This window comes from Coregonus lavaretus (genome assembly GCF_964263955.1).
Source record: "Coregonus lavaretus genome assembly, chromosome: 3".
Classification (NCBI taxonomy): Eukaryota; Metazoa; Chordata; class Actinopteri; order Salmoniformes; family Salmonidae; genus Coregonus; species Coregonus lavaretus.
In genome coordinates, this window is record NC_139990.1 from 32,997,550 (window position 1) to 33,069,638 (window position 72,089).

General features: G+C 43.8%; 1 protein-coding gene across 1 annotated transcript; it reads right to left on the reverse strand.

Moving 5' to 3' along the window:
* Positions 1–3,453: 3,453 nt before the first annotated feature.
* On the reverse strand, positions 3,454–42,788 carry LOC311121502 (sorting nexin-27-like). The gene is made up of 13 exons (XM_084157969.1): positions 42,475–42,788; positions 29,102–29,333; positions 23,486–23,678; positions 21,856–21,920; positions 21,628–21,732; positions 16,871–16,949; positions 16,382–16,545; positions 14,742–14,831; positions 14,232–14,381; positions 13,929–14,057; positions 13,634–13,693; positions 4,281–4,329; positions 3,454–3,604 (listed from the first exon to the last, which is right to left on the reverse strand). The coding sequence occupies exons 1-13, from the start codon at positions 42,783–42,785 to the stop codon at positions 3,537–3,539; spliced, it is 1,695 nt and encodes a 564-aa protein (XP_084014095.1). The 5' UTR covers positions 42,786–42,788; the 3' UTR covers positions 3,454–3,536.
* Positions 42,789–72,089: the final 29,301 nt, after the last annotated feature.

Consider the following 72,089-nt stretch of genomic DNA (forward strand, 5'->3'; position numbering starts at 1 on the left):
AGAGTGGCGCTAGCACACTACACTATCATTTCCCACAACTTCAATAATTTTCTGAAATAAATTATACGTTTTCAATCGAGAGAAAGTGCATTTTTATCCAAATGACATTTTTTGCAATAATTTACAAGTTATGCTGAAGAAGACAAACACGTCTAGGTTTTAATGTTGCCTATACTTGCCATCGAACAAAAGCCCTGCTCATCTGAAACGTAAGGTACAGAAATAAATGTTTTAGCTACACAAAGGCCTACCATGTTAGTTAGTTGTTTAGAATGCCTAGCTCAAGTGGAGAGATGTGTGTGATGTCCTTTAACGCTGGGGTGCGTTCAGCAGGGCACAACATTTTGGAATAGAAATACAGCATCACACAGAACAAACACCCCTCTCTGACATGTAGAATAAGGAGTCATACCAGCTCAATTCATGACATTTCTATCTGCAACGTTCGACAACAATTGGCTACTGAAAGTAGCCCTGGAGTGGCGTTGTTCCGTTCAGAAGGGTGGTGTAACTGGAGTCTATACAAAAGCATATTTTTTACTCTATAGAAATGTAGTGGTGGCTGAATCTACAACAGTGTCAAGCTGCTATCAGAGGAGGACCCTGACGTTTTAATAATACAGCAACAAAAAGTTAGAGGGGTGACTGACCTTTGAAATGCTTTCGATAGGGGAGACATGATAATTATCTTACAACTGACGTACACTGACATTATAGAGATGCAGCAAAGTAAGTGCAGGTGACTAGCGTTATTATAGCTCGGAGTAAATTAGCCAAAGACATCTTCTTAGTATCCCTGGCATCTTGCCGGCTCCTACTCCCTGTTACCATGACGACGGACCACTGACGACAAGGACACCCCCACTCTACATACAAGTGTGTGCACCTGTGTATGCGTCTGTATTCCCAGGGTATAAAAGCTAAGAGACAGCACCTGCTACAGCCTAGGGACGTACACCGAAGTCTGTAAAATGCTTTATCACAAGAACCCATACCATCATGATGACATTAAACATTAACATGAATATGTTATAAGTGTGAGTCAGTTATGTGGTCTGGGGCGATGTTAGACTGGGCATGCTCAGACAGCTTAGTGCTGCCAAGGCAACCACATCTAGTCTGATGGCAGACCAACCTGGAGTAGAGGAACAGAACACTGGCACACCGAAAGGAGGCGCACGCATGCGCACACGCTTGTGGTCACTCCCCTCTCTCTCAAAAACACACACGTTCTGGTAGAGCATCTGCTATCTTTATATCACCCATCTCTAAATTGGCTATTACTCTGGCTGTCAAAACAAATAGGCAGCACCTCAATTGCACATCTTCAGCATTTCTTTCAGAATGCAGCAGTGGCGTTTATAACGGACATGCTAGTGTATCGTTTTGTCATTGGCAATTCTCTTTTTGGGAGGCAAGCAGTGCAGAACCATGCAATTAAGAATGGTACAATTTTACACCTGTCAAACTTCAGTAATATCCTTCATTTCAACATAGTTGAGGTATGGAAGGGATGTGGGCTAACCTTACACAGCCTGAAAAGGCTGCAAGGCAGCGCTCGCTAGGGGAGAGGAAATGCCTCCCATCCATCTCTATCTGCACAGCTGTCACCCTGCATAACCCTCTCTGGGTTGCATCCCAAATGGCACCCTATTGCTTATGTAGCCCTATGGGCCCTGGTCAAAAGAAGTGCACTACATCGGTGCCATTTGGGACGCCACCCTGGTCTTTATCTGCTGCCTCAAAACCTAACCTGCCTCAAAACCTAAGCCCCCATTGGCCACGTCCCAATCGGCCAACCGCCTTATCAACAATACTGAGGAAAGACTGGAGACGCATGCTCACACCACCCTAATACTATGACGATTTGGTTAGACAAGGTGCAATGAGGGGCAACAGAGAGACAACCTGCATCATAACTGTAACTGCTCGGTCTGCTGTGGCCATGGTCCCACTATTAATGCACTTGCTTATACACAGAAACACACGCAGCCACAGGTGCACACACACGCACCATCTGTCCTCCTGACACGGTTAATAGACAAACTGCAGAGCAGTACTTAGTGGGTGAGTTACAGAGCCCAGGGGAGAAATATCTATGGAAGGTCCTGGAAGACCTTTACCTCACTTGGTCCGCTCAACACTGACTCAGTAGTACTGAGTAGTACTTTAGTAGTACTCTACTGCTCTCTGCTGGTTGCGCTAAGCACTGCACCCGAACACACACAACACCACACTGTACTTCCATCCCTTTCTCCCAGTCTGTATACGTCGATCAATACTCAGCGGGGGAAATATTAACTGGTTTCTAGTTTCTCTTAACGTTTAGTTCCCAAAGTCAAGCCCTGATTTCATTCAGTAGATGGAAACACCACTGATGAAAAACTTAATTTTATCTCTGAACTTGGAGATTCTACTGAATTACCGCAAACATTTTAAGGGGATAAATGTTCACACTTTCAGTGGTGGTGAACTGCCAACAGACATTCTAGACAAGAGTGTATTAGATAGGTTAGAACATTTGAAAAACAGAGCAAGTATGAGAAGCCAAGGAGGAAGCTCCACTGTTAACTTACTACACGGTTAGAATAAGAAAGTAATTTGTTGAGCTCTTATATTAATCAATCACTTTAGCAAGTTTTTCTAAAACATAAGTGTACTGTTTTTATGAACACAATAACCCCCTTGCATCTCCAGTCAGTTACTTTTGTCTCCTATTCTTTTGAAAAGCATGAGCTGGCGCACACCCAAAAAAGTTAGTAGAGGTGCTGACAAATGGCGAGGAAACTGTAGGCTATAAAAATAGAGTTGCACGCACACACACAAGCTCCCAGTAATTGATTGGGTAAACCACCCAATTAATTACTGGGAGCTTATATACAGATTGTGCGACTATTTGTATAGCCTACAGCCTCCTAGGCTTTTGACAGGTAACCTTTTGTTTCTTACCCCCCTTACCGAGAAAACAATCTGATTATGTCCTGCATCAGTGAAAACAATGCTCTCTCCCGTTTAGCATTGCCAGTGACAATGGTGTCCCGCCCACCCTCTATCTTGTTTCCCAGCATGTCATCTTGTAGTTCAGTAGACCAGAGGCACATTGAAAGCATTGGCTCGGACCAAACGTGTTGCAGAACTGGCCGTCACAATCACATCGCAGATGTCGGCTGGCTTCCTCGCTGGCGTTTCACGTCTAGGTGTTCCCTTTGTCCAATGGCGTAGCAGGCTGCTGTTAACCTATACCAATAGCACTGTACTGTTCCATTTCCTCAACCAGTGGGGTGGAAGAATTCAGATAGTGTCCCGCCCCATGTCAGGGGTGATGCATGGAGGAAAAAGTATATGCTGCCCTTAATTGCTCGTCATCGATCTGCGAATTCCTGGGTTTGTGTGATAAAAAAAAAAAAAAATCGGTTTCCAGTGTCATTTGGGGAGTGAATCGCCTCAGTTCTCTTTTAGTTTTTTTTGTTTCTTTTGCAGATGGCGTTCTAGGTTGTGGCTGTGATGGCGTGAGTGGGCCGATTCTGGTGGAGTATTTAGGATGTGGCGATCTCGCCCCCTAGATGGCGCCATCCCTTCTGTGTCTCCAGAGCAGGGAGATATTCTAGAATAGAGAGAAGGTTCAAGAAACCAAACTCAACCTCTCACTTCCTGACAGTAAAGCTGCAGATAGATATGTAACAAACAGAGCAGACTGTGTCCAGTGTCCACTCTACACTTCTGCCTTTGCTGTTAATTTGCTGGTTACTTGCCTTTGCTGCTCTTTACATTTCCTGTTAATTTGCATTTGCTGTTCACTTTCCTTTTCCATTAATATTCCATTGCTGTTCACTTGTCTTCCCTGTTAATTGCCTTTACTGGTCACTTTGCATTTGCCATTCATTTCCTTTGTTGTTAATTTGCCTTTGCTATATCACAAACTCTCCCACAGGGTAAATACCTATCAGTCTGTGTCTATTCATCTTTGTGAAGTGACCTTGATGTGGATCACATGGCTGCTGTTCTTTTATGCTCATAAGCATACACTTGTATATGTACTCCTGTACACCTCGCCTCAGGAGATGATTAACTCTGTTCTGTTCTCACTCATTCTTACCTACTGGGAGTGTTGGACGGGGGTGCTTTAAGCTTTCATGTCAGTGGACTGTTAACTCATAAAATCTTTATATCTCTCACTTCCTCTCACATCCACTATGTACTGGAAACAGTAGCATTGTGAAGGGTTCATGTGGTTTATGTTGGGGAACAAGGCTGACAGGATCTTTCCAGAGCACACTTACCGTTGTTACTGCAGTTCTGGTTGTCTTTGTCAGAGGCCTCATTTTCAACCTAAAATGTGGATAGGGAAAGGAGAAATAGTGTGAGAAAATAATCATCGGCAGAGAGAGAGGGAAATGGACATTTAGAGTGCCTAACGTTGTAAAATCCATTGTCTAAAACTCTTGGGCCAGTAACTGAAAGGTCGCTGGTTCGAATACCTGAGCCGACAAGGTGAAAAATCTGTTTATGTGCCCTTAAGCAAGGCACTTAACCCCGATTTGCTCCAGGGGCGCAGTACTACTATGGCTGACCCTGTAACACATTTCATTGCACCTATCCAGCGTATGTGACAATAAAACATGTATTTTTATATAACATTGTAAGACAATGGCTGTGTCCCAAATGGCATCCTGTTCAGGGATTTTGCATTAATTTAGTGGAATTAAAATTGGTGCATGTGTATTCATTAGTTGTCATGTATCCTATTTATCATCACACATGCACAGCATACAGAGCCTAATTTGAGGAGCAGAATAGCCTATCAGCTGTCAGACAGCGTGAGAGCACCTAAAAAAAGCTAGTACTGGAGTGAAAGAAGCTGTTATAAGCCCAACAATTCTAAAAGCAATCACGTGTTAAAAACTTTGATGGCCACGATTAAAAAGGGCTACCATTTTATTTCTCAACCTCATCTCACAAATCATGCATGCTTTCCATTTGCCATTCGAGTGCATACGCTAAAGTCAATGAGACACCACTTTGAAACGTGAGCTTGAGCCAGTATAATAATTTTAAACCTGAATGCTTTACTTTACTTCAAATAATGAGGTATGTCTTACCTTGCTTCAAAGTAGCCTAGCAAAAATCCAACCAAAAAACGTGGAGGCAATTATTTTATAAAGACTTCCTCATGCCATTAACCATAATTTGTCTACTGTTCTATTGGTTTTCATATCAACTTTCTCTCTCATATCAACTGTTTTCCCACTAATTGCATTTTGGCAAATGCTTTAAAATTGCATTTTATTAGCTGCTTCATTACAGGAGTTGCATGTTCAACAATGTTCCCTCTAAGCTGCGCGCAGCTCCCCTCGGACTGCCACGCAGAAGAAATATCAGCCTGCGCAGAGAAGCACGAGATTGAACTTCACTCAACTTTCTACAGTTTTCCCCTTTAGTTAACACTATCAACGCAATATCAAATCAATTTTTTTTTGCCACATGCGCCGAATACAACAGGTGTAGACCTTACAGTGAAATGCTTACTTACAAGCCCTTAACCAACAATGCAGTTTTAAGAAAAATAAGTGTTATGTAAAAAATAGATCAGTAAAAATTAAAAATAATTAAAGAACAGCAGTAAAATAAAATAACAGTAGGGAGGCTATATACAGTGCCTTGCAAAAGTATTCATCCCGCTTCACACTTTTCCTATTTTGTTGCATTACAACCTGTAATTGAAATGGATTTTTATTTGGATTTCATGTAATGGACATTAACAAAATAGTCCAAATTGGTGAAGTGGAATGAAAAAAATAACTTGTTTCAAAAAATAAATAACGGAAAAGTGGTGTGTGCATATGTATTCACCCCCATTGCTATGAAGCCCCTAAATAAGATCTGGTGCAACCAATTACATTTTAGTCATTTAGCAGACACTCTTATCCAGAGCGACTTACAGTTAGTAAATACATTTTCATACTGGCCCCCCGTGGGAAATGAACCCACAACCCTGGCGTTGCAAGCGCCATGCTCTACCAACTGAGCTACAAGGGTCACATAATTAGTTAAATAAAGTCCACCTGTGTGAATATATATATATATATATATATATATATATATATATATATATATATATATATATATATATATATATATATATATATATATATATATATATATATATATATATATATATATATATATACACATACACATATACATATACACACACACACACATACACCTGTTCTGAAAGGCCCCAGCGTCTGCAACACCACGACGCAAGGGGCACCACCAAGCAAGCGACCCCATGAAGACCAAGGCGCTCTCCAAACAGGTCAGGGACAAAGTTGTGGAGAAGTCCAGATCAGGGTTGGGTTATAAAAAAATATCCGAAACTTTTAACATCCCACGGAGCACCATTAAATCCATTATTAAAAAATGGAAAGAATATGGCACCACAACAAACCTGCCAAGAGAGGGCCGCCCACCAAAACTCACGGACCAGGCATGGAGGACATTAATCAGAGAGGCAACAAAGACACCCCTGAAGGAGCTGCAAAGCTCCACAGCGGAGATTGGAGTATCTGTCCATAGGACCACTTTCAGCCGTACACTCCACAGAGCTGGGCTTTACGGAAGAGTGGCCAGAAAAAAGCAATTGCTTATAGAAAAAAAATAAGCAAACATGTTTGGTGTTCGCCAAAAGGCATGTGGGAGACTCCCCAAACATATGGAAGAAGGTCCTCTGGTCAGATGAGACTAAAATTGAGCTTTTTGGCCATCAAGGTAAACGCCATGTCTGGCGCAAACCCAACACCTCTCATCACACCGAGAACACCATCCCCACAGTGAAGCATGGTGGTGGCAGCATCATGCTGTGGGGATGTTTTTCCATCGGCAGGGACTGAGAAACTGGTCAGAATTGAAGGAATGATGGATGGCGCTAAATACAGGGAAATTCTTGAGGGAAACCTGTTTCAGTCTTCCAGAGATTTAAGACGGGAGGATGGAGGTTCACCTTCCAGCAGGACAATGACCCTAAGCAACACTCAAGTGGTTTAAGGGGAAACATTTAAATAATGTCTTGGAATGGCCTAGTCAAAGCCCATACCTCAATCCAATTGAGAATGTGGTATGACTTAAAGATTGCTGTACACCAGCGGTACACATCCAACTTGAAGGAGCTGGAGCAGTAGTTTTGCCTTGAAGAATGGGCAGAAAAATCCCAGTGGCTGGATGTGCCAAGCTTATAGAGACTTACCCCAAGAGACTTGCAGCTGTAATTGCTGCAAAAGGTGGCTCTACAAAGTATTGACTTTGGGGGGTTGAATAGTTATGCACGTTCAAGTTCTGTTTTTTTGTCTTATTTCTTGTTTGTTTCACAAGAAAACATATTTTGCATCTTCAAAGTGGTAGGCATGTTGTGTAAATCAAATGATACAACCCCCCCAAAAATCAATTTTAATTCCACGTTGTAAGGCAACAAGATAGGAAAAATGCCAAGGGGGGTGAATACTTTCGCAAGCCAGTGGGTACCAGTACATAGTCAATGTGCGGGGACACAGGTTAGTCGAGGTAATTGAGGTAATATGTGGGTAGAGTTAAAGTGACTATGCATAGATAATAAACAGAGAGTAGCAGCAGCGTAAAAGAGGGGGTGGGGTGGAGGGGACAATGCAAACAGTCCGGGTAGCCATGATTAGCTGTTCAGGAGTCTTATGGCTTGGGGGTAGAAGCTGTTAAGAAGCCTTTTGGACCTAGACTTGGTGCTCCGGTACCGCTTGCCGTGCGGTAGCAGAGAGAACAGTCTATGACTAGGGTGGCTGGAGTCTTTGACAATTTCTAGGGCCTTCCTCTGACACCGCCTGGTATAGAGGTCCTGGATGTCAGGAAGCTTGGCCCCAGTGATGTACTGGGCCATATGCACTACCCTCTGTAGTGCCTTGCGGTCGGAGGCTGAGCAGTTGCCATTCCAGGCGGTGATGCAACCAGTCAGGATGCTCTCGATGGTGCAGCTGTAGAACTTTCTGAGGATCTGAGGACCCCATGCCAAATCTTTTCAGTCTCCTGGGGGGGAATAGTCTTTGTCGTGCCCTCTTCACGACTGTCTTGCTGTGTTTGGATCATGATAGTTTGTTGGTGATGTAGACACCAAGGAACTTGAAGCTCTCAACCTGTTCCACTACAGCCCATTCGATGAGAATGGGGGCGTGCTCTGTCCTCTTTTTTTCCCCCTGTAGTCCACAATCATGTAATTTGTCTTGATCATGTTGAGGGAGAGGTTGTTATCCTGGCACCACACGGCCAGGTCTCTGACCTCCTCCCTATAGGCTGTTTCATCGTTGTCGGTGATCAGGCCTACCACTGTTGTGTCATCGGCAAACTTAATGATGTTGTTGGAGTCGTGCCTGGCCATGCAGTCTTGGGTGAACAGGGAGTACAGGAGGGGAATGAGCACGCACCCCTGAGGGGCGCCCGTGTTGAGGATCAGTGTGGCAGATGTGTTGTTACCTACCCTTACCATCTGGGGGCGGCCCGTCAGGAAGTCCAGGATCCAGTTGCAGAGGGAGGTGTTTAGTCCCAGGGTCCTTAGCTTAGTGATGAGCTTTGAGGGCATTATGGTGTTGAATGCTGAGCTGTAGTCAATGAATAGCATTCTCACGTAGGTGTTCCTCTTGTACAGGTGGGAAAGGGCAGTGTGGAGCGCAATAGAGATTGCATCATCTGTGGATCTGTTGGGGCGGTATGCAAATTGGAGTGGGTCTAGGGTTTCTGGGATAATGGTGTTGATGTGAGTCATGACCAGCCTTTCAAAGCACTTCATGGCTACAGACGTGAGTGCTACGGGTTGATAGTCATTTAGGCAGGTTATCTTAGCGTTCTTCGGCACAGGGACTATGGTGGTCTGCTTGAAACATGTTGGTATTACAGACTCAGTCAGGGACATGTTGAAAATGTCAGTGAAGACGCTTGCCAGTTGGTCAGCACATGCTCGGAGTACACGTCCTGGTAATCCGTCCGGCCCTGCGGCCTTGTGAATGTTGACCTGCTTAAAAATCTTACTCACATCGGCTACGGAGAGCGTGATCACAGCTGATGCTCTCAATATTAGCCACTTTCAATGTAATATACCGAAACAAAACGAACCATGCAAGATTTAGTATGCAAAACTAACTGTGCAAGAGATTTTCTTGTAGGCAGAGTACATTGGAGTAGGATTCTATTGCATGGACAGGCACGACTCAGGGCCCATACTCTCTACACAAACCAGTGCGCCATTACCAATCAGAGCTGCAGTAGGCCTTTATACGCAAATAGCCATATATGGATCTGGGCCATTCACTTTGAACTGGACTGTGTTTAGGCTACAGTATGAGCGATCGCGGGTAGATGCGCTTGTTTAGAGATCAAAGTGAGAGCTGCATGTAGCCACGTGTGCACATTAGTTCAGATTTTTTACTAGTTAGTGAGTTATTAGCCCAGTTATAGTTAATTTCTGGTCAACAATAGGGGAATGTTCGCTTCTAACAGGAGAACAAAGTGTGTGCATTTCTAGCCATCTTTGAAAAACGTGTCAGGTAAAGAGCTTTTTTTATGTCTTAAAGGGGAAGTGTTATATTTTTGAGACTGTCTTGAATAAGCTAAGTAGCCAATAGCCAGAGCGTAGCATAATTTGTCTGATTCTCTGAATAATAATGACTTATTTTGTAAAGTGGTTTCTTTTATCAAACAACATTTTCAGTCACCTTGTCTGAAGGACAAGTGGATAAACAGGTTAATGTCAAGCCCTGCATGTTTCTTTTTCAAAAGTCTCATGGAATGTAGGCATTGAACACCACACATTGGCTGCTACTGTAGGCTGAATGATAGAACAGCCATTTACATGTTAAAATGCTATGGGATGCATTTTTCTCCATTGTTTGATGTTAGGCCACTATGGTAGGCCTACATTATAATCAAATAGCCACATTAACTTACTTGGCCACTGTTAAAACTAACTTAAAGCAGTGTTCACAGTACACGCAAGCCGGACGTTGCACAGAAATTTGATAACGTTCAAGTTTTTCGCTCTGCAGACCTGAAATTTGCTCATTGATGTTCAATAATAGGCTATATGTAGTAACCAGAAAAGTGTTAAATAAAAACATTTTATATTTGAGATTCTTCAAATAGCCACCCTTAGCCTTTATGACAGCTTTGCACACTATTGGCATTCTCTCAACCAGCTTCATGAGGTAGTCACCTGGAATGCATTTCAATTAACAGGTGTGCCTTCTTAAAAGTTAATTTGTGGAATTTCTTTCCTTCTTAATGTGTTTGAGCCTATCAGTTGTGTTGTGACAAGGTAGGGGGGGTATACAGAAGATGGATATATTTGGTAAAAGACAAGTCCATATTATGGCAAGAACAGCTCAAATTAGCAAAGAGAAACGACAGTCCATCATTACATTAAGACATGAAGGTCAGTCAATACGGAACATTTCAAGAACTTTGAAAGTTTCTTCAAGTGCAGTCGCAAAAAACATCAAGCTCTATGATGAAACTGGCTCTCATGAGGACCGCCACATGAAAGGAAGACCCAGAGTTACAGTGGGGAAAAAAAGTATTTAGTCAGCCACCAATTGTGCAAGTTCTCCCACTTAAAAAGATGAGAGAGGCCTGTAATTTTCATCATAGGTACACGTCAACTATGACAGACAAATTGAGAAAAAAAAATCCAGAAAATCACATTGTAGGATTTTTTAATGCATTTATTTGCAAATTATGGTGGAAAATAAGTATTTGGTCACCTACAAACAAGCAAGATTTCTGGCTCTCACAGACCTGTAACTTCTTCGTTAAGAGATTCCTCTGTCCTCCACTCGTTACCTGTATTAATGGCACCTGTTTGAACTTGTTATCAGTATAAAAGACACCTGTCCACAACCTCAAACAGTCACACTCCAAACTCCACTATGGCCAAGACCAAAGAGCTGTCAAAGGACACCAGAAACACAATTGTAGACCTGCACCAGGCTGGGAAGACTGAATCTGCAATAGGTAAGCAGCTTGGTTTGAAGAAATCAACTGTGGGAGCAATTATTAGGAAATGGAAGACATACAAGACCACTGATAATCTCCCTCGATCTGGGGCTCCACGCAAGATCTCACCCCGTGGGGTCAAAATGATCACAAGAACGGTGAGCAAAAATCCCAGAACCACACGGGGGGACCTAGTGAATGACCTGCAGAGAGCTGGGACCAAAGTAACAAAGCCTACCATCAGTAACACACTACGCCGCCAGGGACTCAAATCCTGCAGTGCCAGACGTGTCCCCCTGCTTAAGCCAGTACATGTCCAGGCCCGTCTGAAGTTTGCTAGAGTGCATTTGGATGATCCAGAAGAGGATTGGGAGAATGTCATATGGTCAGATGAAACCAACATATAACTTTTAGGTAAAAACTCAATTCGTTGTGTTTGGAGGACAAAGAATGCTGAGTTGCATCCAAAGAACACCATACCTACTGTGAAGCATGGGGGTGGAAACATCATGCTTTGGGGCTGTTTTTCTGCAAAGGGACCAGGACGACTGATCCGTGTAAAGGAAAGAATGAATGGGGCCATGTATCGTGAGACTTTGAGTGAAAACCTCCTTCCATCAGCAAGGGCATTGAAGATGAAACGTGGCTGGGTCTTTCAGCATGACAATGATCCCAAACACACCGCCCGGGCAACGAAGGAGTGGCTTCGTAAGAAGCATTTCAAGGTCCTGGAGTGGCCTAGCCAGTCTCCAGATCTCAACCCCATAGAAAATCTTTGGAGGGAGTTGAAAGTCCATGTTGCCCAGCGACAGCCCCAAAACATCACTGCTCTAGAGGAGATCTGCATGGAGGAATGGGCCAAAATACCAGCAACAGTGTGTGAAAACCTTGTGAAGACTTACAGAAAACGTTTGACCTGTGTCATTGCCAACAAAGGGTATATAACAAAGTATTGAGAAACTTTTGTTATTGACCAAATACTTATTTTCCACCATAATTTGCTAATAAATTCATAAAAAATCCTACAATGTGATTTTCAGGATTTTTCTCCCTCATTTTGTCTGTCATAGTTGAGGTGTACCTATGATGAAAATTACAGGCCTCTCTCATCTTTTTAAGTGGGAGAACTTGCACAATTGGTGGCTGACTAAATACTTTTTTTCCCCACTGTACCTCTGCTGCAGAGGATAAGTTCATTAGTTACCAGCCTCAGAAATCGGCAATTAACTGCACCTCAGATTGCAAGTAACAGACACATCAACATCAACTGCTCAGAGGAGACTGCGTGAATCAGGCCTTCATGAACGAATTACTGCAAAGAAACCACTACTAAAGGACACCAATAAGAAGAAGAGCCTTGCTAGGGCCAAGAAACATGAGCAATGGGCATTAGACCAGTGGAAATCTGTCCTTTGGTCTGATGAGTCCAAATTTGAGATTTTTGGTTCCAACCGCCGTGTCTATGTGAGACGCAGAGTAGGTGAACGGATGACCTCTGCATGTGTGGTTCCGACAGTGAAGCATGGAGGAGGCTGGTGACACTGTCAGTGATTTATTTAGAATTCAAGGAACACTTAACCAGCATGGCTACCACAGCATTCTGCAGCGATACGCCATCCCATCTGGTTTGGGCTTAATGGGACTATAATTTGTTTTTCAACAGGACAATGACCCAAAACACACCTCCAGGCTGTGTAAGGGCTATTTGACCAATAAGGAGAGTGATGGAGTGCTGCATCAGATGACCTGGCCTCCACAATCACCCGACCTCAACCCAATTGAGATGGTTTGGGATGAATTGGACTGCAGAGTGAAGGAAAAGCAGCCAACAAGTGCTCAGCATGTGGGAACTCCTTCAAGACTGTTGGAAAAGCATTCCTCATGAAGCTGGTTGAGAGAATGCAAAGAGTGTGCAAAGCTGTCATCAAGGCAAAGGGTGGCTACTTTGAAGAATCTAAAAATATGTTGATTTGTTTACTACATGATTCCATATGTGTTATTTCATAGTTTTGATGTCTTCACTATTATTCTACAATATAGAAAATAGTAAAAATAAAGAAAAACCCTTGAATGAGTAGACGTGTCCAAACTTTTGACTGGTACTGTATATATTTCAAGTTTTGCAATATCATAGGCATCATGATTTATAATACTGGTATACATTCGAATTTAACAGCTGATCTTTTACATTGAAGTAGGCCTATGTATCAAGTTTATATTGTCATGTGCACAAGTAGCCTACAATGAAATGCCTTTCTTGCTTGCCCTTTCCCAACAATGCAGTAATGAATATCAGTGGTACTATAAAAACATTCATACAAATGTGAAGTAGAACAGAAACACACGAGAAATAGAACTGTAACTACTGTAAGTAATGTAAAAAAAAAAATGTGTAGCCTGCCCTACAATGTTTCAGAATTCACAAGCAGTCTATCATATTTAGGTTGGGGGGGGAAAAAGTCGATATAAAACATTATTGAATTCAAACTTTCTGCTGACAGGTCCACGGCAACTTGCCATTGTTCGGGTTCAGAAACTGACTGTCCTTTTCCAGATACAGCATAAATTACTGCTAAAGATTAGAACTTGTTGTGTATTGGAGGAGAAGGAAGGGTGCGACTCTTACCTGTTTCCTCCACTTGAGCTCACAGAAGACCCTCTCGAAGCACTCGTGCATGTAGTTGAACTGGGGAGAGACGACACGCACTTTGTTAGAAGGAACTGCTCCAAATAGATTTTTATCAACAATGTCTACACCCAAATTTGCACCCTATTCCCAGAGCCCTTATCAAAAGTAGTATGCCATTTGGGACAGACTCCACACCCTAAATTTCTATATCCTGTTGTATTCCATTATCTTAACCCAGTGTTTTATGTGAGCTGTCCGAGTGCGTTTTGTCTGTTGTGTATTTTAGACTCACGTATGGTGTGAAGATCTTGACCCAGCGAGGCTTCTTCTCCCCCCTGGCGTACTCAAAGCAGAATGCCATGCCCTCCTCGTCGTTGTCCCAGCGCTGCATCTCCGCCCACTCAAACGCTATCACCTGGTTCTGATGGGGCAGGAGAGAGAATGGTAAGTACATACACACAGAGTATGAGCCAGCGTGTACACACTCATGTTTTTAATTTTCTTCTGTGTGTGATATAGTGTGGTGTGTGCAGCGCTTCTTAGTCAGTGTACACACCACTATAAGTCAGTGTACACATACTCCAATCTCACTCACCTCAAGCGTGCCGTCCTCTGAGCAGGCATGCAGCTTGAAGTGGTGCATGCTGATGGCCGTGATGACGTGGCCCTTCCTCCGGGAGTCACAGGCGCAGTGGGGGAACATGACCTCGTTGTAGCCCTCACAGGAGCGCAGCAGACTCAGGTACTGACAGACACAAGACAAGAGACCACCATCAACCATACAAGTAGGCACCAAACAGGCACGTACACATTCAATATACACATTAATACACCTACACATTTTATGTCAGCAATGGACATATAACAGCAACATGAAAGGCACGTACTGTACACATTCTCATACTTTATGTTAGGCACATACGAGTTATAATATATGCAATTTTTAGCAGATGCTTTTATCAAAAGCATACATTTTACGTGCGCATAGTCCCAGGAATCGAACCCACTATCCTGTGTTGCAAGCGCCATGCTCTACCAACTGAGCTACAGAGGACCACTTGCAATGGGAAGAGAATAGAAACAAGAGACTAGAAAAGGGACTAACCATGCCCATCTTGCGCTGCTCTGCCAGTTTCGTCAGCTGGTAAGACTTGTCTTCTGTTTTGATGAATCCCTTCTTCACGTCATCCAATGCCTTAGCAGACAGAGAAAGGGGCTTTTGTTAGAGACCACGTTCCATCTAATCTAGCACAGAGCAGCGGCACGCAAATGTAATCTCATTCAAACTGACCACGGATCAGAATTGAGACAGTAGGCTACCACTGACTCAGGACCAGTAATAAGAGTCACCAGATAATTTTTTCATCTTATATAGCGCTTTTCATTACAGACCCAGAATCTCAGAGCTCTTGAAAAGCAAAACAAACATCAAATAAAACATATAGCTAGCTATATGACAGAGTAGGTCTGGAACAATGTTCCCGCTCATTTTATTCGGCCCTGAGCAAATTTAAAGTCTGCTGAATTCTGTGCATCTTCCGGCACGCGTTTACTGTGAACACTGAGGCTGTACCCGCTTTAAGTTACAGTTTTAACAGTGGCCAAGTTGGCTACTGTGGCTATTTGATCATAATGTAGGCCTACCAGAGTGGCCTACCGTCAAAAACAATGGAGGAAATGCATCCCATAACATTTAAACATATAAATAGCTGTTCTATCATTCAGCCTACAGTAGCAGACAATGTGTGGTGTTCAATGCCTACATTCCATTAGACTTTTGAAAATAATAACATGCAGGGCTTGACATTAACCTGTTTATCCACTTGTCCTTCAGACAAGGAGGTGACTGAAAATGTTGGTGTTTGATGCAAGAAAACATTTTACAAAATAAAATTCATTATTATTCCCAAACCATTATTACAGAGAATCAGACAAATTATGCTACCCTCTGCCTATTGGCTACTTAGCTTATTCAAGACAGTCTCAAAATACAACACTGCCCCTTTAAGACATAAAAAAAGCTATTTTTACCTGACTCGCTTTTCAAAGATGGCTAGAATTGCACACGTGTTATGCTTTTGTAGGAAGCAACCACTCCCCCATTGTTGACTAGAAATTAGATATAACTGGGCTAATAACTCACTAACTATCAAAGAACATGAACAAATGTGCACAAGTGGCTACATGCAGCTCTCACTTTAATCTCAAAACAAGCGCATCTACTCGGGCCGCTCATGCTGTAAACACAGTCCAGTGAATGGCACAGATCCATCTATGGGAATGGCTATTTGCATATAGGCCTACTGCAGCTCTAATTGGTTATGGCGCACCGGTCTGTGTATAATACGGGCCTGAGTCGTGCCTGTCAATGCAACCGAATCTTACTCCAATTCGCTCTGCCTACAAGAAAATCTCTTACACAGTTAGTTTTGCATACTAAGGCTTGCATACTTCGTTTTGTTTCGGTACGTTACATTGAAAGCGGCTAATTTTGTGTTGATTCGAGCACACTTCCCACAATAGAGCAAAACGTTGATAGTGTTAACGAAAGGTGAAAACTCTAGAAAGTTGAATGAAGTTCAATCTCGTGCTTCTCTGCATGGGCTGATATTTCTTCTGCACGCCAGTCCGAGGGGAGCTGTGTGAATGCACGCAGCTTAGAGGGAACATTGGTCTGGACTACAAAGTTTAGAGTATTTTAAGCCGCCAACAGATCGTTGGAGGGACAGTCGAGAGAGTCCTTACCTGGTGGAAGCAGTAGTGAACGGCTAGAGGTTTGTCCCTGAGCAGCTCCTCCTCCTGAGAGGTGAAGAGCCACTTGCGGAGGGCCAGACAGGTACCCGGCACGGCCGATGTGTAGTTCTGCACGTACAACTTGTGGGGGAACTCGTTGGGGGCCAGTTTTCTCACTAGGGAAAGGGGGAGAGGAGGTTAAGGGTGCGTCTCAATAGACTAGAGAGGTTTTGAGTTGTCTCCTTCTCGTCGTCAGCACAGATCTGGAAACACAGGCTGTGAGGAGACGACATGGCGGAAACATGTTTTGGTGCCTACTTTAATTTCAATTTCTATATAAATTTTTAGATCGGTGCAGTTGAAGGGAAGGAGACATGGAGAGGAAGCCACTTTAGACTACTGAGATGCAACTGTACTGATCAGAAGAGTAAAGGTGAAAGGGTAGGTCCATGGACTAGCTGTGGACTCCAGAGGAATGAATGAATAAACGGATGGTCTTACCAAAGGAGTGGTTGATGACTTCAAAGAGGGCAAAGTAGCTGGCCATAATGCTGTCCATACCAACCTTCATCACTAAAGCCTGGGGATGGAGAGAGGGAAAGTACAGTGGCGGCCCATCAGTTACTGATATTTAAGCCCCATAAGAGCCATGCATGCATTGATGTTGATCTAGTGTTATATACTCTGGTCCTGTGAGTGCAAGCCTTTGTCCCAGCCTAGCATTAACCCACCAGATGATTCAAATAACCAGGGTCTTTTATATACTTGTATCAGTGGTGTACTGAATGTTGCAGATAGAAATTAAATTAATAGAGCTGACGAGTCCCCATCATATTGATTGATTGATATTGATATGCCATTTAGCAGACGCTTTTATCCAAAGCGACTTACAGTCATGCGTGCATACATTTTTGTGTATGGGTGGTCCCGGGGATCGAACCCACTACCTTGGCGTTACAAGCGCCGTGCTCTACCAGTTGAGCTACAGAGTTCTGTAATGTTACGGTCTCCTGAACATGGCCCATATTTACAAAGTGTCTCAGAGTAGGAGTGCTGATCAGGATCAGTTTTGCCTTTCATCTCATAATAAGACCGGTGGGACCTGATCCTAGATCAGCACACCTACTTTGAGATGCTTTGTGAATACAGGCCACGCAGGCCCCAGGTATTGTAGGGCTGTAAGGAAAGCCAGCACACACTGTTGCTCTCTAGGCAGGGCTTTACATTTTAAAAAATGTCATTGGTAGCAATGGTGCTTCCAACCTAAAAAAAGCTAGGAGCACAACATAAAACGTATAAGCACCAGAGAAAATATATTTTTAATTGACTGATAGCCTATATGAATTCTAGATACTTTTGAAGCACGTTGTACCCTAGAAACTAATATATAACTTGTAAAGACATTTGAATATTATTAAAAGCTAAAATGTTGATACAAAAACATGTTATTTTTACTACAAAGTCACTGGTGGAATATTGGGTTTCTACATTGTGTTAAAGCACTATTTAACTATCGAGTTGCATCACATTGAAAATTATACACTCTTTAAAGGGTACTGCAGCATATTACTATAGCAAAGGCCATAGAAATAGCCAGGAAAAGGATGAATATTTTGTATGATATCGATAGCCCATTGCTTAATACCAGAAATAAGATGGACCTGCTTATTCATTAATATAGGTATCTGCTACTAGAAATAAAAATCTATTTCTTGATAGGCCTATATGATCAATGGCTTGTGCTTTACATTTCCATGCACAGCGGGGGCTAAAATGGTGGCTAAAACCTTACCTACTTTGTTGGATAATAGTCACAGTTGAAAAATGCAATCATAAACTAATTTACTGGAACATGACAGCCAGCCAAAGGTAAGCTACCTCGTTTTAAACGACATTGCTAGTTATTGAAATGTGACCGTAGCATTTCTGTTGTCAACACTGGCGACCACAATAGTAGCTACAGCAGTAGCCCAGCAGTTGAAAGTTGGCTGTGGCGCTGAAAATGCAGAGATGAGGGCGCGTAAGTCTATTACAAGCAGCGCCGGCCCATCAATCAAGAGAATGGCGAATAACATGTCCACCAGCATTGCACAGTTTCTGTAATCGTCATAACTGCATCTACAGTGCCTTCAGAAAGTATTCATACCCCTCGACTTATTCCACATTGTTGTTAGCCTGAATTCAAAATGGATAAACATTGTTTTTTTCCCCCCCTCAGCCATCTACACACAATACCCCATAATGACAAAGTGAAAAGATTTACATTTGTTTTGAAATGTATTAAAACTTAAAGAAATCGAATTTACATAAGTATTCACACCGCTTTGTTACGACACACCAAATTTTGCTCAGGTGCATCCAATTTCCTTTGATCATCCTTGAGATGTCACTACAACTTGATTAGAGTCCACCTGTGGCCAATTCAATTGTTTGGACATGATTTAGAAAGAAACACCCGTCTAGATAAGGTCCCACAGTTGACAGCGCATGTCAGAGCAGAAACTATACCATGAAGTCCAAAGAACTGTCCGTAGATCTCTGAGATAGAATTGTGATGAGGCATATATCTGCGGAAGGGTATAAAACAATTTCTAAAGTGTTGAAAGTTTCCAGGAGCACAGCGGTCTCCATCATTGAGAAATGGGAAAAATATGGAACGACAGACTGCCTAGAGCTGAAAGTCCGACCAAGCAAGAAGGACCTTGGTCAGGGAGGTGATCAAGAACCCAATGACCACTGACAGAACTACAGAGTTCCTTGCCTGAGATGGGAGAGCCTGCCAGAAGGACAAGTCTCTACAGCACTTCACCAATCTGGGCTTTATGGGAGAGCGACCAGACCGAAGCCACTCCTGAGAAAAATGCATTACAGCACGCCTGGAGTTTGCAAAAAGGCACCTGAAAGACTCAGATCATAAGCCAAAATATTTGGTGGTCTGATGAGACAAAAACGTAACTCTTTGGCCTGAATGCAAAGCGCTATGTCTGGAGAAAACCAGGCACAGCTCAACACCCGTCTAACACTATCCCTACCGTGAAGCATGGTGGTGGCAGCATCATGCTATGGGAATGCTATTCAGCGGCAGGGACTGGGAGACTGGTAAGGATAGAGGGAACAATGAATGTAGCCAAATACAGGAAAATCCTTGAGAACCACTTCAGAGTGCAAACGACCTTAGACTGGGGCAAAGATTTGTTCCAACAGGACAATCATACAGCCAAAGCAATGCTGGAATGGCTTGAGAACAAGAATGTGAAAGTCCTTGAGTGGCCCTGCCAAAGCCCAGACTTTAAATCAAATCAAATGTTATTTGTCACATGCGCCGAATACAACAGTGAAATGCTTACTTACAAGCCCTTAACCAACAATGCAATTTTAAGAAAGAATACCCCAAAAAATACATTAAATAAAATAAAATAAAGAAATTAAAGTAACAAATAATTAAAGAGCAGCAGTAAAATAACAATAGCGAGGCTATATACAGGGGGTACCGGTACTGAGTCAATGTGTGGAGGCACCGGTTAGTCGAGGTAATAGGTACATGTAGGTAGAGTTATTAAAGTGACTATGTATAGATAATAAACAGAGTAGCAGCAGCATAAAAGACGGAGGGGAGATCTGAGGACCCATGCAAAATCTTTTCAGTCTCCTTAGGGGGAATAGGTTTTGTTGTGCCCTCTTCACAACTGTCTTGGTGTGCTTGCACCATGTTAGTTTGTTGGTGATGTGGAACTTGAAGCTCTCAACCTGCTCCACTACAGCCCCGTCGATGAGAATGGGGGCGTGCTCAGTCCTCTTCTTTTTCCTGTAGTCCACAATCATCTCCTTTGTCTTGATCACGTTGAGGGAGAGGTTGTTGTCCTGGCACCACACGGCCAGGTCTCTGACCTCCTCCCTATAGGCTGTCTCGTCGTTGTTGGTGATCAGGCAACAACCTGATCATCGGCAAACTTAATGATGTCGTCGGCAAACTTAATGATGATGTTGGAGCGTGCCTGGCCATGAAGTCATGAGTGAACAGGGAGTACAGGAGGGGACTGAGTACTCACCCCTGAGGGGCCCCCATGTTGAGGATCAGCGTGGCGGATGTGTTGTTACCTACCCTTACCACCTGAGGGCGGCCCGTCAGGAAGTCCAGGATCCAGTTGCAGAGGGAGGTGTTTAGTCCCAGGGTCCTTAGCTTAGTGATGAGCTTTGAGGGCACTATGGTGTTGAACGCTGAGCTGTAGTCAATGAATAGCATTCTCACATAGGTGTTCCTTTTGTCCAGGTGTGAAAGGGCAGTGTGGAGCGCAATAGAGATTGCATCATCTGTGGATCTGTTGGGGCGGTATGCAAATTGGAGTGGGTCTAGGGTTTCTGGGATAATGGTGTTGATGTGAGCCATGACCAGCCTTTCAAAGCACTTCATGGCTACAGACGTGAGTGCTACGGGTCTTAGTGTTCTTGGGCACAGGGACTTTGGTGGTCTGCTTGAAACATGTTGGTATTACAGACAGGGAGAATCCCATTGAAAGTCTGTGGAAAGACTACGACTGCTGTTCACCGCCGTTCCCCATCTAACGTAACAGAGCTTGAGAAAATCTGTACAAAGCTGATAATACCCAAGACGACTCAAAGCTGGAATTGCCGCCAACGGTGCTTCTACAAAGTATTGACTCGGGTGTGAATTACGTAAATGAGATATTGCTGTATTTCATTTGCAATTCAAAAAAATTCAAAAAACATGTTTTCACATTGTCATTATGGGGGTGTGTAGATGGGTGAGAAATCAATTTAATCCATTTGAATTCAAGCTGTAACAAAATGTGGAATAAGTCAAGGGTTATGACCACTTTCTGAAGGCACTGTAGCTATTCATTACAGTAGCTAGCGAGTGCTTTGTTAACTTTATTAGCACCATGTTTTGAGAGGTGGAAAATGCACGCACCACAGCCCGGTCCTATCAGGGGCTGCCAAATCCTCTCCCTCTCTGCCTTATTCGTGCTTTGTGCTGTCCCTCCAATAATGGCTTGAATAATTGGCTAGTCTGAGGAGTTTAGGCAGAGACCATTTTCTCTAGGGCACTCGGGAACAACGGTACAGCGAAGCCTAATCATTACAATTGGGTGATTTTTTCAATAGGCACACTGGTGCTCCCAAAATAAAAACATCAGGTCGCACAGCAAATATATTTAGGAGCATACGCAAACAAAATGGTCACACCTTAGAGCCCTGCCTCTAGGACTAGAAGTGAGGAACACAGCACTGCTCTATACCTGGTAGACTTGGTCAGTCGTGCTGTTCTTGCGCACCCTGACCGAGATGGTGGTCTTGTCTGGCAGGGCTATCCGCAGCTCCACGTCTGACACGCCATTGTAATTCTGACAAACACAGAAAGGAAGAGTGAGCATCAGTGTGCGTGTGTGTGTGTATATATATATATATATTTTAAGACGCTCTCTTGCAAACACACACAGCTACGGAAACTGCCTGCACAAACGTACCTCATCTGATTCAGACAGGAATTCCTGCATGATGTCACTCTCCCCAATCACCCGCACTGAACAAACTACAGAAGAAGAAGAGAGCAAAAGGTCATCTTACCATATTGCATTCACGTGCACACTTTGAAGTATGACACAATGGTCACTGCAGTTATATAAGAGGTACATACACATTCAAGGGCATTCAACAAGTATTGCAATGATTCGCGATCCGTCTGCAGGAGACAGCTCTCTATCTCGAAGTTCAACACACTGCATTACAGCATACGTGGTTTCTCACTTCTCCAAACACTCAGCTATGTGTTACTTTTTCCTCCAATGAACTCACACAGGCATTCCAAAAATAAAACCCGTGCTAAATATTATCTCATCTCTCCTCAACTGACTATTAATCTCCAGCACTGACAGATGGAAGGGGTGTAATACCACGTAATAATAATAATAATAGTAACATACACCAGATATACAAAACATTAAGAACACCTGCTCTTTCCATGACAAAGACTGATTAGGTGAAAGCTATGATCCCTTATTGATGTCACTTGTTAAATCCACTTCAAATCAGTGTAGATGAAGGGGAGGATACAGGTTAAAGAAGGATTTTTTAGCCTTGAGACAATTGAGACATGGATTGTGTGTCATTGAAAGGGTGAATGGGCAAGACAAACTTAAGTGTCTTTTGTTGTTGTTGTATTTTACACCCTTTTTCGCCCCAATTTTCGATCTTGTCTCATTGCTGCAACTCCCCATCGGGCTCAGGAGGCGAAGGTCAAGTTATGCGTCCTCCGAAACATGACCCGCCAAACCACGCTTCTTAACAACCGCCCACCTAACCCGGAAGCCAGCCATACCAATGTGTCAGAGGAAACACTGTTCAACTGTCGACCGGGGTCAGCCTGCAGGCGCCCGGCCCGCCACAAGGAGTCACTAGAGCGCGATGAGCCAAGTAAAGCTCACCCCCCCGACCAAACCCTCCCCTAACCCGGACAACGCTGGGCCAATTGTACGCCGCCCTATGGGACTCCCGATCACGGCCGGTTGTGATACAGCCCGGGATCGAACCCGATGCAGTGCCTTAGACTGCTGCGCCACTCGGGAGGCCAAATTTAAGTGTCTTTGAACGGGGTATGGTAGTAGGTGCCACGCGCACCGGTTTGTGTCAAGAACTGCAACGCTGCTGGGGTTTTCAGGCTCACCAATTTCCCGTGTGTATCAAGAACTGTCCACCACCCAAAGGACATCCAGCCAACTTGACACAACTGTGGGAAGCATTGGAGTCAACATGGGCCAGCATCCCTGTGGAATGCTTTCGACACCTAGTCGAGTCCATGCCCCGATGAATTAAGGCTGTTCTGAGGGCAAAAGGGAGGTGCAACTCAATATTAGGAAGGCGTTCTTAATGTTTGGTATACTCAGTGTATACGTAAAATATACATCTGTGTAATATGATGCCTGTGGTGCTGGAGCTATAGGCACTATCCGCATGTCAGCGTTACACATTATTGAAGGGAATTAAGCTGCCATCCTGAACCTTCTGTGAGTATTTTCCTTATTTACCTCTCCTCACTTCTCTACAGGTACACTACCTCCTTCTCTACCTTTGCTCCCTTATTCTCCTCTCCCACCTCACCCCTCTCCAGATACTCCTCCAGACCCCTGCGGCGTGCGTCCAGCTGCTGCTCAGACAGGGAGAAGGGCCACTTCCCAGGGATCTTGGGGAAGGTGTAGCTGGCAAACTCCCTCTTCAGGTTCTGATTCAGGATAGCAAACTCCCGGTAGCGCTTGGAGCACAGCTGCCTGCCCGACATGTACACATTGTACACCTGTAGGGGACAGACCGAGGTGAATGGGAAGGCATCATATGACAGAACACTGGGGAAATTATGCACCGTATTCACTTGTCTCATCTTTTACATGTACACAGGGCTCTAAAGTGCGACCATTTTAGTTACATATGTTCCTAAATTTTTTGCTGTGCGACCTGGACTTTTAATTTGGGAGCACCAGTGCGCCTAGAAGAAAAAAAGAATCACCAAGATAATTGTTGTAATAAGGCTTCGCTGTAGCCTGCAGTTGTTTCCCCGAGCACAGATTCGTTAGTCATGGTTCAGGGGTTGACATTAACGGTTGCCCGATGGCCTGTGACACAAACTGAACAGTCGGGCAGGTGGAATCTGAAATTTAGTCCCAAAGACAACCGTTAATTTGCGTTGTATCTAGTGTTCCACTCATGTGCATTAGCGACTCACAACAAAAAAGAAACAAAGCCAAGTGATGACAGTTCTCTTTACATGATCTTTTCCCTCCGTAATGAGTCTCACTTAGATTTACTTTACCTAGCAAGACATAAAATAGGCGAGATACGCAGACGGATGTAGGGGCATACCGCCGAGTGTTTCAAGATAGATATTTTGGATCCAAACTGCTGCAGAAGACCTTCGATTTACCACCATCAGCTGTCCTGCCAGGTAACAACGCCAAGTCCACGTTTTCCAGGGAGATGCAGCTTTCCCACTACATGAGAACCTCATACGCCCTTATCCATAATGACAAAGCAAAAACAGGTTTTTAGAAAGTTTTTGCAAATGTATTAATATAAAAAAACAGAAATACCTTATTTACATAAGTATTCAGACTCTTTGCTATGAGACTCGAAATTGAGCTCATGTGCATCCTGTTTCCATTGATCATCCTTGATATGTTTCTACAACTTGATTGGAGTCCACCTGTGGTAAATTCAACTGATTGGAAATGATTTGGAAAGGCACACACCAACAACTTTCTGCAGCATTGAAGATCCCCAAGAACACAGTTGCCTCCATCATTCTTAAATGGAAGAAGTTTGGAACCACCAAAACTCTTCCTAGAGGTGGCCGCCCGGCCAAACTGAGCAATCGGGGGAGAAGGGCCTTGGTCAGGGAGGTGACCAAGAACCAGATGGTCACTCTGACAGAACTCTAGAGTTCCTCTGTGGAGATGGGAAAACCTTCCAGAAGGACAACCATCTCTGCAGCACTCCACCTATCAGACATTTCTGGTAGAGTGACCATCTCCTGAGTGGCACAGTGGTCTAAGGCCAGGGGAGGCGCTGTGCCACTAGAGATCCTGGTTCGAGTCCAGGCTCTGTCGCAGCCGGCCGCGACCGGGAGACCCATGGGCGGCGCACAATTGGTCCAGCGTCGTCCAAGGTAGGGGAGGGTTTGGCCGGCAGGGATGTGGGTTCGTTTCCCACGGGGGAATATTTTTTTTAAAATTAATATATATACAGTGGGGAGAACAAGTATTTGATACACTGCCGATTTTGCAGGTTTTCCTACTTACAAAGCACGTAGAGGTCTGTAATTTTTTATCATAGGTACACTTCAACTGTGAGAGACGGAATCTAAAACAAAAATCCAGAAAATCACATTGTATGATTTTTAAGTAATTAATTTGCATTTTATTGCATGACATAAGTATTTGATCACCTACCAACCAGTAAGAATTCTGGCTCTCACAGACCTGTTAGTTTTTATTTAAGAAGCCCTCCTGTTCTCCACTCATTACCTGTATTAACTGCACCTGTTTGAACTCGTTACCTGTATACAAGACACCTGTCCACACACTCAATCAAACAGACTCCAACCTCTCCACAATGGCCAAGACCAGAGAGCTGTGTAAGGACATCAGGGATACAATTGTAGACCTGCACAAGGCTGGGATGGGCTACAGGACAATAGGCAAGCAGCTTGGTGAGAAGGCAACAACTGTTGGTGCAATTATTAGAAAATGGAAGAAGTTCAAGATGACGGTCAATCACCCTCGGTCTGGGGCTCCATGCAAGATCTCACCTCGTGGGGCATCAATGATCATGAGGAAGGTGAGGGATCAGCCCAGAACTACACGGCAGGACCTGGTCAATGACCTGAAGAGAGCTGGGACCACAGTCTCAAAGAAAAACATTAGTAACACACTACGCCGTCATGGATTAAAATCCTGCAGCGTATGCAAGGTCCCCCTGCTCAAGCCAGCGCATGTCCAGGCCCGTCTGAAGTTTGCCAATGACCATCTGGATGATCCAGAGGAGGAATGGGAGAAGGTCATGTGGTCTAATGAGACAAAAATAGAGCTTTTTGGTCTAAACTCCACTCGCCGTGTTTGGAGGAAGAAGAAGGATGAGTACAACCCCAAGAACACCATCCCAACCGTGAAGCATGGAGGTGGAAACATAGTTCTTTGGGGATGCTTTTCTGCAAAGGGGACAGGACGACTGCACCTTATTGAGGGGAGGATGGATGGGGCCATGAATCGCGAGATCTTGGCCAACAACCTCCTTCCCTCAGTAAGAGCATTGAAGATGGGTCGTGGCTGGGTCTTCCAGCATGACAACGACCAGAAACACACAGCCAGGCAACTAAGGAGTGGCTCCGTAAGAAGCATCTCAAGGTCCTGGAGTGGCCTAGCCAGTCTCCAGACCTGAACCCAATAGAAAATCTTTGGAGGGAGCTGAAAGTCCGCGTTGCCCAGCGACAGCCCCGAAACCTGAAGGATCTGGAGAAGGTCTGTATGGAGGAGTGGGCCAAAATCCCTGCTGCAGTGTGTGCAAACCTGGTCAAGACCTACAGGAAACGTATGATCTCTGTAATTGCAAACAAAGGTTTCTGTACCAAATATTAAGTTCTGCTTTTCTGATGTATCAAATACTTATGTCATGCAATAAAATGCAAATTAATTACTTAAAAATCATACAATGTGATTTTCTGGATTTTTGTTTTAGATTCCGTCTCTCACAGTTGAAGTGTACCTATGATAAAAAATACAGACCTCTACATGCTTTGTAAGTAGGAAAACCTGCAAAATCGGCAGTGTATCAAATAATTGTTCTCCCCACTGTGTGTGTGTGTGTGTGTGTGTGTGTGTGTGTGTGTGTGTGTGTGTGTGTGTGTGTGTGTGTGTGTGTGTGTGTGTGTGTGTGTGTGTGTGTGTGTGTGTGTGCGTGTGTGTGTGTGTGTATATATATACACACACACATATGCATTCACTAACTAAGTGGCTCTGGATAAGAGCGTCTGCTAAATGACTAAAATTGTAAATGTAAATGAGTGGCCAGACAGAAGCCACTCCTCAGTAAAAGGCACATGACAGCCCGCTCAGAGTTTTCCAAAAGGCACCTAAAGACTCTCAGACCATGAGAAACAAGATTAAACTATTTGGCCTGAATGCCAAGAGTCACGTCTGAAGGAAACCTGGCACCATCCCTACGGTGAAGCATGGTGGTGGCAGCATCATGCTTTGGGGGTGTTTTCCAGCGGCAGGGACTGGGAGACTAGTCAGGATCGAGGCAAAGATGAACGGAGCAAAGTACAGAGAGATCCTTGATGAAAACCTGCTCCAGAGCACTCAGGACCTCAGACTGGGACGAAGGTTCACCTTCCAACAGGACAACTACCCTAAGCACACAGCCAAGACAATGTAAGAATGGCTTCGGGACAAGTCTCTGAATATCCTTGAGTGGCCCAGCCAGAGCCCGGACTTTAACCCAATCGAACATCTCTGGAGAGACCTGAAAATAGCTGTGCAGCGATGCTCCCCATTCAAACTGACAGAGCTTGAGAGGATCTGCAGAGAAGAATGGGAGAAACTCCCCAAATACAGGTGTCCCATGCTTGTAGCGTCATACCCAAGAAGACTTGAGGCTGTAATTGCTGCCAAAGGTGCTTCAACAAAGTACTGACTAACCTCAGGATGCTGAAGAAATTCAGCCTGTCCCAGAGGGCCCTCACAGTGTTCTACAGGAGCACTAATCGAGACCATACTGTCGGGCTGCATCACGGCAACTCCACCGCCGCGGGACGCAAGATGCTACAGAGGGTGGTGCGTTCAGCTGAGCCCACTATTGGGTGCACACTGCCTGTCCATCAGGACACCTACAACACCAGATGTCGCAGGAAGGCCAAGAAGATAAATCAGGGACCCCAGCCATGGCCTGTTCACCCAGCTTCCTTCACTCAGACGCGGGCAGTACGGGAGCATCCGGGCAGTACGGGAGCATCCGGGCAGTACGGGAGCATCCGGGCAGTACGGGAGCATCCGGGCAGTACGGGAGCATCCGGGCAGTACGGGAGCATCCGGGCAGTACGGGAGCATCCGGGCAGTACGGGAGCATCCGGGCAGTACGGGAGCATCCGGGCAGTACGGGAGCATCCGGGCAGTACGGGAGCATCCGGGCAGTACGGGAGCATCCGGGCAGTACGGGAGCATCCGGGCAGTACGGGAGCATCCGGGCAATAACTGTCCACCGGACTTTTGTAGGGCCCTATACATTTTTTATTCCCCCCCCCAAAATTCAGTTTCTCCATTTTGTTTTTCACATTTTCTGTGATAGAAAAACTAAATGTAATGTTTTAAGTCCACAACAATGCTTAAACCACATCAGGAGAATACTTTTGAGGTCTGGGAAAAATATAAAACATTGAGTGCCCACCAGCAAGAGTGTTGTTAGCGATGTTTCTGTAGCGCTCATGTGATTGCAAAGTTTGCAAAACAAATTGTCAATAGATTGATGCAAATAATAATGATATTCTGCCAGGTAGGCATAGGCTACTTTGTAGTTACCATTTAATTGAGACCGTTTTTGGGAAAGCCTTTCCATCTCTACCAGAAGAAGGTTATCATTAGCATCATCACTAACAGCTACACAAAGTGTAGATCAAAGCGCACCGCACACACAAATGGCATTCCTGTGCTGTTTCAGAAAGTTGCAGGAAAAAACGAATCACTGATGGATTTCGTTCATGTCTTATGATTAACATGGTTCAATACCTTTAGTTGACTCCCTACTAAATTCAATACGTTCAATTTTAATGTCTGGAGTCTGATTCTGTCCGCGTTCTCCGCAAAACAGATTACTTTGTTGGGCACAACATGTGCTTCAAAAGTAGCTAGAACTCATATAGCCTAGATCTCAATATATTTAAAAAAAATCATATTTTCTGGTGCTCCTAAATGTTATATTGTGCTCCTACATTTTTTTGTTGGGAGCACCAGTGCTAACAATTAATTTAGAGCCCTGCACGTACACATTCTTTAACTGGGAAGGGATAAATATAGGTTGCATTGTACATGTGTTAACTGGCACGGGCCTACACATTTTGGCTTGGCCGTACTCTGCACTGCAAAAGACACATTGACAAAACTTTTCTAAAAGCCCACATCTGTAGCAAACAAGGCTGGCCAGAAACCTCACTATAATCTATTTTTAACTCACCACAAACCTCTCGGCGTGCTGCTCCACGTGCTTGAAGGTGGGGATGGAGATGGGCACGGCCTGCTTGTCGCTGTAGTCGTAGCTGAGCTGGGCGGCGCTCTCGTCCCCGGCCTCCAGGCAGTCTGCCTCCTGGGGAGGCACAGACAGCACAGACAGCACCAGCTCCCTCTCCCCGGCCCGGATCAGATCCACCACTTGCTTGTGGGTGGCCCCCTCCACGCTCACCCCATTACTGTGGGACGCAGAGAGTGAGAGAGAGATGGCAGGAGGGGATCAGTGGTGCTCATGTTATGCCTATTCATGGTGGTAGTTTTTGGTTAGGCCTATCCTCCATACACGTGGTCTGCGGTTGTGAGGCTGGTTGGACGTACTGCCAAATTCTCTAAAACGACGTTTGAGGCGGCTTATGGTAGAGAAATTAACATTACATTCTCTGGCAACATCTCTGGTGGACATTCCTGCATTCAGCTTGTCAATTGCACATTCCCTCAAAACTTGAGACATCTGTGGCATTGTGTGTTGTGACAAAACTGCACATTTGAGTGGCCTTTCATTGTACCCAGCACAAGGTGCACCTGTGTAATGATCATGCTGTTTAATCAGCTTAATATGCTACACCTTTTTTTAATAGTTTTAATGGAAACACGATTTTAAAAAAAAGTGGCTGTTTAAACGTTAAGCGAAATTGTCAATGTCACATCCCTACCGTATACCGCCCAAGCATAACTCTCAGTACTGAGGCCAGATGGCAGCAGCATCAGGTGTATTGGCTAATATGCCTCTTAGAACCAAGGGGGTGGAGTGAGGGAGGGTGGGCAGGGGAGCACCTGCCTGCCATACACACTGTTTCCATCATTACTTATTAATTTCAGTAATACCAAACAACAGTGAGGGTGATTGAGACAGAGGCTGAGAGGTGGGGCGGAGATGGAAGAAAAAATGACTTTAATATGAAAGAGAAAGCGAAAGGCAACAAGACTAGAGGGGAAATTAGAATTTTCCTCAAGCTTATTCAGGGGGACTCAAAAGAATGGGAGACAAAAAGGGATAGAGGGTGTAGGTCAGGGGTAGGCAACTGACGGGGGTGGGGGCCACAAAATCATGAGGGACTGATGCACAACCACATTTCGATTCGATTGATCTGAGGGCAGCCAGTTGCCCATCCCTGGTGTAGGATAACCTCTCTCCGCAACACAGCTTTGATGTAACACCTAATCCTTCTATCGATCAGAAAAACAATTCAGTGAAGCATCTGCAAAATGTATCTCATGAATCCCATAAATAGAAACGAGAAGGTAGGGAACTGAATAGGGATGAAGTCAAAATAAAAAGGGACAGTACCAAGAAAGAGTTGTCCAACTTCTTGTTACTACGCTACTTCATAAGACATTTTCACTCATTGACAAGGGTGGATCTAAATTAATTGAAATCGCAAAATAAAACGTTGCCTACATTTTAAGTTTCGCACAATCAATAGGAGGGATTGACATCAGCCTAAAGCCATCTAGTAAAACAGAGTGTGTGCATGCGCAAACAAAACCAACTTTGGTCAACCTATAGGCCTGATCCACTGACATGTGAGCTAGAGGTGTCAGCACTGGGGGAATAACTTGATGACTACACACATCAAGTTTATTTCCAATCACTGGGAAAGCAGTAGTAGCTGGTTAATGTGTCACATGAACACTACTGATCACATGACACAGGCAGAGTGGCTAGTTGATGATATAAATATAGCCTAGTGTTAGGAAGGCAATACCAATGGCACCTCCTTCCCTATATATCGACCAGGGCCCGTAGTGCATTACGTAGGGAATAGGGTGCCATTTGGGACGCATACACCTGTTGATGCCGCAAGTTGGGTCTACCTTGTTCCTCATTCTTTCTCTCGCTTTGTCATTGAGAGAGAAACGTTTGGTATAATTTCCATTTTCCACTCATGTTCCTCAAGAGTAAGGGAAACTAATATTCAAATAAAAGCAGAAACATCTGTGCCCTGAATGGACTGCACTGCTTCTGCAATTACATAAATGCAGTAATGTTGTGTAGGAATATCATATCCTTTGAAACCTCTCATTTTTTTAAAGGATGGTATGAAAAGTTAATTCTCTCCGAGGTTTTGATTAAAATAGGCTATTCTGACTTGAGGTGCTGGCCTTGCCAAAAAAAACATTACTGTTGTACAATGTCTCAAGGGTCCAGCCTTTGCCTGTTTCAACTCCACCCGGACACACCGACTTGCACACAAATACACTCTGAAATAGGGCAATAACAATGCCCATGGCAGGGGAAAACACACAGACTTACACACTACAAGCACCCCATAGGACGGACACACACACTTCAAAGCATGATTTACTGGCTACATAAAGTCACTGGGGTGATTAGCCTGGTTATGGTAGACTGTCAGACAGTCCCCCCCAAAAACACACACAGCTAAGTGGGTTACTGTCTACAGCTGGTTGAGTGACATGTTGAATAACTGACCTCCGCACTGTCATTATCCTGAGGACACTGGAGTGAGAGACAGCCCTGTCTATATAATCTCACATATCCTTTTATTAACTTAATGTTAGCAAAAAACCAATAACAACTGACACTCAGCTCATGATCATAGGATTAAGATCACTTACCGACTGCGCAAACGTAGCTCTCTACCTCTGCCAAATTAGCTAGCTCAAGCTGTACCGTAATTAGCAAGGGTACTAGCTAGCTAAGGTTTGCTAACTACTTACAGATGATGTGTCGGCCAACTGCTGTAGTGAGGTTAACTAGCTAGTTAGCCAATTTGCTAGCTAACGTTAGTGGTGGGGAGTCGATTCCAAAAATAAATCGACTGTTTCCGCTAGGAATCGACTCCTAAGATTCAGTATTTTTGCAACGGAGGGAACTAGTTGCCGTAAGCTACTTCTGAGAAAAAAACTCTTGCATCTTTCACAGCAAAGAAAGAGCGAGCTAGGGAGGGAGGGGGGCATAGCCAGGCATGTCGGCCAGTAGGCAGACAGTCAGAACCGTGCATCAGTAATCAAATGATGTATAGGCTATCGCAAAGCTGTTTTTGTCATTTCTTGGCTTGCAATGTCTCACGCAAGTTCACTAAAGTAGGGGCTATCAATCAGCAGGCTGAGCTATTCTACACGCAACAGAACGAAGACCAAACACACACTAGCATTTTTCATTGTGAATAGAAAAGAGCAGGCGAGCCAGCGAGGGAGAGGATTGTGGCCGGCAGACATGACATTGAAATATCTTCACCTCTAGAATAAAAACCTCCAGGATTCTGTCATAAGAGACAATTAAATTTGAAAAAAAGAATTACAGGGGGGCAGTTTGGAAAAATGAATTGTGTTAGAATTTCTCTCAAATAATGTACATGCTTGGATAATAATTACATAGCCAATGTCTCTAAGAGCTGAAGAGAGCTATAACATTGCAAAGAATAGGCTTATCAGCGTAGAGTGCGCCACATCATCCCATGGGATTCATTTCATTTCATTTACGTCATTTAGCAGACGCTCTTATCCAGAGCGACTTACAAATTGGTGCATTCACCTTATCTGTCAAGGCTGCGCACAGCAGATATATCAGAAATATTCTAGATCCTACATATCACCTATATTCAAACAAAAATAGGCCTTTTATATGCTAAGTTGATGAGCAAATGGCCAGCATTTTCCTCATGTCAGTCCATAGAATGCAAATGTAGTCTTCCTAGTAGGACTCTGCAATAAATGAGGTGGTGTGTATGCGTGCTCATCTATTTCTGCATGTCAGAATTGGAGTCGACTCCAAAAATCCTGGAGTTGTGCACCACTAGCTAACGTTTGCTAGTAGGGGTGTAACGATCCATCTACTACATCGATGTATCGATTTATATTCCTATGATCCAACTACATCAATCTGTGCTCGGCGAGTTGGCCTTTTGGACAACATATATCAATCTAACATCGTTTTAAAATGTAATAAATCGATTGTATCGATACTAGGAAATAACCCATTGGATTTAAGCACGTCAGACTTTATATGGATGTTTTTTCTTAGCACTTTTAATGATAAAGGCTTTAAACATTACTCGATTCAGTCTGCCTATCCGTGACGTCATCGCCCTGCGCCAGCAGCAGCGCAAAGGCGCAAAGACAACAAAACATAGCATGGCGGACGACAGAGGAGAAGCCGACGAGCGAGAAATTATCAAGCCACCATTGCGGTCCTTACAAGAAACAGGAATCTAGGAAACTTCACCTGCACTGTCCAGTATCCAGGTATTTATTTCAGTCACACTGGTTGAATTTTTGGCTAAAAGGTTACTGAATCGATTTCAAGTCACTGAATCGTTTCGGATCGTATCGTTCTAAATGAACCAATATCGTCCTTGAATCGTATCGACAACCACGAATCGTGATACAAATCGAATCGTTGTTAAAACGAATCGTTACACCCCTATTTGCTAGCTAGATTTTAAATCATGAAGAGTATTGACACACCCACGCGTCAATAAGTAATATACAGTGGGGAGAACAAGTATTTGATACACTGCCGATTTTGCAGGTTTTCCTACTTACAAAGCATGTAGAGGTCTGTAATTTTTATCATAGGTACACTTCAACTGTGAGAGACGGAATCTAAAACAAAAATCCAGAAAATCACATTGTATGATTTTTAAGTAATTAATTTGCATTTTATTGCATGACATAAGTATTTGATCACCTACCAACCAGTAAGAATTCCGGCTCTCACAGACCTGTTAGTTTTTCTTTAAGAAGCCCTCCTGTTCTCCACTCATTACCTGTATTAACTGCACCTGTTTGAACTCGTTATCTGTATAAAAGACACCTGTCCACACACTCAATCAAACAGACTCCAACCTCTCCACAATGGCCAAGACCAGAGAGCTGTGTAAGGACATCAGGGATAAAAATGTAGACCTGCACAAGGCTGGGATGGGCTACATGACAATAGGCAAGCAGCTTGGTGAGAAGGCAACAACTGTTGGCGCAATTATTAGAAAATGGAAGAAGTTCAAGATGACAGTCAATCACCCTCGGTCTGGGGCTCCATGCAAGATCTCACCTCGTGGGGCATCAATGATCATGAGGAAGGTGAGGGATCAGCCCAGAACTACACGGCAGGACCTGGTCAATGACCTGAAGAGAGCTGGGACCACAGTTTTAAAGAAAAACATTAGTAACACACTACGCCGTCATGGATTAAAATCCTGCAGCGCATGCAAGGTCCCCCTGCTCAAGCCAGCGCATGTCCAGGCCCGTCTGAAGTTTGCCAATGACCCTCTGGATGATCCAGAGGAAGAATGGGAGAAGGTCATGTGGTCTGATGAGACAAAAATATAGCTTTTTGGTCTGAACTCCACTCGCCGTGTTTGGAGGAAGAAGAAGGATGAGTACAACCCCAAGAACACCATCCCAACCGTGAAGCATGGAGGTGGAAACATCATTCTTTGGGGATGCTTTTCTGCAAAGGGGACAGGACGACTGCACCGTATTGAGGGGAGGATGGATGGGGCCATGTATCGCGAGATCTTGGCCAACAACCTCCTTCCCTCAGTAAGAGCATTGAAGATGGGTAGTGGCTGGGTCTTCCAGCATGAAAACGACCCGAAACACACAGCCAGGGCAACTAAGGAGTGGCTCCGTAAGAAGTATCTCAAGGTCCTGGAGTGGCCTAGCCAGTCTCCAGACCTGAACCCAATAGAAAATCTTTGGAGGGAGCTGAAAGTCCGTATTGCCCAGCGACAGCCCCGAAACCTGAAGGATCTGGAGAAGGTCTGTATGGAGGAGTGGGCCAAAATCCCTGCTGCAGTGTGTGCAAACCTGGTCAAGACCTACAGGAAACGTATGATCTCTGTAATTGCAAACAAAGGTTTCTGTACCAAATATTAAGTTCTGTTTTTCTGATGTATCAAATACTTATGTCATGCAATAAAATGCAAATTAATTACTTAAATATCATACAATGTGATTTTCTGGATTTTTGTTTTAGATTCCGTCTCTCACAGTTGAAGTGTACCTATGATAAAAATTACAGACCTCTACATGCTTTGTAAGTAGGAAAACCTGCAAAATCGGCAGTGTATCAAATACTTGTTCTCCCCACTGTAAATAAATCTGTCAATTTAAGCTAGACATAGTTTTTGGCATGGGCTGCGTCTCAATCTGCATCCGCCTATGTGGGCCTTCCGAATCTGCGATGGAAGATGGTCGAGCTACAGCGGTGTTTGTCAGACCATGAGACATTCCAGAAATCAGTCTTCTCACAAAAATGTCTAGTGTCCGAGCCCCACAGGACTCATCTGAATTCGGCAACGCTGATGTGCAGACTTCTGTTTGAAGCATCTGAACAGTTTGGGCTACAAACTAATCTGACCCTACTTTGGAAAGGGGAGAACAGGATGGTGTTCTCCGTTTTGCACTACGACCCCCACAAGTGTCACGGGACTTATCTGAAGGTAAACCATACACTTCAAAACCTTATTCCTTAAGATACTTTTTTTTCAGTCTTTGCCATTTGTGACCAGTTACAGAAAGCGGGGCATATGTCACACGTCACTACTTCACAGGAGGCATTTGAACGTAAATGTTTTTTTTTTTCATCTTAATGTGTTTTTTTTTGCACAAATGCCTTCTTGAATCTGTGAACTTTCCTGTGCCTTAAACTCATAAGTATTCTGTAAATAAAATGTGAAATCACAAAGCTGTTTAAAAACACAGAAAACGCCTCCCGAGTGGCGGTCTAAGGCACTGGATCGCAGGCTGTGTCACAGCCTGCCGTGACCGGGAGACCCATGAGGCGGTGCACAATTGGCCCAGCGTCGTCCAGGTTAGGGGAGGGTTTGGCCGGCCGGGATGTCCTTGTCCCATCGTGCTCTAGCGACTCCTTTTGGCGGGCCGGGCGCCTGCAAGCTGACTTCGGTCGCCAGTTGTACGGTGTTTCCTCCGACACATTGGTGCGGCTGGCTTCCGGGTTAAGCGAGCAGTGTGTCAAGAAGCAGAGCGGCTTGGCAGGGTCGTGTTTCGGAGGACGCATGGCTCTCGACCTTCGCCTCTCGAGTCCGTACGGGAGTTGCAGGATGGGACAAGACCATAACTACCAATTGGATATCACGAAATTGGGGAGGAAAAATACCCCCAAAAATACTGAATCTTGCCTAGCCATCATTGGTTGAGATAGTGCAGCTACAGCTTTCAATACCAGTGTTGTCCTGAATACAGCTGCTGGTATCAACGCAGCTCTGTCTTCTGTGGCTAAAGCAGTCTGCACTGGTTGAAGTAGATTGGGAAGGATTATTTTGAAAGTGTTTCAGTCTGCCGTGAATCATCATAAGCTATACACTGGTAAAAGTCTACAGTTAAAATGCCAAGATGGCTACGTTATTGTCTCAACTGTATCAAAAAGTCATTTTCATTGCTAGCAATTGTTAGCTAGCTAGAGAGTTGCATACAGATACAGTTATAGCTTGCTTCGTCCCGCAACGTGCCAATGTTTACAAAATGGCTTGTTGCGGGACGAAGCAATGTTAAGACAGCTAGCGGAGGTGGCCAGTTGCATTTTGCTGTGAATGTTGATTGCTGAGGTGCTAAGGCATGCATGACGATAATCTTTTTCATGTTTGCCAGTTTGTCATGTTTAACTAGCTTGCTACCGAAAATAGCCATACCATTTACATCTTGCCAGCTGGTAATTATGAAGATAAATGTTTTCTAAATCTAGCTAGTTATCTTGTGTCTGCATTGCCATTGTTGGGCTGGAAGCAGGTTAAGTGTGTACAAGGCACTTTAGTACAACTGTAGCAGTCTGGCAATAACAAGCTATAGGACATTAATTAATTCATGTTTTAACCTATTTTTCTGGTATTTGTCTTTCAGCATAAACCTACTCTCCGCCACCAGTACAAGGAGATGATCGAGGGTGAACAAGCAACACTTCAGGTAATTTGTCTTTGTACTTTGAGCTTATTGCTTGGACTTGGGGGTCAATTAATGTTGTTGCTGGTATGCAATGTTTTAATGTCTTGTCTGTTTTTGTCTGCTTTCCTCCTTTACAGCTTTAATGGTCTAGAACCTGGTGTTGTTGTGGCCAAGGAGCTTTCACTCAGTTGGAACCAGGTTTCAGCTGCTGTGCAATGTTGACGTCCTTCCTCCCAGAGATGTGAAAGCATCCCCCGGACTGGACACAACCCGGCAAACATATTTTTAAGAAGATCAGGCCTGTTGCAATGAAAAGGCCATGGACATTACATGTTCTGCTCCAAACGGCAGCTGAGAAATATGCTCTCAGTCTAGAAATATTTTCATAGTTTTTTTAAGCACTACCTCACTGCTTTAGCACACGGCAACATTTGCATGTTAATTATTTAAGAGATGGGTAGTTCCAGAGTTTTAGAGGGTGTGAATGATGCTAAATGGGTTTAAACAAACAGCACTGTAGCTGCTCAATATGAAAGGTTATTTTTATTATACAACAATAGCCAATTTAATACTGTAAATGGTTTGCCTAATGGGGTAACTGAGAATGTTCAGAGAATCCATTTTGGCAATTTGGTGAAAGTATTCCTTTTCTAAACATATGTTTCCCAAGGATTAATGTAGAGCAAGTGTGAAAATCACACCAAAATGTTTGAATGCCCTTTTCTCCTAAATGGGATTATAAAAGTTTAATCAACTTTTAAAGCATCATTACTTCCCCATGTTCTCAAACTACAGTGAATGACATGCCATTTTGAACCTCTGAGTCTGTACTTTTATCCAATGTAAAAATAAATTAAAACATTTCAAATTTTGGAACATAAGACTGAAGAGACAGTGGGTCACATTTATGAAGGCGTTATTTAATTAGTTTCTATGGGCTATAGTAGTAAAGGCCAAACTCAATATTTTATTTTAAATACAATAATTATACCTAAAGGGGTCCTAAAATTCTAAATCAAATAGCTAAATGATCCATGCATGGTATGACCATCTTAATTAAAACTATGAAATGTGATTAAAAGGTGTGAATGAAACAAGAAAAAATATATACAGTACCAGTCAAAACTTTGGACACATCTATCTCTTTATTTTTACTATTTTTACTATTTTCTACATTGTAGAATAATAGTGAAGACATCAAAACTATTAAAATAAAAGATACGGAATCATGTAGTAACCAAAAAGGTGTTAAACAAATAAACATATATTTCATATTTGAGATTCTTCAAAGTAGCCCTGTTTGCCTTGATGGCAGCTTTGCACACTCTTGGTATTCTCTCAACCAGCTTCATGAGGTAGTCACCTGGAATGCATTTCAATTAACACGTGTCCCTTGTTAAAAGTTAATTTGTGGAATTTCATTCCTTCTTAATGCGTTTGAGCCAATCAGTTGTGTTGTGACAAGGTAGGGGTGGTACACAGAAGATAGCCATATTTGGTAAAATACCAAGTCCAAATTATGGCAAGAACAGCTCAAATAAGCAAAGAGAAACAACAGTCTATCATTACTTTATGACATGAAGGTCAGTCAATACGGAACATTTCCAGAACTTTGAAAGTTTCTTCAATTGCAGTTGCAAAAACCATCAAGCGCTATGATAAAACTGGCTCTCATGAGGACCGCCACAGGAAAGGAAGACCCAGCGTTACCTCTACTGCAGAGTTAACTGCACCTCAGATTGCAGCCCAAATAAATGCTTCACAGAGTTCAAGTCACAGACACATCAACTGTTCAGAGGAGACTGTATAAATCAGGCATTCATGATCGAATTGCTGCAAAGAAACCACTACTAAAGGACACCAATAAGAATAAGATACTTGCTTGGGCCAAGAAACACAAGCAATGGACATTATACCAGTGGAAATCTGTCCTTTGGTCTGATGAGTCCAAATTTGAGATTTTTGGTTCCAACCGCCGTGTCTTTGTGAGACGCAGAGTAGGTGAACGGATGATCTCTGCATGTGTGGTTCCCACCGTGAAGCATGGAGGAGGAGGTGTGATGGTGCTTTGCTGGTGACACTGTCAGTGATTCATTTAGAATTCAAGGCACAATTAACCAGCATGGCTACCACAGCATTCTGTAGCGATAAGCCATCCCATCTTGTTTGCGCTTAGTGGGGACTATCATTTGTTTTTCCACAGGACAATGACTCAAAACACACCGCTGTGTAAGGGCTATTTGACCAAGAAGGAGAGTGATGAGTGCTGCATCAGATGACCCGGCCTCCACAATCACCGACCTCAACCTAATTGAGATGGTTTGGGATGAGTTGGACGGCAGAGTGAAGGAAAAGCAGCCAACAAGTGCTCAGCATATGTGGGAACTCCTTCAAGACTGTTGGAAAAACATTCCAGGTGACTACCTCATGAAGCTGGTTGAGATAATGGAAAGCTGTCAAGGCAAAGGGTCGCTACTTTGAATAATCTAAAATACAGTGCTATGAAAATTATTTGCCCCCTTTCTAATTTTCTCTACTTTTGCATATTTGTGATACTGAATGTTATCAGATCTTCAACCAAAACCTAATATTAGATAAAGGGAACATAAGTGAACAAATAACACAACAATTACATATTTATTTCATAAACAAATTTATGCAACACCCAATTCCCCTGTGTGAAAAAGTAATTGCCCCTTTACACTCAATAACTGGTTGTGCCACCATTAGCAGCAATGACTCCAACCAAATGCTTCCTGTAGTTGTTGATCAGTCTCTTACGTCGCTGTGGAGGAATTTTGGTCCACTCACTCAACTGCTTTAACTCAGTGACGTGTGGGTTATCAAACATGAACTAATCGTTTCAAGTCCTGCCACAACATTTCAATTGGGATTAGGTCTGGACTTTGACTAGGCCATTCCAAAACTTCAAATGTGTGGCTTTTTAGCAATTTTCATGTAGACTTGATTGTGTGTTTTGGATCATTGTCTTGCTGCATGACCCAGCTGCGCTTCAGCTTCAGCTCAAAGACGGATGGTCTGACATTCTCCTGTCTGATACAGAGCAGAATTCATGGTTCCTTCTATTAAGGCAAGTCGTCCAGGTCCTGAGGCAGCAAAGCATCCCCAAACCATCACACCACCACCACCATGCTTGACCTTTGGTATGATGTTCTTACTGTGGAATGCAGAGTTTGGTTTTCGCCAGGCATAATGGGACCCATCGTCCAAAAAGTTGACTCAAGTTTGCCAAAAAGCACCTGGATGATCATCAGGACTCTTGGAAGAACGTTCTATGGACAGATGATTCAAAAGTATAACTTTTTGGACGACATGGTTCCAGTAATGCCTGGCGAAAACCAAACTCTGCATTCCACAGTAAGAACATCATACCAAAGGTCAAGCATGGTGGTGGTGGTGTGATGGTTTGGGGATGCTTTGCTGCCTCAGGACCCGGACGACTTGCCTTAATAGAAGGAACCATGAATTCTGCTCTGTATCAGAGAATTCTACAGGAGAATGTCAGACCATCCGTCTGTGAGCTGAAGCTGAAGCGCAGCTGGGTCATGCAGCAAGACAATGAGGTTTATTAGGTTTTGGTTGAAGATCTGATAACATTCAGTATCACAATTATGCAAAAGTAGAGAAAATTAGAAAGGGGGCAAATACTTTTTCATAGCACTGTATATTTTTATTTGTTAAACACTTTTTTGGTTTCTACATGATTCCAGATGTGTTATTTCATAGTTTTGATGTCTTCACTATTATTCTACTATGTAGAAAATAGTAAAAATAAAGAAAAACCTTTGAATGAGTAGGTGTGTCCAAACTTTTGACTGGTACTGTACATATTTACAGCAACTAACAATGATAATTGTCCATTGACAACTGTGCTACCTAGCTATGTCCTCCCCAGATAAATACACTACATGGCTAAAAGTATGTAGACACCTGCTGGTCAAACATCTCATTCCAAAATCATGGGCATAACTATGGAGTTGGGCACCTCTTTGCTGCTATAACAGCCTCCACTCTTCTGGGAAGGCTTTCCACTAGATGTTGGAACATTGCTGCGGGGACTTGCTTCCATTCAGACACAAGAGCATTAGTGAGGTCGGGCACTGATGTTTGGCGATCAGGCATGGCTTGCAGTCGGCGTTCCAATTCATCCCAAAGGTGTTCAATAGGGTTGAGGTCAGGGCTCGGTGCAGGCCAGTCGAGTTCTTCCACACCAATCTCAACAAACCATTTCTGTATGGGCCTCGCTTTGTGCACGGGGCATTGTCATGCAGAAAAAGGAAAGGGCCTTCCCCAAACTGTTGCCACAAAGTTGGAAGCACAGAATCGTCTAGATCAGGGGTAAGCAACCCTGTTCCTTGAGTGCCGCAGGTACTGGCAGGATTTTGTTTCAACTAGGCACCACACCTGACCAACTGAGCTAATTGATCAGTTCAGTGATTTTATTTATTTTACCTTTATGTAACTAGGCAAGTCAGTTAAGAACAAATTCTTATTTACAATGACGGCCAATTGTGCGCCGCCCAATGGGACTCCCAATCACGGTCGGTTGTGATACAGCCAGGGGGTCTGTAGTGACGCCTCAAGCACTGAGATGCAGTGCCTTAGACCGCTGCGCCACTCAGGAGCCCATTGATTGACTAAATTCCACACACCTGGTCTTCCAGGTTGGTTAGGGTTAAGGCACTGCATCTCTGTTGCCTACCCCTGGTCTAGAATGTTATTGTATGCTGTAGCGTTAAGATTTCCCTTCACTGGAACTAAGGGGCCTAGACCGAACCATGAAAAACAGCCCCAGATCATTATTCCTCCTCCACCAAACTTTACAGTTGGCACTATGCATTGGGGCAGGTAGCGTTCTCCTGGCATCCGCCAAACCACTGCCATGGTGAAGCGTGATTCATCGCTCCAGAGAACACGTTTCCACTGCTCCAGAGTCCAATGGCGGTGAACTTTGTGAGCTTGTGTGACATTTCCACGTCACAATAACAGCACTTACAGTTGACCAGGGCAGTTCTAGCGGGTCAGAAATTTGAGGAACTGACTTGTTGGGAAGTTGGCATCCTATGACAGTGCCACGTTGAACGTCACTGAGTTCTTCAGTAAGGCCATTCTACTGCCAGTGTTTGTGTATGGAGATTGCATGGCTGTGTGCTCGATTTTATACACCTGTTAGCAACAGTGTGGCAGAAATAGCCGAAACCACTAATTTGAAGGGGTGTCCACATACTTATGTATATATTTTGAGTATATTGACTCTGGACAGCTAGCTAACTTAGCTAACTAGTTTTAAAAATCAGAGGTAGAGTTGACAATTAACCTAGCTAGCTAGGTTAGACGTAGCTAGCTAGCTTGCTAACGTTAACTAGCCAGGCTTGGTGGATATGGTAGCTAGCGAACGACCGCTATTATGGGTAAAGAAAGCTGACTTACACCTCAAGAATCCTGTCACCCTTTGATATGCCAGCCCGGTCCGCCGCCCCTCCAGGCAAAACAGCACTGACATGCTGAAGAGGGGCGTACAATTCCCCATTGATGCTTCGCAGTTGTCCTCCTTCGCTAACTTGTCCACGAACGTTGAATCCATATCCTGATTCCGACTTTACAATTCTAACCATCCGTGGACCTGACGTCACCTGGGTAGCATTTTGGCCTCCGGTACCGACTACCGAACCTGCAGCGGGTCCATTACTGGAAGCCGAAGGGAGAGCCGACCGAATTTCATCGCCTTCAACATCCGCCATCTTCTACTCAAAGCCTACCCCCTCCAGTCGGTGTCTAGTGGATTCAAAACAATAGAGAGTTCGATTAATCTCGCCCGTGTAGGCGTGTTTTGCACCGGCTGAAAGTTGATTACATTCTATTTGGAACCGGGGATGGGCTACCTCCCGGGTGTGAACCAAGTGCCCCGCTCTGTCCTATCGCGAAGTCGGCTGAGAACAAAAGTGACGTAGTTGGATTATGTTTTCCCCTGGTTTTAATGTCTATGGTTTTCCCATGCAAAAGTGATTACAGTTCAACCCGGCCAGCGTAAAAGAACTCCCTCAGAAATACCCTCAGACTATCTCCTCGTTATTAACCCGCCCCTCGATCGCATCACGAGACCCCATATGGAGATAGAGTACAACTCACAAATGTGTACCATAAACAAAACACAACACACAAGTATAATTGACTATCCACACACAAACACCTCTTGAATTGTATTTCTAAAACATTTTAATAAATGCAAAATGATTTGTAAATATGGATAAAGATTTGTGAGTAAATGCTCTCACATTGCTATTAAATTCAATTTCAAGCCTGTTAGATGTGCGTTATTTTGATGGTCTAGACAGGGAGCACAATTCTGATTTTTCTTTTCACCAATTGGTATTTTGACCAATCAGATCAGCTCTGAAAAAGAGCTGATGTGAAAAGAGCTGATGTGATTGGTCAAAAGTCCAATTAGGGGAAAAATATCAGAATTGGGCTGCCTGTCTAAACCCAGCTATAGTGCAGCATCCTCTTCTAAATTAGAAGATTAGGTGGCATTTACCCTCTGATGTAGTTGCTGGTGTACTCCCATATGCGCACAACAGTGACCCTCCCCTCCCAAGTCGGAGTGTAGACTGCTACTGCCCGATCCCACAGCTGGGGAGTAGGAGTAGTACTGAGGCATGGCTGGAAAAGGGAAACACAAGGCAATGGTTACTCTACTGTTACCCCTTAGAGACCAGGGCCATAACACCTCCTATAAAATACATTTAGCTTGCAGTGCTGGGGAGTAGTGAACTACATGCAGCATATGCATATAGTATTTACTTATCTCCAACAACATAATAAAATGGGCACTCTCACACCACACACAAAGGAAGGAAGGAAAAGGGCCGCCCATGGCGTCGCCAAGCATGAACCACTACTAGTGCTCTTCTTCGGTATTATGGCGGTCTGCAAACAAAATGTTACAGGTGCATGCCGCCACCTACTGTATTGACTGTGTATCAGCCTACTATTCTGTAGTAGGAATTCAGGACACTGTGGGAAAAAAAATATTCAAACATCATCACTATTCCACTACTTTGGCCCCATCTGATAATGCACCAGGTCAGCAGCCTAGGAGGACGGGACAGTATAGTTCAAAACCAATGTTCCCTCTAAACTGCTCGCAGCATGCAGCTCACCTCGGACTGCCACGCAGAAGAAATGAGTCCCTGCAGAGAAGCACAAGATTGAATTTCACTCAACTTTCTACAGTTAGTTCACACTATCAACATTTTGCTCTACTGTGGCAATTGTGATCAAATCAACGCAATATTAGCCACTTTCAATGCAGTGGCGACATGTCATTCAGGTGAGCCCCACCTGTTTAGCTATAAAAAATACAATAAAATAAAAGGTTATTTATTATTATTTTTTGGTTTCACATATCAGTTTGCAAACAATGTAAAAAATATTTAGTTAATAAAGCCTCATACAAACATGGTCTCTTTTTTGCTTTCTTGAGTAAGGCAGCTCCAAAACGCAGGTGTTTCAGCCTAGATCAGTGCTTTCTGTGGTGGTGGGGCAGCCAGCCGAAATACAGAGCATAGGGGTTGGTAATGTTCTCTAGTTGCGCTGTGATTGGCTCAGTGTTCTGTCACTCATGGGGACAATACATCACCGCATAATCTACGGGGCGAGCTCGAAAATTCAAGCCCCTTGGGTGCTGCTGTCGTAGAAATATTTAACTCAAAAGTAATTAACTCAAAAATATCTCTCAAGAAACGGGAGCTTGTGAATCCAAAAATTAGACCTTTATTATCTAATAACAAATGCAGAGATGTTCCATGGAACAACTGTCTCTCTCTGGCTTAGACATCCCTTTTATACACATACAAATGCACAAACATGCGTACATGGCATATACAGTTACCACCTTATGGCAAATTCCTAACTTATTTTAGTTCTGCACCATCCTTCTTTTTCAACGTCCAGCTGTCACACAATGTCCACTCCAAAAGGTCATGAATGCTTTTTTCTATGTGAAGCCTCTCATTCTATCATTCTATTGGCTGCGTGGCTTAGGCCCCTTCTTAAAAAATAACTAATGTAATGCATACTGTTGAGAGCTTTTGTGAAAGAGCACATACATACATTTAAAACACAGCATATACTACATGGCTATATTCCTTATTTAAGCATGTATCTGGATTATAAAATATCAAACATGTTTATTATATTTTACCTTTGGCATCTCCCTACATTTGCCTTAATGATACATAAAATATTCCTATATAATACCCACTTTTGGAACTTCCAACAAGTCCCAAATATACAAAGTTAAATTTTTTTAATGAATGTAAGCATGTGCATTTACTTATTCTTAGCCTTGCCATATGTGGTTACATTTTACATGCATATATTTAAACCAATATATCTTCCTCATTACTTGACCCATCCTGATGAGGACCCAGAGCCCAGTCAGGAATTGGTTACAAGTCTGGAAGGTTTTCCTCTAAATTAACCTCCACATTTTTCTATTGGGCTTTGTAACCATGGCAAGCCCACCCACCCCCAGGAACGACTCCATACAAACATTCAGGATTCCCAAATGGACAGTCCATTGGTCCTCCTTTAACATTACAACATTTCCCATAGTCATTTACATACTGTCCTGGAACTCCCTGAACTGGGTTTATTTCTTTGGCTGAACTAGTAACAATGGTCTGTACAGTCATTTGTTTTACTGTGGTTTGAATCAAAAGTGATTTTAACAGAGGTAGTATACAACAAAACACTACTCCCATCACTACAAGTGATATTCCTATCATTATTGCCATTTTTGTAAACATTGCACCCCATTTTCCCAAAGTTAATTCCATCCAGTCCCAAACATGAGCATCATACACGGGCATTATCCTTAACCTCTTTTCGTAGTCCTTTGAGCTTAGTCATTGCTTCAGTGAAAGAACCATCCAGGGCAGTATTATTGGGGATAAAAGTACAACATTCATCCCCAAACATAACACAAACTCCACCTTTTCCCGCTAATAGCCAGTTTAGAGCCTGCCTATTCTGCCATGCCATTCTACTAGTAGCCTGTACTTGCTCTCCTAGAGCTGATAATGCAGAGTCTGTGTAATTAATAAACCTTTGTTGATTATAATAAATATAATTGATCCATTCTAGGTTTTTGTTGGTTGAAATCCAGACAAATATTGATTCAAATCCTGCTTTAATTTCATCTCTTGCCTTATATTCATTTGCAATTCCTCTGGGTTGACCTATTGCATCTAAATATACATTGGGGTCATGTTCATATGATCTTTTTACCCTTTTATTATTATTCTGTGCATCCCTATTTGTTGTTTTGTCTACCTCCCTCTCTGATATAACCACCTCCTGAAGCATTTGTACTCTAGAACATACTCCCTTCCATCCTTTAGGCAAAGTAGCTCTAATCTTTTGTTCTCCACATACCCAAAAGAAATCTGCCACTGCCACCGATTGATCCTCATAAGAAAAATCAATGGCATTGCCAGTGTTTGCTTCTCACATTACCCAGGGTCACCCGGCCCTCCATTTGTAGCTATTACCCCAGTACTTGATCCTGCTGCCATATCTTTATTTAGGTGCCATGTGGTCTCACACTTTCCCTTACATTTTCCCAAATCGTGCTCCCCATCCGTTTTATTGTAGCATTCATAATTTTGATTATAGTCTATACGGTATTTTTTCCGGTGCTTCCATTTTTCTGGGCTCTATTCTGATATCTATTTTTTTACACCACTCTCCCCATCCTACTTGATTATAGAATCTGTAATGATAGGGATTTCCCAAAAATGATAAACATTCTGCAGGACAGTAGGGCCTTTCTCCTCTTTTAAGATGACAGTAGCTTCATTTAAAGTTAGCACAGTCCTTGTAACTGTGTGGACTTGGTATTACTATCAATTATTTTAACGGAGAAGGAGCACATACTAAACAATTAGTTTTTCTATTAATTATTTTAGCTGAATATTGTGCCCATTTGTACCAATCATTTTGCATGGCTCCCTCCCATAGCCTTTCTATTTTTGTTGATGCTTTCATTACTTTCGGTATTACTGTTGGGGCTGAAGGAGATTGTCTATTTTCCTGATTTCCCCAATTAGTTAAAGAATCCCATACATTTGGAAAAAACCCAGTTGTTTCTATTTTTTCTAATCCTGTCTTTGTTGGTTCTACTGCTATAGTAATTAGTGGTCCTTGGGTAGCGATCATAGTTACATTAACTATTTCAGGTTCTTCTTCCTGTCTAGATTGGTGTTTGGAAATAGGATCAATGTCCATTGTTGTTATACTATTCCCTTCTAACCCTTTAACGCTAACTATTTCCAATATGTACTTTGATTTATTTTATTGAGTCAAGTCCTTTAAAGTAATTTCCCAACTAGTGTCTCCTTTGTTAACTTCTATTTGGAAGCCATATTCATCCCAGATTGCTTCTCCTCTTGTTTGATGATTAGCCCACCCACAAAGTGATTTCTCTGGCAGTGGTTTTATCCTACGTATTGAAAAGGATTTTTGAGTTTCCATAGCTGTCAGTACTTGGGCTGGAATAGAAATACTGTTTCGAGCTATTTCCAAGGGTACGTGCTTTTTTATTCTATTTCTTATTTTAGCTTCAGGAACCAATTTCTTAAGTACTGATGAAATCATGAGATGTTTGGCTTGTTTTATATCCATTATTTTTCCATGTCCATTCCCTTTTAGCTCTACTTCTACACAATGATTTTTTAGGCATTTTATTCTAAACATTGCATATCCTTCAATCTGACATTTCCCCAATCTAGGCCATCCTGTATGCGATACTTGTTCTTTATTCACAACAACAATTCTTCCTGGCTCAGTAAGACTATTTCTGGAATATTGTATAGTTGTAGGCAGACTCACCACCATCTCTCCTAGGTTAACTGCTAGTACCGTTAGAGCAATTCAACAGTTCTTAAATTGTCGGAGACCATGTGAGGGCAGAGAAGTCAATTGTGGGAAACTCCCTTTCCTCAACAGCAGAGGAGTCTCTTCCTTCAATGGTAGAAAAATTGCTTCCTCCTCCTTCTCCTGTTGTCCCTCCATTCCCTGGGTCTCTGCTTGTGTTTGGGGGATCTGCCATGGCAGGTATCCTATCAGCAGTATTCCCCACATCATCAGGCCCCACCTCCCTACTCTCCGGATTTTCAGGAGGGAGTGCCTGTTGTCCTTCGACGTTGGCACTTGGACTCGTGCTTGCTTCTGCTTCTTGGACTCCATCTGGTGCCTCGACATCCTCCGCTTCCCCACGGCTCGCCGACGGCAGACCGGTTCTCTTTGGGACCCTGGTGCAGTGGTTTAGATGGTACCACGTCGTGCTTCCTTCCACCTGTACTGCTGTGGGCGTCGCTTGGATCACCGTGTATGGTCCTTCTCTCCTGGGCTCATTCCACTTCCTGCGAAACACTCGGATGTGGACTCGATCTCCTGGAATCACCGGCCCTGGCTCCTCTGGTCCAGGTTCCGGTTCTCGCCCTTTTTCCTGGAGATAGATCACTTTATGTATAGCAGTTAGTTGTCTTACATATGCTTTAAGTTCCATCTCTAATTGTTCCAATGAGGGTCCTTTGTAGGGCCCTCTTAGACCTGGCACTGGCATGGGTCGACCCGTAAGCATTTCATGCGGGGTTAGATGCGTATTTCTGTTAGTTTGCATGCGATAACTCATCAACGCTAGTGGTAGTGCATCCACCCAATTGAGCTTTGCACTGGCACAGATTTTATTCAGTTTAGCCTTGAGGGTACCATGAATTCTCTCAACCATCCCCTGAGATTGCGGCCGATACACACACCCTAGTCTTTGCTTAATCCTTAGCTGCTGTAATACTTGCTTCACTGTTTTCTGAATAAATGCTGATCCATTGTCTGAACTGATTTCTGTTGGTATTCCAAATCTGGGTGTTACTTCTCTGGTTAGAAATTTGATTACTGTTCCTGATCCTAGATCTACTGAGGGTACCGCTTCTACCCATCTACTGAATCTATCTATGATCACTAGCATGTACCTTTTGCCATTTACCTTTTTTATCATATCTACATAGTCCATGACTAAGTGTCGAAATGGTCCTTCAGGAACTGGTATGTGCCCTATAGGCGTTGTTATTCCTTTCCTTACATTGTTTTGTGCACACACCTCACATCTTGCTAATGCCTCATCTATTGTTGCCTGTAGGTATGGAGACCAGTATCCTTGTTTTTTAATTTTCCTTACTATCTCCCCCCTTGCGCAATGGTCAAAACCATGCGCATCAGTTATCAGTAAGTTGAGCAACACAATGGGTGCTACTATGGTTCCTTCATGAGACCTCCATAATCCCTTTATATCTTTAGTGGCCCCTCTTTGGTGCCACATAGTCTGTTCATAAGGTCCTGCTCTTTCCTTCATCCTTATTATATCATCTGGCTGTGGTATGGATTCAATAATGACCATTGGTGCTGTTAACACTGGGATGGTGCATCTAGATGCCTTTCTTGCAGCTTCATCAGCTGCATTGTTTCCTTTGGTTATAAATCCTTTTCCTTTCCTATGCGCCTGACATTTCACTATCGCCAATTTAGTGGGATACATTAACACCAACATTAATTCCACAATCTGCTCGCGGTGTTGTATGAGTGTACCATCGCTTTTCTTGAACCCTCGCTGCTTCCAGACTGCCCCAAATAAATGACACACCCCATGTGCATATGCTGAATCAGTATAGATATTAACAGTTTTTCGTTTTCCTAGGATGCAAGCTGCAGTGAGTGCTTTTAGTTCAGCCAACTGGGCTAAGCATGGCTGTGGACAGTATTCTGCTATCACCTCTTTGAAATATTCTCCTTGTTTTTGTCCTACTGCATAACCTGCATGATTTCCCACATTATCTTTATAACAGGATCCATCAACAAAATACTCTTATATGCACTCTTCCCCCAGGCTGGACAGTGGGGTTGACTCTTAAGTCTGGCCTTAGTCGAGTAAATGTCAATGAATCTGCTACACAGTCATGCGCTTGCCCCTCAAACTCTAAGGGGATTCTTTCAGCTGGGTTTACTGTACTGCATCGTTTAATGGAAACATCTGGATAGGTCAATAGGGTCATGTATTCTAAAGTTCTAGCATTGGTAAGGACAAACTTCCCTTGTTCTATTAGTTCCACTATTTTATGGTGTGTATGTATTGTTACCGGGTATCCCATAGTAATTGTGGACGCTTTGTCATATGCATATTGTAATGCAGCTAGACCTTGATAACAGGGTGGATATCCCTGGACAACAGAATCTAGTTTAGAACTACAGTGGGGAGAACAAGTATTTGATACACTGCCGATTTTGCAGGTTTTCCTACTTACAAAGCATGTAGATGTCTGTAATTTTTATCATAGGTACACTTCAACTGTGAGAGACGGAATCTAAAACAAAAATCCAGAAAAGTACATTGTATGATTTTTAAGTAATTCATTTGCATTTTATTGCATGACATACAGTGGGGGAAAAAAGTATTTAGTCAGCCACCAATTGTGTAAGTTCTCCCACTTAAAAAGATGAGAGAGGCCTGTAATTTTCATCATAGGTACACGTCAACTATGACAGACAAATTGAGATTTTTTTTCTCCAGAAAGGATTTTTAATGAATTTATTTGCAAATTATTGTGGAAAATAAGTATTTGGTCACCTACAAACAAGCAAGATTTCTGGCTCTCACAGACCTGTAACTTCTTCTTTAAGAGGCTCCTCTGTCCTCCACTCGTTACCTGTATTAATGGCACCTGTTTGAACTTGTTATCAGTATAAAAGACACCTGTCCACAACCTCAAACAGTCACACTCCAAACTCCACTATGGCCAAGACCAAAGAGCTGTCAAAGGACACCAGAAACAAAAGTGTAGACCTGCACCAGGCTGGGATGTGCTACAGGACAATAGGCAAGCATTTTGGTGAGAAGGCAACAACTGTTGGCGCAATTATTAGAAAATGGAAGAAGTTCAAGATGACGATCAATCACCCCCGGTCTGGGGCTCCATGCAAGATCTCACCTCGTGGGGCATCAATGATCATGAGGAAGGTGAGGGATCAGCTCAGAACTACACGGCAGGACCTGGTCAATGACCTGAAGAGAGCTGGGACCACAGTCTCAAAGAAAACCATTAGTAACACACTACGCCGTCATGGATTAAAATCCTGCAGCGCACGCAAGGTCCCCCTGCTCAAGCCAGCGCATTTCCAGGCCCGTCTGAAGTTTGCCAATGACCATCTGGATGATCCAGAGGAGGAATGGGAGAAGGTCATGTGGTCTGATGAGACAAAAATAGAGCTTTTTGGTCTAAACTCCACTCGCCGTGTTTGGAGGAAGAAGAAGAAGGATGAGTACAACCCCAAGAAAACCATCCCAACCGTGAAGCATGGAGGTGGAAACATCATTCTTTGGGGATGCTTTTCTGCAAAGGGGACAGGATGACTGCACCGTATTGAGGGGAGGATGGATGGGGCCATGTATCGCGAGATCTTGGCCAACAACCTCCTTCCCTCAGTAAGAGCATTGAAGATGGGTCGTGGCTGGGTCTTCCAGCATGACAACGACCTGAAACACACAGCCAGGGTAACTAAGGAGTGGCTCCGTAAGAAGCATCTCAAGGTCCTGGAGTGGCCTAGCCAGTCTCCAGACCTGAACCCAATAGAAAATATTTGGAGGGAGCTGAAAGTCCGTATTGCCCAGCGACAGCCCTGAAACCTGAAGGATCTGGAGAAGGTCTGTATGGAGGAGTGGGCCAAATTCCCTGCTGCAGTGTGTGCAAACCTGGTCAAGACCTACAGGAAATGTATGATCTCTGTAATTGCAAACAAAGGTTTCTGTACCAAATATTAAGTTCTGCTTTTCTGATGTATCAAATACTTATGTCATGCAATAAAATGCAAATTAATTACTTAAAAATCATACAATGTGATTTTCTGGATTTTTATTTTAGATTCCGTCTCTCACAGTTGAAGTGTACCTATGATAAAAATTACAGACCTCTACATGCTTTGTAAGTAGGAAAACCTGCAAAATCGGCAGTGTATCAAATACTTGTTCTCCCCACTGTATAATACGCAATAGGTTGTTTTCGTCTTCCACTACATGTCTCTTGCATAAGTACCGCTGTTGCATACCTATCACATCTGTTTGCCACATACAACAAGAATGGTTTTGTGTAATCTGGGGCTGCTAGAGCCGGAGCTGACTGCATCTCCTTCTTCATTGTTTCAAACGCAGTCAATGCATCACTGTTCCATTCCAGGCTTGCTCTGAGGTCTAGTTGTCCTGCTTCTTTCATGATTTCTCGCAGAGGAGCAGTTTTAATCGCATACTCCTCTATCCAGTCTGAGCTGAATCCAGTCATCCCTAAGAACGTCATCATCTGAGCAACTGTTTGAGGGAGTGGTGCCTTGCTGATTCCTTCCAGTTGTCCTGGTGCTATCGCCTTTGTTCCATGTGCAATTGTTCTTCCTAGATATTCAACTTGAGATCGGCAGTACTGAAGTTTCGTTTTTGACACCTTTTGTCCTCCTTCTGCCAGTTGCTTTAAAACCTTCATAGAATCAGCATGGCATTGTGCTAAGGAGGCAGCGCAGATCAACAGATCATCCACATACTGGATCAATGTTCCTTCAAGTATTAGATCTTCTAGATCTGTTCTTAACACCTGATTGAACACATGAGGAGAATGCTTAAATCCCTGTGGCGTCCGAGTATATATGTATTGCTTACCTTTGTAGGTAAATGCAAACAAGTGTCTGCCAGGGGCACACTAAAAAATGCTCCACATAGGTCAATCACTGTGAAGTACTTGGCTTCTGGGGGAACATTGGTGAGTAGCGTATGAGGGTTTGGAACATCAGCAGGCCAATCTTGTACTATATCATTTATGGCCCTTAAGTCATGTACCAGCCTCCACTTTTTCCCATCTGCTTTAAGGACCGGCAACAAAGGTGTATTACAACAACTTTGCGTTTCTATCAGTACTCCTGCTTTTATCAGTCCCTCAATTGTGGCACTGATGCCCTCTTCTGCTTCAGGTTTCATATGATATTGAGCCCTCCAAGGGGGCTTAACATCTGGCTTTGTTTTGACAAACACAGGACTTGCTGATTTTACCAATCCAACATCTGTATCATGTTGTGACCATACCTCATGAGGTATGTTTTTCTGCATTTCCTGTTTTTGCTTGTAGTGTATGAAGAATTATGACTTTGCTAATGTTTTCAAGTGGAACCTGAGAGGATGTTTATTCAGTTTTAGAGGGATAAGTTTTAGATGAACACCATAGAACAGAGGAAGTCTGTTGTGTGGACTCTTGGGATTGGTCTGTAGGGGAACACCCATATCAGATTACATAGCATATATACCACAGTTAGGACAGAGGAGAAGCAGAATAATCATATTAGAGATGGGGCGATTATTCTCCGGGTATGTGCAGGTATCTGTAAATCGACGCTGTAACCCTTTGTTATGAATAAACCTTATGATGAAAATACAGCGTCAGCGGGTCCTCCTTGTCATCACAGCATAATTAGCAACGTTAACTCGACACTACATGCTGGTCCTCAAATTCTGTTGCTTCCCCTAGCTGTGTTAGCTGTTGGGATGTAACTTCCACTTCCCTTGGGTCCCCAGTCATTCTTGTAGTATGGTGTATCTTGATCATTATCTTTTGAGTGATAAATCAGTGGATTTTCTGTCTTGTTCCATTGAATTGTTTTTGCTCGTTTCATCATGGGGCCCAAATCCTTGGCCTCCATTCCCTTGTTTACCAGCAAGGTAATGTGTGTGGTAGCTTCAGAAACATTGTACCATTTTTCCACAAAGTCTGAGCCATCCATGTCCGTCACCTCCATCGCTGCTCCTTGTTTTCCTATAATTATGTACTGAGACATTATAGGTACTGATTTTCCATTTGCATTTAACAACCACAGTTGCTCTAAAAGATCATCACGATAGGGATTGTAGTATCTGAGGAATTTATGACTTTGTTAATGTTTGCAAATGGTAGCTTAGAGAATGTTAATTTGGCCCAGGGAGACATCTGGAGAGCAGTTTTAGAGGGGCACCCTAAAGCAGAGGAAGTCTGTTGTGTGGACTCCTGGGAGTGGTCTGTAGGGAAAACACCCATATCAGATTACATAGGATATATACTATGGTTTGGGACAAAGGACGGTGAGAATAGCATATTTGAATTTGGGTCGGCTGTTCTCCGGGTGTCTGCAGACATCCATAAATTGAAGCTGGAATACTCTGATATAATAAACCTTTATGATCAAAGTACAGCGTCAGCGGATTTCCTTGGTCTCACAGCATAATTAGCAACGTTTTCTCGACACAACAGGATCATATTGCATGGTGCAGTGAAATTCTGACTTTCCTCTTTCTGCTTCTGGTATCTGAGCCTGAATAAACCTACCCCATTTCTTGACTACCCTATCTACTTCTGTCTCAATATCCCCTAACCAATAGACATTTGCTGTATCCTGTTTCATTACCATTTGTAAGTTTAACCCTGCCCTGTCTATTATTACCCCTTCAGAGGAACATTGAATTTGTATACCCATTTTGCATAGGGCATCTCTTCCCAATAGATTGACAGGGGTGTGTTCTGATACAAGTATAGGGAGGGTTGCGGATTTGTCATCCGCTGTCAGGCGAACTGGAGCTGTCATTGGAATTAACTGCGTTTGTCCCGAGAATCCTATAGTTTTGGCATATTTGCCAGACATGGGGAGGTGTGAGGCATAATTTGGACTTACACAGGTGTAAGTGGCTCCAGTGTCAACCATCATGGGTGTGCCTCTGTTCTCTATTTGAACCTGCAACATAGGTTCTTGATCAGCTCGTGTAGTTAGTATTGGAAACTGACCCTCCCCGGTAAGATTCTCTGGGCACCCCTAGTACCCATGATTGGGCCCTGCCCATGGATTCACAGGACCTTGGATTTGTTGCTGATTTTGTTGCCAGCCGTCAGGTTGCTTCCAATTATTTTGGTTTTTATGCTCTGGCTGCTGGCATCCCCAGCAAATTCCAGTTGGCCCTTGTGGGCCCCGATTTCCTCCTTTCTGATTATTTTGCTGACATTTTAGCTGTTTATTGTTATTATTCCATTGCCAGGGTTGTTGTGCATACACATTCACTACTGGTGCTGTGGGTTGTACTTGGGCCTGTGGCGCGGGAGGCAGATATGGCTCTTCTGGAGTGACCGCAGCCATCATTCCTGTTTTATTCGCAGGTGCTGTTACTGGGGCCTGGATTTTCTTCTTCCCTCTGTTTGTCAGTTCTTCCAATTGGAGTTGAGTCAGTTTCCTCTGACTGTCTCTCCCCTGCTCCATAAGTCTCTGTTCATCCTTTCTGTGTTTTTCTACTGCATGAATCACATGGTCACAGAATTCTTTGTGTGTCTTTGAGGTCAGTGCCGCCACATCCTCCAGCCTGCTCCTCACTGATTGGGGCATGGCCTCTATTATTGAGTTTCGGAATAGAGTTGTCATCAGTGGGTCCCCTTCTGGATCTCGTTCTGTTTCCAGTCTCCATCGTTTCATCTGTTCATGTAGATAGGCAGCTGGATTCTCAGTTTCTCCCAGTGTCCCCCCTTTCAGTGACTTGGGGTCAATTCTCGTCGGGTATTCCAGTCTTAGTGCTTGCCAGACTTCAGGGCGGTGTGAATCAAGTCCATCCCATCTCCTTGTGGGTCACTCACTTCTCTACTCAGGTCACTGTTCCCCAGTATATCCTCCATTTTTGCCTTTCCAACCACCCTTGCCAACAGTGCCTTCAGATCCCCCACAGCCAGCAGTTTCCCCATGGTTTGTTCCTCAAAAATCCATTTTCCTGCCCCATCATGCAAATCTGGCAGACGGGCAACCAATCCTTCCAGGTCCTGTGATCCCCACGGAACATAGTGAGCCTGGGTACCTTTTATTAGAATTGGATATTGTCCCTTGTATTTTTCAGGTCTTCTTAATGTTCTCCTATTCCGCAATCTTTCTTCCCTTACACCTTGATTACAATCTCCCCATATTTCAGCTGCTGCTCCTTCTTCCTCCTCTAGCTCTCTGCCTGTCCGCTGTCTTACCTCACTTTGCTCCCTCTTTTTTTCTTCCTTTTCTCTCAACATTCTCCTTATCCTGTTCATTTCTTTCTCTATTAGTTCGTTTGTTGCTTCAATATCTGCCATTTCTACATCAGCTCCAATCTGTTTGGCTTGTTTTCTGCCCTTCGCTTGATTCCTTCTGTTTTCTTTGAGTCATTTTCCATCCTTTGGGAGGATGTAAACAAAGGTCTTTCTTCTTCCATTTCTCTTTCTCCTTTTATTGATATTACTCCGGACACCTGGGGATATTGTCCACAAACATGTGGTGGAGGTCCCACAGACCAATCAGCTTTCTTTTTGTTTGTTTTCTCATCATCTTTTCTCAACATGTTTCTGGCTTCTTGCATGTTCTTTAGCAATCCTTCTCCTTCCATTTTGAACATGATGAGTACTTCTTTTTCTCTTTCTCTTTTGGCGCTTCTCTTCTTTCCTGTGTTTTTTGCTTTATGTTTTTTTATCAGTGTTTCCATTTCCTCACACACTGTGACATCAAATGTTCCTCCTTCTGGCCATTTGGTGCCCATTTTCCTGGTGCGTTTCTCCCATTTTTCAGATGTTTTTGCTATTTCTCCCTTACCTAAGGGATACCTAGCACTCAGTATTTCTACTGCCGTTTTATTCATATTTATGACCTATATATACTGCTCAAAAAAATTAAGGGAACACTTAAACAACACAATGTAACATCAAGTCAATCACACTTCTGTGAAATCAAACTGTCCATTTAGGAAGCAACACTGATTGACAATAAATTTCACATGCTGTTGTGCAAATGGAATAGACAACAGGTGGAAATTATAGGCAATTAGCAAGACACCCCCAATAAAGGAATGGTTCTGCAGGTGGTGACCACAGACCACTTCTCAGTTCCTATGCTTCCTGGCTGATGTTTTGGTCACTTTTGAATGCTGGCGGTGCTTTCACTCTAGTGGTAGCATGAGACGGAGTCTACAACCCACACAAGTGGCTCAGGTAGTGCAGCTCATCCAGGATGGCACATCAATGCGAGCTGTGGCAAGATGGTTTGCTGTGTCTGTCAGCGTAGTGTCCAGAGCATGGAGGCGCTACCAGTAGACAGGCCAGTACATCAGGAGATGTGGAGGAGGCCGTAGGAGGGCAACAACCCAGCAGCAGGACCGCTACCTCCGCCTTTGTGCAAGGAGGAGCAGGAGGAGCACTGCCAGAGCCCTGCAAAATGACCTCCAGCAGGCCACAAATGTGCATGTGTCTGTTCAAACGGTCAGAAACAGACTCCATGAGGGTGGTATGAGGGCCCGACGTCCACAGGTGGGGGTTGTGCTTACAGCCCAACACCGTGCAGGACGTTTGTCATTTGCCAGAGAACACTGTGCTCTTCACAGATGAAAGCAGGTTCACACTGAGCACATGTGACAGATGTGACAGTCTGGAGACGCCGTGGAGAACGTTCTGCTGCCTGCAACATCCTCCAGCATGACCGGTTTGGCGGTGGGTCAGTCATGGTGTGGGGTGGCATTTCTTTGGGGGGCCGCACAGCCCTCCATGTGCTCGCCAGAGGTAGCCTGACTGCCATTAGGTACCGAGATGAGATCCTCAGACCCCTTGTGAGATCATATGCTGGTGCGGTTGGCCCTGGGTTCCTCCTAATGCAAGACAATGCTAGACCTCATGTGGCTGGAGTGTGTCAGCAGTTCCTGCAAGAGGAAGGCATTGATGCTATGGACTGGCCCGCCCGTTCCCCAGACCTGAATCCAATTGAGCACATCTGGGACATCATGTCTCGCTCCATCCACCAACGCCACGTTGCACCACAGACTGTCCAGGAGTTGGCGGATGCTTTAGTCCAGGTCTGGGAGGAGATCCCTCAGGAGACCATCCGCCACCTCATCAGGAGCATGCCCAGGCGTTGTAGGGAGGTCATACAGGCACGTGGAGGCCACACACACTACTGAGCCTCATTTTGACTTGTTTTAAGGACATTACATCAATGTTGGATCAGCCTGTAGTGTGGTTTTCCACTTTAATTTTGAGGGTGACTCCAAATCCAGACCTCCATGGGTTGATAAATTTGATTTCCATTGATAATTTTTGTGTGATTTTGTTGTCAGCACATTCAACTATGTAAAGAAAAAAGTATTTAATAAGATTATTTCATTCATTCAGATCTAGGATGTGTTATTTTAGTGTTCCCTTAATTTTTTTGAGCAGTGTATATCATATATATATATATATATATATTATTATTTATTATTATTATTATTTATTTATTTTTTAACTTCCTTTTTAATCTATTTTAGTATTTGTCCTATTTATTTATTTTATTTCTCCTTCTTAATTCTTTTTATATTAGTATTCACTTTTATTGTTAAACTATTTGTGCTTCCTTGATTATTGTTTGGTCAGAACTTATTTATTACTAATGGGCATTCGACAGTCTCTTTATATAATAATAATAACTCCTATTGTCCACTTTTCCTTTGTGTGGACAACTCATGAATACTCCCCTGGCTAGTGTGTTATCTTAGCGTTAAATCACTCAGGTATTTTCTTTAAGTAATAATAAAATAATGTCTTCTGATGTCCACTTTTCCTTTGTGTGGACACCTCATGAATCTTCCCCTTGCTAGTGTTTTATCTTAGCTTTAAATCACTCAGCTATGTTCTTTATGTAATAATAAAATAATATTTCTGATGTCCACTTTTCCTTTGTGTGGACAACTCATGAATCTTCCCCTTGCTAGTGTTTTATCTTAGCTTTAAATCACTCAGCTATGTGTGTTCCTACCTCTATGAGCATCCACACACCATTCACTCTTTCTCTACTGGTGTGAGACCGGGTGCGTCCTTCCTACCAGGTTACACTTAAGTAACGGTCCAGGAAAGGTGCGTCAACCTTTCCCCACCAAGGACAGAGATTTTCACACTCACTTGCACTCTCACTCTTTCACGCACTTTTCTAAGTTACCTGTAAACTTAACCCCTTCTTGATACACTTCCTCGACACAAGAAAACAGTTTTATGCAGGATTTATATTTATTTAGCCCCCTAGGTGATACACTTCCTCGACACACCCGGACTTATACCTATCCTACGCTTTCCTAAGCGACCTGTAAATTCTGCCTTTCTTCTCTGATTCACTTCCTCGACACAGAGAAAAAGCAATATTTCCACAGGATTTAGCCTACCTAAGCAGTCCTAAAAAATGATTCACTTCTCCGACACGTTTTAAAGCGTTAATCGTAGGGCTTTCTAACATGTTATTCTCTAATCGCTCAACCAGATGGACAGCCACCCGTGCCGAAATGACCCAGACAAAGTGATCAGCAAGATGAATCAAATGAATCGACCGAATCGAACAGACGCATCAGATGAGTAGCCGAGTGACCCCGATGATTGAATGCACGAATTGAGCAATCGAATCAAACAGATCGATCAGACTGTCCAGTTGAGCAACCCGAATGAGACAGATGAATCATCCAACTTGACCACAACCAATCAAATCACAATGGATTAAACAGAATGACCAGCAGGACGAACAACTGAATCAAATGACTTGAACAAACGGTTCAGACGAACAACCGAATGACACCGACGAGTACAAGACGCGTCAAAACAGTCAGTTTTGTCAAACAGATGCAATCATACTGACCAAATGATCAACTCAAACGAGACAAATAACCCACCCCACTCAACCACAATGACTGACTCATACCAACCCAAGCAGACCATCCATCTACCGAGCTGATCTACTTAAACTATTTTCTACTTATTGCAACCCTCGAGGCTTTTCATCATTTAACATGCATTTTAAATCCAAAAGCTCCCATTCTCTAATTTTCTGGTTCTTAAATTTGGAGAGACCTACTTGGTATAGTGCAGCTGAGGCCGGGCCCGGGAATGAACCACACAAACTTTATACTATATAAGTAAGAACTTGGCTTACCTTTTTTTTTTTAAGCGGCCGCTTTTGTTTGTATGGTCCGTCCAAGCCGTTTCACAACCGCAGATTCACCGTCTCTGGTCCCTGTTTCCAACTCCTGGCCACGCTCGCCATTTATGTCGTAGAAATATTTAACTCAAAAGTAATTAACTAAAAAATATCTCTCAAGAAACGGGAGCTTGTGAATCCAAAAATTAGACCTTTATTATCTAATAACAAATGCCGAGATGTTCCATGGAACAACTGTCTCTCTCTGGCTTAGACATCCCTTTTATACACATACAAATGCACAAACATGCGTACATGGCAAATACAGTTACCCCCTTATGGCAAATTCCTAACTTATTTTAGTTCTGCACCATCCTTCTTTTTCAACGTCCAGCTGTCACACAATGTCCACTCCAAAAGGTCATGAATGCTTTTTTCTATATGAAGGTATTGGCTGCGTGGCTTAGGCCCCTTCTTAAAAAAGAACTAATGTAACGCATACTGTTGAGAGCTTTTGTGAAAGAGCACATACATTCATTTAAAACACAGCATATACTACATGGCTATATTCCTTATTTAAGCATGCATCTGGATTATAAAATATCAAACATGTTTATTATATTTTACCTTTGGCATCTCCCTACATTTGCCTTAATGATACATAAAATAATCCTATACTGCCATAGAGTTACATTAGAAGTTCCCATCCAAGAAGGCTCAAGGTCATTGGCCGCAGATAAAATGACGTCAAATCACGTTATATCTACTGTAGCTTTGATTGGACTGATCATGTCAGCATCATACTTTCAAAATCTTAGCTAGAAGTTAGCAGTCATCATGAATCAAGTCAACAATCTACTGGCAAATCCTTTTCAATCCTTGTCATATGAAGAGAAAATAGAGATAAATCGTCTCGGTGCTCATTGGACATAAACATTACACAACAAGTCGGAAATTGCAAATTCAACAATGAGTGGTTTGGAAGGAAGCAGTGCTAGCGTCACAAACCAATCACTATTTTGCTTCCCCTGCCTACTATTCAGCGGAGAGGGTGTGCGGTCCAAGTCTGGGTTAAAGGATTTAAAACATCTGTCTGAAAGGGTCTCAAAACATGAGAATTGTGCATCACATATAGACAACACTGTTAAACTGGGATTAGTGGGGAAATCAAACATTGTGGCTCAGCTAGACACCGCATATACACGAGCCATCTACCTTCACAACCAACAAACGGAGGAGAATAGGTACATGCTTGCCAGAATTATAGCATGCATTAAGTTGTGTGGCAATTGTGAGACAGCACTGCAGGGCCATGACGAGTCAGCCGACTCCTTGAACCCAGGCGTTTTCAGGTGTATTTTTGAGAGCATACGTGAAGGAGATTACAGGCTACAAAGGCATTATGACGACCAACCAATTTTTAAGGGTACATCAAGCACGATCAAAAATGAACTTTTGGGTTGTATGTATGAATTGTACAGAGAAGCTATAGCTAAGGAGGTGTCTGAGACTCCTTTTGCGTCTGTACAGGCAGACGAGACCACTGACGTCTCCTGTAAATCACAGATGGTAATAGTGCTGTGCTACATCTTACCAGACAACAGTGTGTGTGAGAGGTTTTTGTGAAGGACAAAACTGGTGTTGGCCTCTCCAACACCATCAAACAAGTCCTAGAACCACTGAATGTCAAGGAGAAGCTGGTTGCACAAACCTACGACGAGGCAGCGGCGATGAGTGGTAATGTAAGTGGTGTCCAAACACAACTGAAGGATTCCTTTCCGACTGCAGAACTCCAGTGTGCTACCAAGCTACGGCCTGTGGGCAACCAGGATAAGTTGAAAAGGGAGCTGTTCACTGTCTACCGGCATCCTGAGCTGCTCACTGGAAAGACAGAACTTTCTTTATTGAAAAAACTCTACGAGAACAACCTGCAGGAGGCCTTGTCTGAGACAGTCTCTCTTCTCAAAATCATCATCACCACTCCGATGACAACCGGCGAGTCAGAGATAAACTTTTCCACCATTAAAAGGATAAAAACCTTCATACACAACTCCATGGGCCAGAAAAGGTTAAATGCATTGGCCATGCTGTCAATCCAGCATGACTTCAGCCAGAGAATGCCAGACTTTGATGACAAAGTAATTGAGAAGTTTGCCCACAAGAAGGACTGCCGTGCCAACTTCCTGTTCAAGTGAGTACAGCACAACAATGGGGAGTCCATAAATATGTTTAGTATGCTGCTGCATAAGTGATGTAATATGCCAGGGAGAAGTGTATACTGTAGCTAAGAAAGTAATACTAAGTGTATATTGTGTAGCAAGCAGTTAGTAGCCCATATGCCTCACCCTAAGAATGTGGTCCCTTTCCCTCAGAACTTAGCCTACTGTTCTGACTTGGTTGTGCACATCTAGCCTATAGCCAGTTTTAGAGAACTGTAATAATTGAATATTGTTACCTGCCCCCATTGTAAGAGCTTTCATTGTCTGCTTATGTGCCCCTGTTAATTTAGTCTACTATTCGGACTTGGTGTACAGGGAGAATACTGTAAGAATTATGTTCTGAATTATGTCGCTGTCCATTTCAAAAGTGTTGAACGAATAGGCATATAGCCTACTGTTCTGACTTGGTAGTGCACATGTAGCCTATAGTCTGTTTTAGAGAAATGTCATCATCGAATATTGTAAGAGCTTTCATTGGCTGCTTATGTGCCCCCGATATTTATCCTGCGGTTCTGACTTGGTGTACAGGGAGAATACTGTAAGAACGGCCCATGTTCTGAATTATGTCGCTGTCAATTTGAAGTGCTGAACAAATAGGCGGCATATAGGCTACATCTGTCTCAGCTCGCTCATGTCTTAATCAAAATTACGGCTTGCCTCTTAACCGCTTATCGTCATACAGTGAGGGAAAAAAGTATTTGATCCCCTGCTGATTTTGTGCGTTTGCCCACTGACAAAGAAATGATCAGTCTATAATTTTAATGGTAGGTTTATCTGAACAGTGAGAGACAGAATAACAACAAAAAAATCCAGAAAAACGCATGTCAAAAATGTTATAAATTTATTTGCATTTTAATGAGGGAAATAAGTATTAGACCCCCTCTCAATCAGAAAGATTTCTGGCTCCCAGGTGTCTTTTATACAGGTAACGAGCTGAGATTAGGAGCACACTCTTAAAGGGAGTGCTCCTAATCTCAGTTTGTTACCTTTATAAAAGACACCTGTCCACAGAAGCAATCAATCAATCAGATTCCAAACTCTCCACCATGGCCAAGACCAAAGAGCTCTCCAAAGATGTCAGGGACAAGATTGTAGACCTACACAAGGTTGGAATGGGCTACAAGACCATCGCCAAGCAGCTTGGTGAGAAGGTGACAACAATTGGTGGGTTTATTCGCAAATGGAAGAAACACAAAAGAACTGTCAATCTCCCTCGGCCTGGGGCTCCATGCAAGATCTCACCTCGTGGAGTTGCAATGATCATGAGAACGGTGAAGAATCAGCCCTGAACTACACGGGAGGATCTTGTCAATGATCTCAAGGCAGCTGGGACCATAGTCACCAAGAAAACAATTGGTTACACACTACGCCGTGAAGGACTGAAATCCTGCAGCGCCCGCAAGGTCCCCCTGCTCAAGAGAGCACATATACATGCCCGTCTGAAGTTTGCCAATGAACATCTGAATGATTCAGAGGAGAACTGGGTGAAAGTGTTGTGGTCAGATGAGACCAAAAAGAAGCTCTTTGGCATCAACTCAACTCGCCGTGTTTGGAGAAGGAGGAATGCTGCCTATGACCCCAAGAACACCATCCCCACCGTCAAACATGGAGGTGGAAACATTATGCTTTGGGGTGTTTTTCTGCTAAGGGGACAGGACAACTTCACCGCATCAAAGGGATGATGGACGGGGCCATGTACCGTCAAATCTTGGGTGAGAACCTTCTTCCCTCAGCCAGGGCATTGAAAATGGGTTGTGGATGGGTATTCCAGCATGACAATGACCCAAAACACATGGCCAAGGCAACAAAGGAGTGGCTCAAGAAGAAGCACATTAAGGTACTGGAGTGGCCTAGCCAGTCTCCAGACCTTAATCCCATAGAAAATCTGTGGAGGGAGCTGAAGGTTTGAGTTGCCAAACGTCAGCCTCGAAACCTTCATGACTTGGAGAAGATCTGCAAAGAGGAGTGGGACAAAATCCCTCCTGAGATGTGTACAAACCTGGTGGCCAACTACAAGAAATGTCTAACCTCTGTGATTCCCATTAAGGGTTTTGCCACCAAGTACTAAGTCATGTTTTGCAGAGGGGTCAAATACTTATTTCCCTAATTAAAATGCAAATCAATTTATATTGATATTTATTTATTTTTGACATGCGTTTTTTTGTTGTTATTCTGTCTCTCACTGTTCAAATAAACCTACCATTAAAATTATAGACTGATCATTTCTTTGTCAGTGGGCAAACGTACAAAATCAGCAGGGGATCAAATACTTTTTTCCCTCACTGTACAGTGGGGAGAACAAGTATTTGATACACTACCGATTTAGCAGGTTTTCCTACTTACAAAGCATGTAGAGGTCTGTAATTTTTATCATAGGTACACTTCAACTGTGAGAGACGGAATCTAAAACAAAAATCCAGAAAATCATATTGTATGATTTTTAAGTAATTAATTTTGCATTTTATTGCATGACATAAGTATTTGATACATCAGAAAAGCAGAACTTAATATTTGGTACAGAAACCTTTGTTTGCAATTACAGAGATCATACGTTTCCTGTAGGTCTTGACCAGGTTTGCACACACTGCAGCAGGGATTTTGGCCCACTCCTCCATACAGACCTTCTCCAGATCCTTCAGGTTTCGGGGCTGTCGCTGGGCAATACGGACTTTCAGCTCCCTCCAAAGATTTTCTATTGGGTTCAGGTCTGGAGACTGGCTAGGCCACTCCAGGACCTTGAGATGCTTCTTACGGAGCCACTCCTTAGTTGCCCTGGCTGTGTATTTCGGGTCGTTGTCATGCTGGAAGACCCAGCCACGACCCATCTTCAATGCTCTTACTGAGGGAAGGAGGTTGTTGGCCAAGATCTCGCGATACATGGCCCCATCCATCCTCCCCTCAATACGGTGCAGTCATCCTGTCCCCTTTGCAGAAAAGCATCCCCAAAGAATGATGTTTCCACCTCCATGCTTCACGGTTGGGATGGTGTTCTTGGGGTTGTACTCATCCTTCTTCTTCTTCCTCCAAACACGGCGAGTGGAGTTCAGACCAAAAAGCTCTATTTTTGTCTCATCAGACCACATGACCTTCTCCCATTCCTCCTCTGGATCATCCAGATGGTCATTGGCAAACTTCAGACGGGCCTGGACATGCGCTGGCTTGAGCAGGGGGACCTTTCGTGTGCTGCAGGATTTTAGTCCATGACGGCGTAGTGTGTTACTAATGGTTTTCTTTGAGACTGTGGTCCCAGCTCTCTTCAGGTCATTGACCAGGTCCTGCCGTGTAGTTCTGGGCTGATCCCTCACCTTCCTCATGATCATTGATGCCCCACAAGGTGAGATCTTGCATGGAGCCCCAGACCGGGGGTGATTAACCGTCATCTTGAACTTCTTCCATTTTCTAATAATTGTGCCAACTGTTGTTGCCTTCTCACCAAGCTGCTTGCCTATTGTCCTGTAGCCCATCCCAGCCTTGTGCAGGTCTACAATTTTATCCCTGATGTCCTTACACAGCTCTCTGGTCTTGGCCATTGTGGAGAGGTTGGAGTCTGTTTGATTGAGTGTGTGGACAGGTGTCTTTTATACAGGTAACGAGTTCAAACAGGTGCAGTTAATACAGGTAATGAGTGGAGAACAGGAGGGCTTCTTAAAGAAAAACTAACAGGTCTGTGAGAGCCGGAATTGTTACTGGTTGGTAGGTGATCAAATACTTACAGTGGGGGGAAAAAGTATTTAGTCAGCCACCAATTGTGCAAGTTCTCCCACCTAAAAAGATGAGAGAGGCCTGTAATTTTCATCATAGGTACACGTCAACTATGACAGACAAAATGAGAAAAAAAATCCAGAAAATCACATTGTAGGAATTTTAATGAATTTATTTGCAAATTATGGTGGAAAATAAGTATTTGGTCAATAACAAAAGTTTCTCAATACTTTGTTATATACCCTTTGTTGGCAATGACACAGGTCAAACGTTTTCTGTAAGTCTTCACAAGGTTTTCACACACTGTTGCTGGTATTTTGGCCCATTCCTCCATGCAGATCTCATCTAGAGCAGTGATGTTTTGGGGCTGTCGCTGGGCAACACGGACTTTCAACTCCCTCCAAAGATTTTCTATGGGGTTGAGATCTGGAGACTGGCTAGGCCACTCCAGGACCTTGAAATGCTTCTTACGAAGGAGGTTTTCACTCAAAATCTCACGATACATGGCCCCATTCATTCTTTCCTTTACACGGATCAGTCATCCTGGTCCCTTTGCAGAAAAACAGCCCCAAAGCATGATGTTTCCACCACCATGCTTCACAGTAGGTATGGTGTTCTTTGGATGCAACTCAGCATTCTTTGTCCTCCAAACACGACAAGTTGAGTTTTTACCAAAAAGTTCTATTTTGGTTTCATCTGACCATATGACATTCTCCCAATCCTCTTCTGGATCATCCAAATGCACTCTAGCAAACTTCAGACGGGCCTGGACATGTACTGGCTTAAGCAGGGGGACACGTCTGGCACTGCAGGATTTGAGTCCCTGGCGGCGTAGTGTGTTACTGATGGTAGGCTTTGTTACTTTGGTCCCAGCTCTCTGCAGGTCATTCACTAGGTCCCCCCGTGTGGTTCTGGGATTTTTGCTCACCGTTCTTGTGATCATTTTGACCCCACGGGGTGAGATCTTGCGTGGAGCCCCAGATCGAGGGAGATTATCAGTGGTCTTGTATGTCTTCCATTTCCTAATAATTGCTCCCACAGTTGATTTCTTCAAACCAAGCTGCTTACCTGCTTACCTAGATTCAGTCTTCCCAGCCTGGTGCAGGTCTACAATTTTGTTTCTGGTGTCCTTTGACAGCTCTTTGGTCTTGGCCATAGTGGAGTTTGGAGTGTGACTGTTTGAGGTTGTGGACAGGTGTCTTTTATACTGATAACAAGTTCAAACAGGTGCCATTAATACAGGCAACGAGTGGAGGACAGAGGAGCCTCTTAAAGAAGAAGTTACAGGTCTGTGAGAGCCAGAAATCTTGCTTGTTTGTAGGTGACCAAATACTAATTTTCCACAATAATTTGCAAATAAATTCATTAAAAATCCTACAATGTGATTTTCTGGAGAAAAAAAATCTCAATTTGTATGTCATAGTTGACGTGTACCTATGATGAAAATTACAGGCTCTCTCATCTTTTTAAGTGGGAGAACTTGCACAATTGGTGGCTGACTAAATACTTTTTTTTCCCCACTGTATGTCATGCAATAAAATGCAAATGAATTACTTAAAAATCATACAAAGTAATTTTCTGGATTTTTGTTGTAGATTCCGTCTCTCACAGTTGAAGTGTACCTATGATAAAAATTACAGACCTCTACATGCTTTGTAAGTAGGAAAACCTGCAAAATCGGCAGTGTATCAAATACTTGTTCTCCCCACTGTATATGCTATAGTTTGTACATCTGCATTGTTATATAGGTCTCTCATTAGTATCTTATTAATAATTTTAGGCAATGTTAGAATGATGCATTTAATTGTTTTTCTTACTTTGTGTGTTATAATTAGCTCTGGTGCTTTTCTCCACAAAGAGGGTGGTAAATTACAGACCCAACAACATGATATTATAGTATCCCCTCCTCGTAACCATGTTTGCCAGTGAGTCTCTTCCAATTCATATTTTTGTTTTGTTTATAGTAATAGACCCATGTAATTCCAGTTCATATTGCGAGGGTTGTTTTGTTTGCGCAATGCGCTGTCAGTGCGTCTGTATATTGTCTATAAAAGTGGATTGTATTGTCCTTCCTTTTTAGATAACATAGGCCTAATAAAATACTTCAAATGGTAGGCTAACCGCTGAGTCGGGGTCGCTCTCTCTCTTTCTCTCTCTGTGGTGACTTAAAGAAGAGCAAAGTTAAGGCCTCCAACATCTTCCTGAATTTATCTGAACTAATATCTGAATTTCTGTCGCTGTCCATTTCGAAATTGCTGAACGAATTGGCCTACCTCATTGCAGCTTGTTTGCTTGCACTTGCAATATACTTAAGAGTTAAATGTTAATTATATAAGAACAAACATTGTGAATTTACTGAACATAAACATTTAATAATGTTTGTATGGTTCAAAAGTCAAAACCCATGTCAACATTCATTATTATTAAAGGAGAATGCGGTTCTTATCCAGTTACACAAATGCACAAGGAGTCAGTGGAAACCAAATGTATTTAAGCAAGTCAGCCATAAGCTCCACTCTCGGGACAGCTTTATGTAGACCCTAAAAATTTGTGGGCACCATTTGTCACCGTTATAGTGCATTTAATGTATTGTTTCGAGTTGTGTAGTGGCTTCGCCGGCATGCATCTAAAAAATAATGTTGTTTGCCCCACCAAGCATGACATGCTAAAATGGCCACTGTGTCATTGTAATATACCGAAACAATGCAAAACGAACTATGCAAGAGATTTTCTAGTAGGCAGAGCCATTGGAGTAGGATTCTATTGCATTGACAGGCATGACTCAGGCCCGTATTCTACACAGACCGGTGCGCCATTACCAATCAGAGCTGCAGTAGGCCTATATGCAAATAGCTATTGCCGTATATGGATCTGTGCCATTCACTTTGAACTGGACTGTGTTTAGGCTACAGTATGAATGGTCACGAGTAGATGCATTTGTTTTAAGATGAAAGTGAGTGCTGCATGTAGCCACATGCAGATTTTTTCATATTATTTTCTAGTTAGTGAGTTATTAGCCCAGTTATAGCTCATTTCTAGTCAACAATGGGGGAGTGGTTGCTTCCAACAAGATCACAAAATGTGTGCATTTCTAGCCCTCTTAGAAAAGCTAGTCAGGTAAAGAGCTTTTTTTATGTCTTAAAGGGGAAGTGTTGTATTTCAGACGGTCTTGAATAAACTAAGTAGCCAACAGGCAGAGCCTAGCATAATTTGTCTGATTCTCTGTAATAATGGTATGGGAATAATAATGAGTTTTATTTTGTAAAGTGGTTTCTTGCATCAAACAACATTTTCAGTCACCTCCTTGTCTGAAGGACAAGTGGATAAACAGGTTAATGTCAAGCCCTGCATGTTATTATTTTCAAAAGTCTAATGGAATGTAGGCATTGAACACTACACATTGGCTGCTACTGTAGGCTGAATGATAGAACAGCTATTTATATGTTAAAATGTTATGGGGTGCCTCTGGTAGGCCTACATTATGATCAAATAGCCACAGTAGCCTACTTGGCCACTGTTAACTGTAACTTAAAGCAGGTATAGCCTCAGTGTTCACAGTAAACGCGCGGTGGAAGTTGCACAGAATTTTCACAATGTTCAAGTTTGCGCTCAGCAGACCTGAAATTTGCTCAGTGCCGGAAAAATAATTAGAGGCAACATTGCTGTCACGTTGCTGTGGATTGGTGTGGTGTAGAATCAGGCGCAGGAAGCAGAGGATAAGTCCAACCAGACTTTACTAGAGCACACAAAAATAATCCAAACAGCCCGGAGGCAAAGGGACGCACACAGGCGTAAATAAGCGAGCGCACACACAGGTGCGAAAATACTCTCCTAAACACAAGGAGGAAGCTAAGAAAATAGCGTACCGACACGGGTAGCGCAACAACACGACACGAACAATTACACACAACACTAAACTAACAACAAGGAAACTAAATAGGGTGCTAAATGAGACATAACACAAAACAGGTGTGACTAACAGACAAAACCAATCAAACAAGAAACATAGAGCGGTGGCAGCTAGTACTCCGGAGACGACGACCGGCGAAACCTGCCCGAACAAGGAGGAGGAGCCGCCTCGGCCGAAACCGTGACAGTACCCCCCCCTTGACGCGCGGCTCCAGCCGCGCGCCGCCTCCGGCCTCGGGGACGACCAGGAGGACGCGGAGCAGGGCGCGTAGGATGACCACGATGGAATTCGGTCATCAGGGACGGATCCAGAATGTCCCTCCTTGGCACCCAGCACCGCTCCTCCGGACCGTACCCCTCCCACTCCACGAGATATTGGAGACCCCCCATCCGGCGTCTCGAATCCAGGATGGTCCGAACAGTGTACGCCGGAGCCCCCTCGATGTCCAACGGGGGCGGAGGAGTCTCCTCAATCTCAAAGTCCTGGAGTGGACCAGCTACCACCGGCCTGAGGAGAGACACATGGAACGAGGGGTTAATATTCTTGTAATCAATAGGTAGTTCTAACCTGTAACACACCTCGTTCAATCTCCTCAGGACTTTAAAAGGCCCCACAAACCGCCGACCCAGCTTCCGGCAGGGCAGGCGGAGGGGCAGGTTTCTGGTTGAGAGCCAGACTCGATCTCCAGGTGCGTACACTGGCCCCTCACTGCGGTGTAGGTCGGCGCTCGTCTTCTGTCGACGTATGGCACGCTGCAGATGGACGTGTGCAGCGTTCCACGTCTCCTCCGAGCGCCGCACCCACTCATCCACAGCGGGGGCCTCGATCTGGCTCTCATGCCACGGTGCCAGAACCGGCTGGTACCCTAACACACACTGGAAAGGGGTTAGTCTCGTGGAGGAGTGGCGGAGAGAGTTCTGTGCCATCTCGGCCCAGGGCACATATCTCGCCCACTCCTCCGGCCGGCCCTGACAATATGACCTCAGAAACCTACCCACATCCTGGTTGACTCGTTCGACCTGCCCATTACTCTCCGGGTGGTAACCCGAGGTAAGGCTCACCGAGACCCCTAAACGTTCCATAAATGCTCTCCAGACTCTGGAGGTAAACTGGGGGCCTCGATCGGACACTATATCCTCGGGCACCCCGTAATGCCGGAAGACGTGAGTAAATAGAGCCTCAGCGGTCTGTAGGGCAGTAGGAAGACCCAGCATGGGAAGGAGACGACAGGCCTTCGAGAACCGATCCACAACGACCAGGATGGTGGTATTCCCCTGTGAGGAGGGAAGATCGGTAACAAAATCCACCGAGAGGTGAGACCAGGGTCGTTGTGGAACGGGCAGGGGCTGTAATTTACCCCTGGGCAAGTGTCTGGGCGCCTTACACTGGGCACACACTGAGCAGGAGGAGACATAAACCCTCACATCCCTGGCTAACGTTGGCCACCAGTACTTCGTACTAAGGCAGTGCACTGTCCGGCCAATACCTGGATGTCCAGAGGAGGGGGACGTGTGAGCCCAATAAATCAGCCGATCCCGGACCTCGAGCGGGACGTACGCCCGACCCACCGGACACTGTGGAGGACTAGGGTCGGTGCGTAACGCCCGCTCGATCTCCGCATCGACCTCCCACACCACCGGTGCCACCAGACAAGACTCCGGTAGTATGGGAATGGACTCCACGCACCTCTCCTCCGTGTCATACCGACGGGACAGAGCATCTGCCTTCCCGTTCTGGGACCCAGGGATGTAAGTGATCTTGAACACAAACCGGGCGAGAAACATAGTCCATCGAGCCTGGCGAGGATTCAGTCTCCTAGCTGCCCGAATGTATTCCAGGTTACGATGGTCGGTCAGAATGAGGAAAGGGTGCTGAGCCCCCTCAAGCCAATGCCTCCACACCTTTAGGGCCTGTACTACGGCTAACAGCTCCCTGTCCCCTACGTCATAATTCCGCTCCGCCGGACTGAGCTTCTTAGAATAAAAAGCACAGGGGCGGAGCTTAGGTGGTGTACCGGATCGTTGAGAAAGAACTGCCCCGATACCGGCCTCAGACGCGTCCACCTCAACTTGGAAGGGTAAAGTGGGATCCGGGTGCGCCAACACCGGAGCCGAGGTAAACAGGTCCTTCAGTCTCCCAAAGGCCCTGTCCGCCTCAGCCGACCACTGCAAGCGCACCGG

Bases quoted from the DNA above. Each gene is read 5' to 3' on its own strand.
- LOC311121502 (XM_084157969.1), bottom strand. From the start codon at position 42,785: ATGGCGGATGTTGAAGGCGATGAAATTCGGTCGGCTCTCCCTTCGGCT. The intron at 21,733-21,855 runs GTACGTTTGTGC...TGTGTTTGTCAG, and splicing joins TCCTGTCTGAATCAGATGAG to AATTACAATGGCGTGTCAGA. The intron at 14,382-14,741 runs GTTAGTCCCTTT...TGTGTCTGTCAG, and splicing joins AGCAGCGCAAGATGGGCATG to TACCTGAGTCTGCTGCGCTC.